The sequence below is a fragment of the Vipera ursinii genome (assembly GCF_947247035.1).
Source record: "Vipera ursinii genome assembly, chromosome: 12".
NCBI lineage: Eukaryota > Metazoa > Chordata > Lepidosauria > Squamata > Viperidae > Vipera > Vipera ursinii.
This window is the reverse complement of record NC_139525.1, coordinates 15,959,060-16,020,007: the sequence shown is the minus strand read 5'-3', so window position 1 is coordinate 16,020,007 and position 60,948 is coordinate 15,959,060. Positions and strand designations below refer to the sequence as shown.

At 43.3% G+C, this 60,948-nt stretch overlaps 1 protein-coding gene across 1 annotated transcript; it reads right to left on the bottom strand.

Moving 5' to 3' along the window:
• Nucleotides 1-13,458: 13,458 nt before the first annotated feature.
• Nucleotides 13,459-30,409, bottom strand: CDX4 (caudal type homeobox 4; the record flags this gene model as incomplete). Its single annotated transcript, XM_083371844.1, has 3 exons — nt 29,986-30,409; nt 16,194-16,339; nt 13,459-13,725 (listed from the first exon to the last, which is right to left on the bottom strand). The coding sequence occupies exons 1-3, from the start codon at nt 30,386-30,388 to the stop codon at nt 13,459-13,461; spliced, it is 816 nt and encodes a 271-aa protein (XP_083227970.1). The 5' UTR covers nt 30,389-30,409.
• Between the last annotated feature and the right edge of the window lie 30,539 nt (nt 30,410-60,948).

The following is a 60,948-nucleotide window of genomic DNA, read 5'->3' as shown; positions in this document are numbered from 1 at the left end:
TTGGAACTTGTCCTGTTTCCTGTTGTCTTCACAGTCAGCAGTGATAGCAAAGTCTCCTGACTGCTTTTGGAGGAATTTGACGGAGCTTCTAACGAAGGCCTTAGGCAATCCATAACACTAAATTGTAGTTTACCAATAACTGTAAGTTAGAAGGATCTCCCCCCCACCCACCCCATGGACACCCTTAGCTACAAGTCAAGCTTCACTGGGAGAAGACTTTGAAGTTTATATCATTTATTTATTAAATGTGCATGCTACCAGACATCTGGTCCAACCCCCTGCTTGCTTCCGGCAGCACATATTTCAGCATCTCTGCTAGATGGCCAAAGAGGAAGAAGAGGGGAGCTTTCTCCCTTCACCAAGAACCGGTTTGCACCCTAATTCCCGAAAGAATAAGCAGGTGGTTATAGCAAGGAGTGTATTTTCTGTGTTGGAATGTAGAGTTACAGGAATACAGAATAACAGAGTTGGAAGGGACCTTGGAGGTCTTCTAGTCCAGCCCCCTACTCAAGCAGGAGACCGTGGTTCATTTCAGACAAATGGCTGTCCAGTCTCTTCTTAAAAGCCTCCAGTTGTGAAGCACCCCAATTTCTGAAGGCAAGCTGCTCCACTGGTTAATTGTTCTCACTGTAAGGAAGTTTCTCCTTAGTTCTAGGTTGGTTCCCCTCTTTGATTAGTTTCCATCCACTGTTTCTTGGCCTGGCTTCAGGTGCTTTGGAAAATAGGCTGACCCTCCTCTTCTTTCTGGCAGCCCCCTCAAATATTGGAATGCTGCTATCATGTCACCCCTAGTCCTTTTCTCTAGACTGGCCATACTCAATTCCTGCAACCATTCTTTATATGTTTTAGTTTCCAGGTTCTTAATCACCTTTATTGCTCTTCTCTGTACTCTTTCCAAAGTCTCAACACCTTTTTTATAATGAGTTGGCCAAAACTGGATACAGTATTCCAGGTATGGTCTTACTAAGATTTTATAAAGTGGTACTAGTAATTCTTCATGTGATCTTGACTCTATCCCAGAAGCCAAAGAGTGTTTGGAACACCTGTTAGGCAGGAAGAGCAATTCAGAGATTGCAGATAATTGCAGATAATTGTTTTAGTTTGGCAAGATTCTGTTTACAGATGAGCAACAATAAAGTAACTTTTCAGAAATAACACCGTATTTCTTTCTTGGTTCATTGGGCCTGATACTAGCCCAACTATGGCCAATGTGCCAATCAAAACCTCTGGACTTAGTTCCAATTATCCAGATTTTGTTTGCAACCTGCTATTGTAATACACAATAAAGCTGAAGTCCACACAGCTTAAAGTTGCTGAAGTTGAGAATCACTGCTCTAGACAGGACATTGAAGGAGTATCTGAGTTAGATTACTGTGTTCCTCCAAAGCATGGGGACAATTTGATCTTGCAAATGGAATGCTATTATGATTCAAGGCCAGTCCTCTTTATTTTTCTTTTGGCTTATCATTTTAAGGGTGGTGCCAAGAATCAAAATCTGAAGCCTTTATTTATTTATGGGTAATATGAGAACTAGCTGCATTTTGTCTAAAACAACAACCAACAATGGCCATGTTAATTTAGCTTTGAAAGTAAAGCTGAATTTGGAAGCAGACTTCTTTTACAAATTAAATTGATGGGTTTAGCATCTTCTAATGCCAATGATTCTCATAGCTGTATGTCCTAAACTTCTAATGTTAACCGTAACTAAGCATATTAGAAGCTGAAGTAGTTGTAAAAGGACAGGAGACCTTTAAGCATTTGCCACTGAAATTGTTTGTTTATGTGTGACCTAATTTGCCACAGAAACTCAGAGCCATTTTTCAGACAGATTTTTTTTTCTTTTTCTTTTCTGAAACAGGTGAAAAAGATGTCCTGTAAAACATGAAAACATTCATTGTCCCACAGGAATCTTGGTTTGGGAAAATGTTACATAATAATGCAAATTATTTTTATAACACACACTGTCCAATGTGTGGATGTGTTATACATTCATTAAGAGGAGGCAAACGCTGATAATTAGAACATTAGGAAGCTATGCTAAATTACCTAAAATGACGGGAGAGCAAGATTTACCTTGTATATTAATATATAAATTTACTATGGAAACTTCCCCCACGAGTAATTCATAATTACAGAGATTTGTTGTTGTAATCTAACATTGGTTGGTATTGAATTTATTTGAATTTATTATTTATTAATGTAATTTAAATTGATTTAAGAATAAAAGCAAAGTGGTATTTCTTTGTAAGGCATTTCCCATCTAATGGGGAAATTCAGCAGGTTCAAACTGTCTGAGTGGAATCTGGACATAGATTCATTTTCAACTAGCAGTGCTGCAAGGTCAAGTCAACTCAAAAAGCTCAGATGTGTTAATTTAACCAACCTGATGATCATATGCCTGAACAGATAGGTAACAAAAGCCACCCAGTCAAGACAGTATACACTCTCTCTCTCTCTCTGTAGGTTTATATATGTATATGTATATTAGACAGTATGTGTATCTGTATGTATGTATGTGTGTGTATGTGTATATGTATATATAGACAGTATGTGTATCTGTGTATGTATATATGTATATATCTGTATATATGTACACACACATACAGTATATGTATATGTGTGTATATGATGTGTGTGTTTTTTGTTATATAAATGTGTCTATGTATGTGTATGTACCCATCTATCCATCTATCGTATCTATCCATCTATCTATCTATCTATCTCTATCTATCTATCTATCTATCTATCTATCTATCTATCTATCTATCTATCTATCTATCTATCTTGATAGATTCATGGTGTCTAGGGAAGGCAAAGCTACAGGACCAACAGCAGGAGTGAAAGCATTGTAACAGGAGAAGACCTATTGATCTGGGTGAGGGTCCCAGTGCTGGAGGATCCTGGGCCACTAACATGCCAATCTTGCCCATAATAACTTTTCCAGCCTCTGAAATGTTGGGAATGGTGATTCATGTAATCCAAATAAGGTGTTGAAGAGTCAAGGTTAGGAGCTGTTCTGAACAACGAAATAACAGAGTTGAAGGGACCATGGAGGTCTTCTAGTCCAACCCCCTGCTCAGGCAGGAAACCCTATAACATTTCGGACAAATGGTAGCCTAATCTCTTCTTTAAAAACTCCAGTGTTGGAGCACCCACAACCTCGGGAAGCAAGTTGTTCCTCTGATTAATTGTTCTAACTGTCAGGAAATTTTGCCTTAGTTCTAGGCTGCTTCTCTCCTTGATTAATCACCATTTATTGCTTCTTGTCCTGCCTTCAGGTGCTCTGGAGAAATAGCTTGACTCTTTTTTCTTTGTGGCAACCCCTGAGATATTGCAACCCCTAGTGCCTTTTTTCATTAAACTAGACATATCCAAATCCTGCAGCCGTTCTTCATATGTTTTAGCCTCCAGCCCCCTAATCATCTTTGTTGCTCTTCTCTGCACTCTTTCCAGAGTCTCAACATCTTTTTCATATCATGGCAACTAGAACTGGATGCAATATTCCAAGTGTGGTCTTACCAAGGAATTATAAAGCAGTACTAACACTTCACAAGATCTTGATTCTTTCCCTTTGTCGATGCAGCCTAGGACTGCATTGGCTTTTTTGGCAGCTGCAGCACACTGCTGGCTAGCTCTTTCTGGCTTCCTGTCCAACCTTTTCAATCCTGCATACATGCCAGCTTCTTTGTCCAAAGTTTGGCTCACATACATCTTCAACTGGACAGATAAGACCTCTTGGCCATCTTCATTTTGTTTCCCCCTCTGCTCTATTAAAGGGATTGGCCATTTAGGTCAAGTCTTACAGACTCTTCCCAGTCTCCCACCTTATCAGCTCCTGTGCTATCAAAACATCCTGGTTTTTCCCAAGCCAGGCCTGCCCTTTGCCTGCTTTTGAACTGAATTTGCATTCAGAGAAAGGGCTCCACTGATGAGGCTCTCTATCTGATCCTTTGCATTTTTTCAAGCCCCAGATGCAAGACAGCCGCCCTGAGCTGTTTTGTTAAAGAATGTACTTGCAAAAGAGGTGTGAAGTACCACAAGGGCCCTCCCTATTCAGGGACGGAGGATTGGGGCAGCCTTCCCGAGCTTTTTACATTGACACCATCCCAACTAACACATCCATACTAAATCCAGGAAAGGAAGAGACCAGGGATCAGAGGACAGTGGGTGGGTGGGAAAAAAGTTTCTTCAGGACAGCCTTTCCGTCTAGGGGCCCACAACGTCCATCATTCCCAGCTAACTAGTCCATCATTCTCAGCTAACCAGTCCATCATTCCCAGCTAACCAAGGCTCCCTCGACTGGGTGTGATAGAAATAGGAGCTTAACATGGATTATGAGGTGCATCTCAACATATCTCGAGGGCACCAAGCTGGAGAAGGTTGCCACCATGTGTGGAAAGCCTAATCTATTACTTGAAATATTTCTCAGCCACCCACTATTCTATGACTCTCAAGGAATTTACGATGCCTAAAATATATAACAGGAAACAATGCAAGAGGTACTTCCAAAGAAAATATACATTCAACCAGAGGTATTCAATCTTGGCAACCTTAATAGGTGTGGACTTCAACTCCCACAATTCCTCAGCATGCTGGCTGAGGTTGGACACCCCTGTTTTAAACATTGTAGGTATTCTCCTCAAGTTATGACAGCCTTATACAGAAGATTAATAAATTAATAAATAGCCATAAGACAGCCTGGTTGTGTTTACTGGATCCTGAACTTCAGTTCTCTCCTGGGCATGGAAAAACAGATCATTATTTTTATTTATCATTCAAAGGTCACCTTTGAAAACAGCATGACAACAGCTTGCATTTCCAGGCAAGGGTGCTCAAAAAACAGAGCATAGAATAATAGAGTTGGAAGGGGCCTTAGAGGTCTTCTCCTACTCCAACTCCCTACTCAAGCAGGAGACCCTGTACCATTTCAGACAAATGGCTGTCCAGACTCTTCTTAAAGGCCTCCAGCGATGGAGCCCCCATGATTTCTGAAGGCAAGCAATTCCCCGGTTTAACTGTTCTCACTGTCAGGACATTTCTTAGTTCCAGGCTGGATCTCTCCTTGATAATCTTTGATCTGCTACTGCTATGTCTTGTATTGCCCTCAGGTGCTTCCCCCTTCTTTTGTTTCTGGTCCATTATAGTCAGTGAGGAATCCTTGGTGTTCTCCGAGCTTGGTTGTTTTCTTGCAGACATTTCATTACCCAACTAGAATAAAATCAAGGTCACGTGAAGTATTAATACCACTTTACAAGGCCTTGGTAAGGCCACACTTGGAATACTGCATCCAGTTTTGGTCACCACAATGTAAAAAAGGTGTCGAGACTCTAGAAAGAGTGCAGAGTGCAGCAACAAAGAGTGCAGCAACAAAGATGATTAGGGGACTGGAGGCTAAAACATACAGGGAACGGTTGCTGGAATTGGGTATGTGTAGTTTAACGAAGAAAAGGATGAGGGGGGGACATGTAGCAGTGTTCCAATATTTGAGGGGCTGCCACAAAGAAGAGGGAGTCAAGCTATTCTCCAAAGCACCTGAAAGCAGGACAAGAAGCAACAGATGGAAACTAGTCAAGGAGAGAAGCAACCTAGAACTAAGGAGAAACTTCCTGACAGTTAGGACAATTAACCAGTGGAACAACCTTCCTCCAGAAGTGGTGAATGCTCCAAAACTGGAAGTTTTTAAGAAGAGACTGGACAGCCATTTGTCTGAAAAGGTATAGGGTTTCCTGCCTGAGAAGCGGGTTGGACTAGATGACCTCCAAGGTCCCTTCCAGCTTTATTATTGTTATTGTTATTGTTACTGTTACTGTTATTGTTGTTTTGTGTTGTTTTGTGTTGTTTTGTTTTGTTGTTTGTTGTTATTGTTATTATTGTTTGTTGTTGTTATTGTTATGATGATGATGATGATGATGATTTGGATAGCACCATCAACGCCAGAAGGGAGTGGGGGTTGTAGAGTGGAAGAGAGGGAGAGGTGGGGGGTGGGGTGGGGGCCGAAGAACTGTGGAGGCCTTGGAGCTCTCTGAGCTTGGTTGTTTTTGTGCAGATGTTTCATTACCCAAACTAGGATTTACTGGATGAGGATGAGGTACCTTAGAGCAGCGTTTCCCAACCTTAGGAACTTGAAGATGCGTGGACTTCAACTCCCAGAATTCCCCAGCCAGCATAGGTTGGGAAACGCTGCCTTAGAGGGAAGTTGCTGATGCCCATTTCTGCTAATTTTAATGGGAACGTTCCTCTTTTTTTCATTTTGTGGTGTTTTAGGCAGGTTTTCATGTCCTCAAGCTGCTGAATAGCTTATTTATTTACTAGATTTATATCCCAACTTTGTTTAGTGCCAGTCAAGGCAGCATTTTTCTACTTTTCTACGGCAAATTTGGGCTGTGAGACTGGCTCAAAGCTACCCAGCCAGCTTTCATGTCTAAGAGCAGACCAAAATTCATGATCCCCTAACGTCTGGTCTAGCGCCTTAATCGCTACCCCAAAATGGCTCTCAAATTCTTTGGAGAGTGAGGCAAAATGGGCAGATGCAGAGACCCAGAAAGAATGAAAGATTAGCAAATAATCCATTCAGAGAAAGAAAGAAATATGTGTTGCTCAAAGGCTGATCTAGAAATCTATATATACCTTGATTGGAAATCCCCTGGCAATCCCAGGCCTGTAGTCTGGGGGATCAAACAACAACAATATCAACAACCCATCCCAGAAGATGGAAATGCCAAACCATTTCAATATTATTCCCCAGAAAAGTACCTTGATGAACTTGTCTCAAGGTAAGGTGCCTGGAGATCAGCTTAGCCCAAAGGCCATTGTGTGTGTGTGTGTGTGTGTATGTGTGTATGTATGTATGTGTTTTACTGGACGGTCAATCTCCTGGTGGCCTGGACCACGTTAGCTAGTGCAGAAGTCTCCAAACTTGGCAACTTTAAGACTTGTAGACTTCAAAGCCCAGAATCCCCCAGCCAGCCACGTTGAAGTCCACAGGTCTTAAAGTTGGCAAGTTTGGAGACCCCCCCCAGCCAGTGGGAAGGATTGTTCCTTAATGCTAAGGAGGTGGACAGCTCTAAAAACCATGATCCCAAATTTGCTGAGGTGGCATCTTGCCTTAGGACTTAGGTCAAACCATGATGGAATAGAGAACATTGTCCCAGCATTTAAGGGCTAAGAGACTAGAAGAGAGGACAAAGGTTTTGGCCTTATTGTTTGTTTGAATACTGTTTATTCCTTGCTAGCAGAAGGAAGAAGCCCCATCCTCCCTCCATTGCATTGCTTGTGCCTGGGCCAAGGGTGTGATCCTCTTGCATTGCCCTCTGCCCCTTTCTGCAAAGTGTGGAAAGGAGAACAGCTGACTTGGTTTTCTCTTCACCCTTGGCCTTTCTGGGGGACCTCAAGAGAAAGTCAAGGATCAGCGAGGAGCGGAGACTGGGGATCCCTGCTGATGAAGCTTCTCTCAGCTCCCTGAGAAAACGCAGCTGCAAAATGCCCCAATTAAGGTCCATTTGCAGAAAGCCAACAGGTAGGCTGGCTTCTGCCCTTCCCCAAGAGGCAGGTGCCTATTCTGCTTCACTGAAAGACAACAGGTTCAACAGGACCCTGGATGCTGAGGGGAGGGAACTTCCCAAGAGTGGCCACTTAGGACTTGGGGTTTGGGGAAAGGAAGATGGCTCTGGACTCTCGCCTCCCCCTCCTTTTAAAATAGTTTCTCACAAAGGAAACGGTGCCGCTGCAGAGGAAAGTTTCAACGGAGAGCTTCCTCCGTGTCTATTCACTGCCTTCATTTGCTAAACTGTTGGAGCCCAGAGGAAGGGAGGGAGGGAGGGAGGAGAGAAAGAAAGAAAGAAAAGGATAAGGAAAGAGAAAGAGAAAACAAGGCATGAATAAATTAGAACCAAACAGAACAATTCAATTCAGAACAATGCTGAAGAAAGAAAGAAAGAAAGAAAGAAAGAAAGAAAGAAAGAAAGAAAGGAGGGAAGGAGGGAGGGAAGGAGGGAGGAGAGAAAGAAAGAAAGAAAAGGATAAGGAAAGAGAAAACAAGGCATGAATAAATTAGAACCAAACAGAACAATTCAATTCAGAACAATGCTGAAGAAAGAAAGAAAGAAAGAAAGAAAGAAAGAAAGAAAGAAAGAAAGAAAGAAAGAAAGAAAGAAAGGAGGGAGTGAAGAAAAGAAGGATGGGAGGGAAGAAGGGAGGGAGAAAGGAAGGAAGGAAAACAGAAAGGGAAAATAGAAAAGAAGGAAAGAGTAAGAAAGAGAGAGAAAAGAAAGAGAGAAATAAATGAAGAAGGGAGGGGGCAGGAGTGAGGGAAGAAAAGGATGGGAGGGAAGAAGAGAGGGAGGGAGTAAGGAAGGAAAACAAAGGGGAAAGAGGAAAGAAGGAAAGAGAAAAAGAAAGGAAGACCGAGAAAAAAAAGAAAGAAAGAAAGAAAGAAAAGAAAGAAAGAAAGAAAGAAAGAAAGAAAGAAAAGGAAGGGGAAAGAGAAAACAAGGCATGAATAAATTAGAACCAAACACAACCATTCACTTCCGTCAGATGCTGGAGTTGAACCCTCAAGTGTTGTGGTTAATTTGGATTCCTTTACTGAGCAGACTGACAGCCTTGAAGGATGTTTCTGAGTTTGTGATGCAAGGATTCTTCTGTTTATTAATTATGTAACATACAGAAATGGGGAGAAGAGTTTCCTTTTTATTGTCTTGATAGTAAGATAATAATTTAACTAACTCAGAGCAGAGGAGGTTCAAATGAGAACCTGTGCCTAGGAGGATTTCTTGTCCGCCAGAGGTTCCATTAGACCAGCCCCAAGCCAGCCTATCCGTGATTGGATTTCCATCCTGGTCTCTTGCTGGCTCTCTCCACAACCTCTGTTAGAACCCTCTTCAGATAGCATACCTCTATCTCTTCAGCTTTGTTGTTTTATCTGTGAAACAAGAGATAAAGCTCTCTGGCCCTTGATCTCCATTTTCTTCAGATCTATTTCAGCAGCCATCTCAGATTTGTGATTCATCTTGAAGAGATTGGCATCCTCTGGCCAGCAGCTGGAACGGCAGATTTGAGGAGGAGTCACAGAAAGAGCCTAGATAAGGCATTTTGTTTAAGGTAACGTATGCACTGCATAAGATTTCCAAGCTCACATTTGTAAGGTTGGGATAAGATGAAGATAATGGAAAATCAGAAGAGTCACATATCAGGCCTTGGCGTCTGTTTCTTCCTCAGGTTCTCTAAGTCAAGGGTCCTCAACCTGGGCAACTTTTAAGACTTGTGGACTTCAACACCCAGAATTCTTCAGCCAGCAAAGTGGGAAGAGACCTTGGAGGTCTTCTAGTCCAACCCTCTTCTCAAGCAGGAGACCCTAGACCAGGGGTAGGGAACCTTGGCTCTTTGATGACTTGTGGACTTCAACTCCCAGAATTCCTGAGCCAGCTATGCTGAGGGAAAAGGGAGAGGTTTCCAAGCTGAGCCATGCTGGCTGAGGAATTCTGGGAGTTGAAGTCCATGAGTCATGAAGGGGCCATAGTTCCCCCATGCTGACTCAGGAATTCTGGGAGTTGAAGTCCACGAGTTGTAAAAGAGCCAAGGTTGCCTATCCCTGCCCTAGACCAGCATCTGACGGAATTGAATGGTTCTGTTTTGTTCTAATTTATTCATGCCTTGTTTTCTCTTTCCCCTTCCTTATCTTTCTTTCTTTTCTTTCTTCCTCTTCCTCTTTCTTTTCTTTCTTTTTTTTCTCGGTCATCCTTTCTTTTTCTTTTTCCTTTTCTCTTTTCCCTTTGTTATCCTTCCTTTCTCTCTCCCTCTCTTCTTCCCTCCCATCCTTGTCTTCCCTCACTCCTGCCCCCTCCCTTCTTTATTTGTTTATTTCTCTCTCTCTGCAACTTCCAGGATAAAATGAAGCCGAAGAAATGAGCCTTTGAAATCATTGGCAGAGAGGCATGGAAAAAGAAATATTTGAAGAGCACAGATTCGCCAAATTTGGATGAGCCCTGGTTTCTGAGCATGGTAGAAGAATCTTTCTTCACAACAGCTTATGCAAGAATTAAGTCTTAAGAATTATGGAAAAGTACATGTTTTACATGTCTTCTCCACCAGTCTCTTAGAAAACCACCTAAAGATGTGGCCATCTCATCCCTAGAGCAACTCATTCCATAATGTACATTCTAGGTCTGGGGTTCCCATTGGGGGTGCAAGACGATATACCAGGGGGATGGAAAAACTTGACACTTCAAAATTATAGTGTATGTGCATAGTTCACTGCCGTTATTTTGAACTTTTGTAAGGGGTGCGAGAATATATCAGAAGCCTTCTAGGGGTGCGGGGTATAGAAAAGGTTAGGAGTTGCTGCTCTAGATCAAGGGTCCCCAACCCCTGGTTTGTGGACCAGTACTGGGCCACAGCATGCCAGCAACCGGTCCACACAAACAAGGAAAGACCCATCCGCGGGATGCAGGCAGCACACAAAACCACGCTGTATAGTTTTTCCACCTGTTGAATTGGAAAGAGAGAGATCAAGAAGTTTCACCCCTTTAGGAAGAACAGTTGCAGGAATTGGGTATGTCAAGTCTAAGGAAGAGAAAGACTCGGGGGGACATGATAGCAGTGTTCCAATATTTGAGGCGTTGCCACAAAGAAGAGGGGTGAACTTATTCTCCAAAGCACACAAAGGCAGGACAAGAAACAATGGATGGAAGATCATTAAAAAGAGATCACGCCTACAACTAATTTTTTGACAGTGAGGATAATTAACTAGTGGAGCGGCTTGCCTTCAGAAGTTGTGGGTGCTCCATCACTGGAGGTTTTTAAGAAGAGACTGATCAGATGACTCCACAAGAAGACTAGAACAGTACTAAGAGCTGCATCTCACTTTCTTCGGCCATGTCACGCAGGGGAATTCACTGGAGAAAGCAATTATGTTTGGAAGAGTTGGTGATAAGAGAAGTACGTCCAAAGAACATTAGCAACTTGGAATCACAAAATGGATATTTTCAAAGACCACTTAAGGTAAAGGTTCCCCCCGCACATGCGTGCTAGTCGTTTCCAACTCTAGGGGCTGGTGCTCATCTCCATTTCAAAGCTGAAGAGCCAGCGCTTGTCTGAGGAGTCTCCGTGGTCATGTGGCTGGCATGACTGGATGCGGTTATCTTCCCACCGTAGTGGTCCCTAGTTTTCTACTTGCATTTTTACGTGCTTTTGAACTGCTAGGTTGGCAGAAGCTGGCGCTCACTCTGTTACGCGGCACTCAGGATTCGACCCGCCCAACTGCTGATCTTCTGATCAACAAGCTTAGCGTCCTAACCCACTGAGCCATCGCGTCCCTAAAGACCACTTATACACTACTAAAAGTCTCATTGTGTTTATCTGTTTGTACCCTCGTTAGCCCAAATGATGCATTACAAAGCAACAGTTTTTGAATCAAGGTATGTAAAACCTGCTAACTTAAAGAATAATTTTAAAAAATCTGGCTTAACTACTCCTGGGGAATTAAAATTTTCAGTTTCATTTGCAAAGGTATAGCAAAGGTCATGTGCATGACTAGTAAGTTACTGGGGAAGCCAGTAGAAAATCAGAAGTCATTCCAGCTGCTACTGCTTTTTTGCCCAGCCATGTCTTTCTGTTCATCTGTTTAGGTAAGTAAATACTGATCTATTATTGACGTTCAGTACCACTACAATTATTTTTTTGCTTATGAGGTATGCTGTTCCTAGATAACCACAGGCCATTCAGCATTGGGGTAAAAGAATATGGCCAACCTAAAATTTAATTTTCATTCTGATCACATCAGACCTCATGGCCTTTCTCCCAAAGGATGACCCAATGGGTCACAGAATTCTCTAGCATTAGTACAAAATCCACACTCCTGAACTTCCAAATGCAATTTTGAACTAGATCTGAAGTCCAACTAGAAAAGTTGGAAGTCTTGTTTGTGTCCTACACAAACAAGGCACAATCTTTCATTGCATGGGCCAATAATTACTAATCAGGAAGCTGCTCCTGACTTCAAACAAAATAAGAATGGTAGTCCTGACATTTACCCAATTTTCCTGAAAGATACTTGGCATGAATTTGGGTGTCTTTGGAAAACTCGCAGGAAGAGTTGGGGTAATGGTGTCTCTTTTAAAATAAAAAGTTTGGGAGAGATTTCTCACATACTCTTAAACTCTCTACTTTCTGTGACAGTACTTTGTACTCCAGACATAGAGCAAAAATTGCTCACCAACCTGTCAAACATTTGTGGTCTTCTCCAGAAGATTTGTCTTAACACTTGGGATGGTCTTGAAACTCGCTGGCCCACTTGCTGTTAAAAATTGGGCAATGTTTGAAAAGTGTACTACTTTTATAGTTAGACAGGAATCCGTCTCTGAAGACCTCTGGGGGAAAGCATTCTGGGTTAGGAATTTCAATTTAACAATGTGATTTTCAATAAGCCATAAAATAATAACTCTGGTTGATCAGCAAACTTGTTTAATGGCATCAGATATCTGTGTATTTTTGTGCATTGAAATTCAGCATTCAGATGAGCCGGCCCCACACCAAAACAAATGGAATATTATGATTGATTAAAAAAAATAGTGCAAATTGGGCCCATTTGCGTCATGTACTTAACTTTTATAGTTTATATCACTGGTGGTGAAAGCAAGGACCTCTAAAGCAGGGGTCCTCAACCTTGGCAACTTTAAGACTTGTGGACTTCAACTCCCAGAATTCCTCAGCCAGCAAAGCTGACTAAGGAATTCTGAGAGTTGAAATCCACAAGTCTTAAAGTTGCCAAGGTTGAGGACCCCTGCTCTAAAGAATTCCAGAGCCTCACCTCCATCTTCTCAATCCCTAGATGATTTCCTTTTCAAACAGACGTCATTCCCTCCCAACATATTTCTTTGTGTTAAAGACTAGAAACTTAGGGTATATCTATTTTAAAGAATAAAATATATATTTTAAAGAATAGAAAAGCTATGATTCACAGCAGGTTGTGCTTTCTTCCACATCAGATTCCAGCACTCTCTCTCTTCTTCTGCAAAACAGGAGTTGTAGTAGGCCTAACCCTGACACTACGTTATGCTAGTGTGGTATTTCTTTTGACGTGGTGTGTTCACCCTGTGACCCAGGAAAAATACAAAAGGAGAGGATGAAGTGGCGGCATGTGAAATCTCCCAGTCTCCAGTCAAACAAAGTGCAGGACCACCAGTACAGAAGCAGGATAGGTGTTCTGCTCCAGCCATTCCCACTGCCTCCACCCAGAGCACAACTTTGCAACCCAGAGCTCGTGGTTTACCCTTCCCTCCCCGGATATCACAGGACCTCTTGTCCAAAATGGCTATGTGGTCACCAAGCTTTGGTGGAAAGTCCTGTCTTTGGCAAATGGCCGTGGGGAAGCCAGGTGTGGAAGTTGTAGTGCCAACAGCTCTGTTGGCTCCACTTGCAAAGGCCCTTGTGTTGTTGTGTTCTTGACTTGGCAGAAAGTCCTCACTGAGAGACCACAACTCGTGTAATTGTTCCGTTGTGCTGAAGGCCATTCATGGATAGAGGAAGAGGAGGAGGAGGAGGAGGGGCTGGCGGTGGAAACAAAGTGCCCGCCATTTCTGAGTGAGTCTGTGGGTCATGAACTGGAATAGGGCTCAAGGAACCAGAGTCACTCTGGATGGAGGCCAGGCTGCCCCCATCAAAACTGGCCATTTTTTTCTTCATTAGTTTCCTTTCTTTGGCTCTGCGATTTTGGAACCAGATTTTCACCTGCAAGAGCAAAACAGAGGAGGGAAAAAAAAAAGAGTTCCCGTTACTTTACATTGGGAGATGCGGAAAGTCTTAAGCAATCCTAGGCTGCATTAACACACACAGAGAGAATCAAGATCAATAAAGTGTTAGTACCGCTTTATAAAGCCTTGGTAAGGCCCCACTTGGAATACAGCATCCAGTTTTGGTCACCACAATATAAAAAAAAGATGCTGAGACTCTGGAAAGAGTGCAGAGAAGAGCAACAAAGATGATTAGGGGGCTGGAGGCTAAAACATATGAAGGACAGTTGCAGGAATTGGGTATGTCTAGTCCAGGGGTAGGCAACCTTGGCTCTTTTATGACTCGTGGACTTCAACTCCCAGAATTCCTGAGTCAGCATGGGGGAACTATGGCCCCCTCATGACTTGTGGACTTCACCTTCCAGAATTCCTGAGCCAGCATGGCTCAGCTTGGAAACCTCTCCCTTTCCCCTCAGCTGGCTCAGGAATTCTGGGAGTTGAAGTCCACGAGTCATAAACGAGCTGAGGTTGCCTACCCCGGTCTAGTCTAATGAAAAGAAGGACCAGGGCTGACATGATACATATTTCCCAAAGCACCAAAAGGGAAGGCATGGTACAATGGATGGAAAGTTATCAAGGAGAGAAGCAACTTAGAACTAAGGAGAAATTCTGGTGGAACATGCAGAAGATTTTTAAACAGAGGATAAAGTTTTGTCCGCAACTTTTTTTGTTGGGAATAATTACAGATGCTACAGTTGTGGACACTAAGTTGATGTTGAATTTAATTACGGCAGCAAGACTTTTGATAGGTCAGTACTGGAAAAAAGAGGAACTGCCGACCATAGAAGAGTGGACTTTAAAGGTTTCCGACCTGGCTGAGATGGCGAAGATTTCGGCCTATTTGAAAGATCACTCGCAAGAACGCTATATTATGGAATGGAGAAAATGGATTGAGTTTATCCAGAACAAGTATAGGGTTAAGAAGTTTTACGTAGCATTTGAATAAGTCTTCTTTCTTTTCTTTTTCTATTTTAGTTTTTCTATATATATTTAATATCACTAAGGTTTGTTTTATCCTATATAAGCTAGAGAGTGATGGATTTTAGAGTTTATGGTTGTTAGTATATGGTTGTTTGTGATTGGTTTTTTTAATATATACCTTGTATTTAGCTCTGGGAAGTCGGGGGGGGGAGGGGGGAGGGGGAGAGGTGGGGGGGAGGGAGAAGGGAGGGGGAGGGGGGATTTTTAAAGGAAAAATTTTATGTTAAAACTTTTCAATAAAAAAAAAGAACTAAGGAGAAATTTCCTGACAGTGAAAACAATCAACCAGTGGAGCACCTTGCCTTCAGAAGTTGTGGGTGCTCCATCACTGGAGGCTTTTAAGAAGAGACTGGACAGCCATTTGTCTGAAATAGTATAGGGTCTCCTGCTTGAGCAAGGGGCTGAATTAAAAGACCTCCCAGGTCCCTTCCAATTCTGTGATTTATTCTTGACCCAACACCCCTTAGTGAAACTAGCTCCTAGGAAGGAAGTCAAGACCAATACTGTGTCCCTGTAGAGAAATACAGGTAATCCTCAACTTAAGACCACACTCAAGCCCAACATTTCTGTCACTAAGTGAGACATTTGTCAAGTGAGTTTTGCCCCATTTTATGACCTTTCTTGCCACAGTTGTTAAGTGAATCATTGCAAGTATCACGTTAGTGGCATGGTTGTTAAATGAATCTGGCTGCCCCCTTGTTGGAAGGAGCTTTTCAAAATCTGAGCGACCAAAAATCTGACAAGCATGGGGGAAATATGCTGCTCGTAGCCATTCTAGGAAAAGCCCAGATTGCCTTGAATGTGCAATGGCCCTAATAAAGAGAATTTTTGTAAAAGGTAAAGGTTCCCCCGCACATGTGTGCTAGTCATTTCCGACTCTAGGGGCCGGTGCTCATCTCCGTTTCAAAGCCGAAGAGCCAGCGCTTGTCCGAGGACGTCTCCGTGGTCATGTGGCCAGCATGACTAGACGCCCAAGGTGCACGGAACGCTGTTACCTTCCCACCGGAGTGGTCCCTATTTTTGTACTTGCATTTTTTACGTGCTTTCGAACTGCTAGGTTGGCAGAAGCTGGGACGAGTAACAGGTGCTCACTCTGTTATGCGGTCCTCAGGATTCGACCTGCCAAACTGCCGACCTTCTGATCGACAAGCTCAGCGTCCTAACCCACTGAGCCACCGCGTCCCTTTTGTAGCTCAAGGCTAACCCTGGTGGTCTCTGAGCTTGTTGCTTTGTTGCTTTTCATGAGCCAGCTAGGTGACATCATTAGTGCTAGCAGACACATCTGCAAGAAAATTGCCAAGCTCAGAGAGAGCGCCAAGGACCTCAGGGGATGTTCGCTCCATGTTTTCCCCACCCACCCAAGTGGTCCTCTGCTCTGAATTGGACGGAAGCCCTGACACATACGCAGGTGGGCAGATGCTCTACCTGTCTCTCCGAAAGCCTCAGATTTGCAGCGAGTTCAGACTTCCTTCGGATGGTGATATATCTGTTGTAGTGAAACTCCTTCTCTAGTTCTAACCTCTGATGATCTGTGTACACCACCCGGTACTTCTCTCTTGTTCTTGTTTTACCTGTTGAAAACAGAAAGGAAGAAAAGTTTGCATTTGCTCCTGAAATCATGAACGTGTCTAATCCAGGCTTTGGCTAAACCAAATAACGAAGACACACGTATGCTGAAAAATACTAGCACGCCTACTTTTGCTAAGCCTGTTTTCCAAGCAGAATTATAAATAATACCATATATGAAAAATTACTATTCATTCTTTATATTACTATGAAGAATAAATGTACTGTATGTCAGTGTACTGTGTGTACAGTGAGGGTTTATGCACCGGAGACAATTTCCTTGTGTGTTCAATCACACTTGGCCAGTAAAGAATATTCCAATTCCAATATAAATAATACTATTTGCAAAGCACCTCTGGTCTAATTCTTATGCTTCAAAAATGATTTGGAAGCAGTCCTTTAGACTTCGTATGAACCCAGCATCTCACTGCTACTCATTAAAGCAGCTCCTTTGTTTTAGGGCTTCTATGCAAGCTTATAAAAACAAGCTGCGGCTTTAAAAGTGACATTCATGGAATGCATTGGTTTCTCAAAACAGAGGTTGCTGATCTCTCACCCCTGAAGGATTCCTGGCAAAAGTCAGGTTGCCATAAGAAATGGCAGAGAGAGAGGCCACAAGTGCATGAAAATCAGAGTTCTTTTCAATCATTTCCAAAGTGTGCATATAACCATACTGGCTGGGTCAGGGATAGGGAAGCATATTCAAGCATATTTTGGTTTTGCTCTGCAAGCACCCTTACCCATAACTTCCAAAACCGTTAAAAGCTTGCAAAAACATTTGCTAGTTCATCTGCCAATACTGATTGTGGTAGGTTTCTACAGACAGGCAAGAAAGAAGTAGATTGTGGCCAACAGTAACCATTACAAGGCCATCGGAATTTAGATGGGCAGACATTTTGTGCTGGAAATATTAGCCATGCATGAATTTGTTCCTGGCCTGTAAACATGTCATTTTTCACTAAACCTGAAGGGCAATGGAAGTCTTTCTCAGGCTGATCATCTTCAGAGGTATTAGGTCACGTCTCCAAGCCTTTTGGTTTACGAGAATGATGGAGACAGTCCAGAATACTGAAAGGTCCACCCCAAAACAAGGCAAAAAACCCCACAAAAGCTTAACTGGCCAGAACCTGTTGGGCACTCCCTGAATTTACCAGCACACTGAATTTTTGTAGGACTGATGCTTATGTCCCCCGATTTCCCTTAGTTTGCTTAGAGAGGATTTCCTCTTCTTTTTTTTTTAATAGAAGGCCAAGTTGCTATCACGTTGAACTTGTTTCTGATGACTTGATGGAAATAGAAATACAACGTATTTTTCTTGACAATAAGAGGGTACAATAGGCAGCTGTACATTAGGAGAGTGATCTAGGCAACCAGAAACCCAAAGATAAATATAAGTAGAGGGAAGATAAGTCATGAGTTGGGATCTTTTGCTTAAACGTCCTACCTTTTGAAAGTAACAATAGATGCGAGCCTTACTATGAACGATTGTATTTATAGGAATTCCATTTTGTTCATACGTCAGAATTACAGATATCTTTTAGAAAGAGAAAATAGGCTTTGACTGTTTACCTTTGGGGAAAATGACCAAACCGATAACATCTTGAGAACGTAATTTTGGTTTCAGTAATTTTCACAAAGCAGCACAAATGATCTGCCGCTGAAATAGCCTTCTTCTGCTTGGTACTCTACAGACATAGGCATCTGGTTGATACCATGTATATCACAACAACATTACACAAATAACATGCACAAAGCACCAGAAAGGGAAACAACAACAACAACCACAAAACCTCTTAAAAGTTCTTCGTTTTAAAAACAGAAGAATGAAAAACAGGCATTGGAACAGAGGCTGGGAAGTAGAATATGAGAATATATGAAGGCTAAAAAGAATATTTTTTTTAGTGAGTTGTGAGAAGTAAGTAGGGAAGGGGAGGGGGTGTGTGTGCCCTGGACTGGAATGTGTAATGGGAATTTGTTAAAGGAATGGTTGGAAGACCCATTTAAAGGGGTCTTTTGTAATCAGTGAGAATCAGGTTGTTGACTCTCGAACAAAACAACTTGCCAGGTGTTTTAAAACCGAGACCTGCTTTAAGGATGCTCCAGTTATTCTGGCGGTCTGAGGCTCCGCCTTGCTCTTCAGAGTGGGAGGTTGGTGGAGCAGATTTCCCCTTGGCCATAAAATTCAGAGCATTTTTTCTGAACACAATAAAAGGGCCTCTTTATTTGCTGTGAAAACCACCAGTCTTTCCGGCAATATAACTGCTACAGAAAAGGAGCAGAAACCAGGATGCATATCAAAGCCCCCCATTCCCTCCCCCCCCAAAGAAAAAGTGTCAAAAGAAGGTTTGTTGCTTGATATGGCAAATCAGCCCCTGGTCTGAAGACAATGGAATCAAGGGACAAGGCAGAGCAGGATGAGAGGTTCCTGAACCTCACACAACTAGTTTATAAAGAAAATACATTAACATTCAGATTGCCCCTGGTTTTCCCTGTCTTCTCTGCTTGAGCCTAGCTCCTGTTTTATTTACACCAGGACCGGCATCTTCCTGGTCACAGGACTTTGTGAATTTGTCCACGTCTGTGAATTCAGTGGGACCCCAAAGTCAGCTGAGCTCTGCCTCCCCGTTTGGAAATTCCATCCCTTTCCAGTTCCATCCAGGCGAGAAGGAGCTTCAAAGGGTTGAGGAGAGCCTTCACCAGCCTGGCGTCTTCTAGGTGGGCTCCACTAAGATGAGGGAGAAGCTTCTCTGGAGAAGAACCCCAAGTGGAAAGAGGAAGCCAAATGGGACAAGGTCTTGAAGGCAACCGAGGATGAGGGGTATTGTGGCTCTGACATCTGCTAGGCTGGGGAAGGCTAAGCTGCCCCAGACAAGATTTTGAAAAGAGCTGAGCATACTTTTTCTGAAGGGTCCATGATGCTGTCTTAGCTTGGTTGTTTTCTTGCAGGCATTTCATTACCCAAACTAGGGAACATCACCTATGCATGGATGATATTAGCTAGGTTGGGCAATGAAACATCTGCAAAAAAAAAAAAAAACAACAACAAACCCAACCAAACTCGGAGAGCACCAAGGATTCCTCATTTCAGCCCTGAGCTACAAATATTCTCCTTTATCAATTCCCACAGAAGGTACAAGCTTTAAGAGGGCTGTTTGGGCATCTTCCATCCATCTCATAGTCAATGTTGATAAAATGATTCCGACAGCAATATTGGAAATTTAGCCAAGCTTTCTTTTAACCTGCGACTCCAAATGTGGTTTAGGCTTTGCATCGTTAATGTTTATTTTCCCCGAAAGACAGCTTACGTATATGGGATTCAACGTTTTGTTTCATGGCTAGACCTTCATAATCCTTCTCTCAGTTCACATTTCTCAACACTTTTGATGAGTCTCTACCCTGATAGGGCAACATTATTTTATTTCTGCCACTTCTTTCCACATTGTATGCATTTGTAATGTTAAATTAAATAATAAAATGGTTGCTTTATCTCTTATTCCTGAGTTGTAGCACACACAAGGGGCACCAACTCCATTCCAATCCATAGAAGCAGTACAGAATGAATTCCCTGTTTGATGTCTTTGTGTTAAAAGAGTTAAAACTCCATGGAAGTTACTATTGTCTCATCTAACAGCTGCCAAGTGAAAACATCTTGACTGTTGAACTGGTTGTCTATCTGCTGCTAAGAGCAACTGGAAAGAGAATTTGGTGCAGTGGTGGGATTCAAATATGTGAACAACCGCTTGCTTCTCTGTGTGGATGCTGATTCCAGTAGTCCTGGGCAACAAAAAAATAGCAACCAGTTCTGCAAACTGGCTGGATCGCACCACTGGTTTGATGTAGTACTGAAGACACTGGGCCAGATCTAGGTGGAGATCTCCACCCTCATCCGTGAAAACATATTTGGTAACTTTTAAGCACGTCAACCCAAAACATCTCTCTGAACTGTTGCTGTCAGGAAAGAAATAATAATAAGCCAAATCAAAATTAAATTAGTTGGGTATTTCCCCCCCATTCTAATTTTCACTTAAATGCTTGGTAAGATATTCATAGAATCTTAGTATTCTGTAAAATTTCATTCATGATTTTTTTTAAACTGGGTGTTGGCCAGGACTGCCTGGCAATCAAAAAGTGTCTGGTGTTTTGGTGTGTTCATGTTGTTTTAGAAAATTATCTCAAGCTCTGACAATAATCCTATCAGGTAGGACACTACTGTGACAAGCAACAGGGAGAAAGCAGAACTATTTAACTCGTTTTTTGCATCTGTCTTTACACAAAGGGAAAAAACAGTCCAACCTACCAAAACCAGTGCCATAAAAAACAGAACAGAAAAGCAAGTTAAGATAGGTAAGAAAATGGTAAGTGAGCACCTGTCCAGCCTAGACGCGTTCAAATCACCAGGACCAGATGGATTACACCCCAAAGTTCTCAAGGAACTGGCAGACGTGATCTCAGAACCACTGAACTATATTTTTCAAAGATCCTGGAGCACTGGGGAACTACCAGAGGACTGGAAGAGAGCTGATGTAGTTCCCATCTTCAAAAAAGGGAAAAAAATAGATCCAGGAAACTACAGACCTATCAGCCTGACCTCAATACCTGGGAAGATTCTGGAAAAGATAATCAAACAACGAATCAGTGAACATTTAGAGGCAAACAAAATCATTACTAAAAGCCAACATGGGTTTGTCAAAAACAGATCATGCCAGACAAATCTTATTGCATTCTTTGACCAAGTGACAAAACTAGTGGACCAGAGGAATGCTGTAGATATAATTTACTTGGACTTCAGTAAGGCATTTGATAAAGTAGATCACAACCTACTACTTGATAAGATAGAAAAATGTGGGTTAGATAGCATCACCACCAGATGGATTCGTAGCTGGCTGACCAGCTGCATTCAGTGTGTGGTCCTCAATGGAACTGCATCTACATGGAAGGAAGTGTGTAGTGGGGTGCCCCAGGGCTCTGTTCTGGGCCCAGTGCTCTTCAACATCTTCATCAACGATTTGGATGAGGGGATAGATAGGGAACTCATCAAATTTGCAGACGACACCAAGCTGGCAGGAATAGCCAATACTCCAGAAGATAGGCTTAAGATACAGGGGGATCTGGACAGACTCGAACACTGGGCACTATCTAACAAAATGAAATTCAATTGTAAAAAAAGTAAGGTTCTACATTTAGGCAGGAAAAATCAAACGCACAGGTATAGTATATGCGGTACCTTGCTCAATAGTAGTAACTGTGAGAGAGATCTCGGAGTCCTAGTGGACAATCACTTACATATGAGCCAGCCGTGTGCTGCAGCTGCCAAAAAAGCCAACACAGTGCTAGGCTGCATTAACAGAGGGATAGAATCAAGATCACGTGACGTACTAATACCACTTTACAATGCCTTGGTAAGGCCACACCTGGAATACTGCATCCAGTTTTGGTCACCACAATGTAAAAAAGATGTTGAAACTCTAGAAAGAGTACAGAGAAGAGCTACAAAGATGATTGGGGAACTGGAGGCTAAAACATACAGGGAACGGTTGCTGGAATTGGGTATGTGTAGTTTAATGAAGAGAAGGGTGAGGGATGACATGATAGCAGTGTTCCAATATCTCAGGGGCTGCCCCAAAGAAGAGGGAGTCAAGCTATTCTCCAAAGCACCTGAAGGCAGGACAAGAAGCAATGGATGGAAACTAGTCAAGGAGAGAAGCAATCTAGAACTAAGGAGAAACTTCCTGACAGTTAGAACAACTAACCAGTGGAACAACCTGCCTCCAGAAGTGGTGAATGCTCCAACACTGGAAGTTTCTAAGAAGAGACTGGATAGCCATTTGTCTGAAATGGTATAGGGTTTCCTGCCTGAGCAGGGGGTTGGACTAGATGACCTCCAAGGTCCCTTCCAACTTATTATTATTATTTATTACTGAATTTTGCATGGAATTTATCCTTCTGGAGAGAATTCTAAAATCATTAGAATAAGATCTGAATGTGGATTTTCTTACAATGTATACGTACTGTTCATTTCTCATTTGTTATTCCACTTTTTACCTACTAGATGTATAAGATGATTAATGCAAAAATTTAAAAAAAAATCACAAATGTTCAGATATAGAAGAACTGTAGAATAATGTAGTGCAAAATATCCCAGGGTTATGTCTGATAAAATACATTATTGGCTAAGATTATGAGCTCCAAGGTACAAATAGCCAATTTCGAATTTAGATTGATCATGGATTGCAATAAAGTTCTCTTCTCTTCTCTTCTCTTCTCTTCTCTTCTCTTCTCTTCTCTTCTCTTCTCTTCTCTTCTCTTCTCTTCTCTTCTCTTCTCTTCTCTTCTCCTCTCCTCTCCTCTCCTCTCCTCTCCTCTCCTCTCCTCTCCTCTCCTCTCCTCTCCTCTCTTCTCTTCTCTTCTCTTCTCTCTCCTACTCTACTCTACTCTCTCCTACTCTGCTTTTTCCTACTCTACTCTATTCTACTCTACTCTACCTTCTCATTTTAAATGACTGGGATTACACACCATGAGTTTTGTTTGGGTTTGGCTTAGTGTGTTGTATGAATCTAGATTTGGTGGCTTGAAGGCTTGTAGACCAACAGCTAAGTCAATGAAGAGACAAATCATGTCTGTCTAATCATGTCTATTCTATGAAACATTCTAAATCTAGAAGCTCTTTTTAAAGGCTATGACTTAATCCTTGGGCAGGAAAAGGTTCCTGCTGAAGTAAAATCAGGCAGGTATCTGGCTTGTTCTTTTCTCTCACCCATGAGAAAAGGTTCCTACTCAAAGGAATTACTGCTTGGTATTGTTCCCCTGGCCAGTTTCAGAGAGTTTGAGTGAATTATGATGAACTTCAGAAATCAAATCACCATCTGTGCTGGAGGACTGAAGTGAGGATACCAGGCCAGAGAACATGGTTTTAAGTTGTGAAGTTGTGCTGTTGCTAAAAACTGGGTACCCACCTTCCTCTCCTAAGGCCTTCAAAGGTTCTTCATGCGCTGGAGCCTGTTTTGTGAAGAGTTAATCTGCACTGGGAGAAACTTCTGAAAACCGTGAATGCACAACTTTGCATATAGTGACAGTGTAATCAAGATTTCAGAGGACTCGCCTAGGCTTCCCCAGCTAACAGTTAGACTACAATGCTCAGAATTCACAGGCCTGCAGCGCTGACCAAGGTTTCCGGGAGTTGTAGTTCAACACCTCTGGAAGACACTGGTTCAGAGAAATCTAGTTTAATACTCCAATGTGGCATAATGGTTCAGGTGATGGACCAGGGTTCAGATCTACCTTCAGGGGTGGGTTCTCAGTGGCTGATGTAGAGGCAGTCCCTCTCAGCTGAGCCCCTCTCACAGGCTTATTTTATGGAGATAGAATGGAATTTCCCACTGAAATGAAAATATACAAATGGATCATAGAATCATATCTGAGCTGTAGCCAGCTGGTCACTTGCAAATGTATAAATCCTTCCGTTCCCCACCATCCAGTCAGAGCCGAAGAAGCTTCTTGAAGGAGAGGCAAAACGTCTTCAAAGAAAAACAAGAAAGTCCAGTTGCCTCCTGAAAAAGCACCTTTGGGATAACTATGACCTGAATGACTTTGAGAATCTCATCTCCATAGACGTTACACCACAGCAAAGTTTTAACCACCTTTCTACAGCTTTGGATGCACCTGGATCTATTGAGGAAAAAAACAACAACCAAGGGAAAAACAGGTGTCACTGGGAACAATCCAAAGGCAAGTCAGAACAAGATGGGGTGGCATCATGACCTTGTGGTTGTTTTGGTTTAAATCACTCCCCCAATGAATTTGAGGGTGGGGGAGAGCAAAGAAAGGGTTTGGAGAAAAGCTTGACTTCATTGCTGAAGTCCTTTGCTTACCTACATGCAATCTAACTCTAACCTTATGCTTACGTCAGGTTAAGAATGAGCAACGGTTTCATCTTATCTCAGTGCCTGTCCTCCTTGAGAATAACAGAGTTGGAAGGGACTTTGGAGGTCCTCTAGTCCAACCCCTGCCCAAGCAGGAAACCCTAGCCTAGGCCATTCCAGGCAAATAGCTGTCCAATCTCTTCTTAAAAAACTTCCAGTGATGGAACACCCAGATCTTCTGGAGGAAAGCCATTCCACTGATTGTTCTCACTCTTAGGAAATTTCTCCTTAGTTCTAGGTTGGATCCATTACTTCTTTTCCTGCCCTCAGCTGCTTCCTCCCCTCCTCCTTTGTTTCTGGTCCATTATAGTCAGCAGCCTAGAAAAACTCACGAACTCATGTGTAACTGATTTATTTGGCTACCTTGCATGACAAGCATTGTCCATCTAATCGTTTCAAATTGGGAGTTGCCACAAAGAAAAGGGGGGTGTCAAGCTATTCTCCAAAGCGCCTGAAGGCAGGACAAGAAGCAACGGATGGAAACTGACCAAGGAGAGAAGCAACCTGGAACTAAGGGGAAGTTTCCTGACAGTGAGAACAATTAATCAGTGGAACAACCTGCCTCCAAAAGTTGTGAATGCTCTAACACTGGAAGTTTTAAAGAAGAGATTGGACAACCATTTGTCTGAAATGGCATGGGGTTTCCTGGCCGAGTAGGGGGTTGGACTAGAAGACCTCCAAGGTCCCTTCCAACTCTATTCTATTCTATTCTATTCTATTCTATTCTATTCTATTCTATTCTATTCTATTCTATTCTATTCTATTCTATTCTATTCTATTCTATTCTATTCTACTCTACTCTACTCTATTCTTATTATTCTGTTCTATTCTAATTCTAATTCTAATTCTAATTCTAATTCTAATTCTAATCCTTATTCTAATCCTTATTCTATTCTATTCTATTCTATTCTATTCTATTCTATTCTATTCTATTCTATTCTATTCTATTCTATTCTATTCTATTCTATTCTATTCTATTCTATTCTATTCTATTCTAGTCTAGTCTAGTCTAGTCTAGTCTATTCTAGTCTATTCCATTCTAGTCTATTCCATTCTAGTCTAGTCTACTCTGTTCTGTTCTAAATATGGAAGTGTATCTTAGATGGGACTTCCCTTTTTGGTGGGGGGTGGTTTGGAACAATTGGTTCTCACTGTTCCCACCCAAATGGCCCTGAGAGCACCAATAACAAAATACAATGATAAAGGGAAGAAGAGGGAAAAAAACACTACTAAGCTAATATTTGCAATGGCATTTCAGTCTGTTTCCTAACTGTTTCTCTTGTCAAAATATTTTTTGCTCCAAGAAAAATCTGTCTGTGGGCAGGTCAAGAGTGTTTGGTAATCGGTAGCCTACCTCCGTGGAAGTCAGCCTGCAACTTTTGAATCTAACATCTGTCCTCGCAGTGGAGCAGCTGGCATGGTGGGTGCTAAATAAGCCTTCAGAAGCAACTGAATGTCTCAGCAAAGCTTGGCCATCTGCCATGTATGCAACAGCAACTATAGAAGGAACTTTATGGTCCATCTCCAAACAACAGTATTTCCAAGGTGTTTTACCATCCTTGAAAAGTCTACATTATCATCAAAACAATACCTTACGAATGTCCTCCTTGTAGGTCACCGTGAGACTTGTCATAAACAATTTTGTATTTTTATCACGGTTTGTTGAACAGACCACAACTTTTTAGCAACACAAACAGCCCAATCCAAGCAAACCACATTCCTGCTTAATGGAAGGCATGTATCCAGTCAAAGTTAGGCCAAAATGTGCATTCTTCCTCTCTTCAAAAAGATGTGAGCTGCTTAGAGAAGAGCAGTGGAAGGATTCCAGATATGGAATCAGCCCTTCTTCTCTGTAAAGCACTTTTTTTTTCAGTTTAGAAAAACAAACCCAGTCTAGCCTAGGACAGAGGTTCATAAAATGGTGTTAAGATGTTTGTCTTGCTCTCCTGCATATTAAGACTGGGACGAATTGTCAGAGCAATTTATTGGCAGCTGGGTTGAGGACCTTCAGTATGTAAGACAGCCCAGGTCCCTAGGCCAGGGGTAGGCAACCTTGGCTCTTTTATGACTCGTGGACTTCAACTCCCAGAATTCCTGAGCTAGCCATGGCTCAGCTTGGAAACCTCTCCCTTTCCCCTCAGCATGGTTGGCTCAGGAATTCTGGGAGTTGAAGTCCACGAGTCATAAAGCGGCCTAGGCCAGGGGTAGGCAACCTTGGCTCTTTTATGACTTGTGGACTTCAACTCCCAGAATTCCTGAGCCATCCCAAGGTTGCCTACCCCTGGCCTAAGCTTTGGATCTCATTCCCTCAATAGGTCATCAACCAGGAAGTCTTTGGAAAGCACATTCTACCTATTCATGAAGGGAGACAGGTAAATGGGCTTGAACAATGGTTAACAAGCATAACATCCACAGCTGAAGATGGCAGAGCTCGGCTTGGTAAGAGAAAGGAGTAAGACATATTCTAGTCATGAACCCACTTGCTCTGGTTGAAGGCAGGGCTTGAAGGGAAGGCTTCTGGTCCAGGTAGGTTAGATGCTAAGAGCTTCACCAGAATTAGCTGTGAGGCTAAAAGCATGACTACTAACCCCTTGGATTTCATATGATGAAACCGGACCACAATGTGTATTTATTTGGATCAGTATTGAGGACATTTTCCAGTATTCCAGAGATGACTAGGAGGAACAACTGTCTCTCTGGGCTTGTTAACATTCTTATTCAAAGCTCTTCTCTGTCTGCTGCAACACAAAAGTTGGGCCTCCAGATGCACAAGGAAATAAATTCTTATTTGGTTAGACCAGGGGTAGGCAACCTCGGCTCTTTTATGACTCATGGACTTCAACTCCCAGAATTCCTGAGCCAGCCAAGCTGGCTCAGGAATTCTGGGAGTTGAAGTCCATGAGTCATAAAAGAGCCGAGGTTGCCTACCCCTGGGTTAGACCTTCTCCCATCTAAAGCCTTTCAAAGATGTGGCCCATCAGCTTCACCACCCACCCACAGGAGTCATAGCCTTACATTTTCTAGAAATATAACAATGGTACATTCTGTTTGTCAAAAACCCTCCTTTTGATGCATTCACATCATGCTAAACACAAGTGCCCTCACTCTTCACCAAACAAACCATCTTTACCTTCAAGGAAATGATTCAAACAAGATGCTAACAGAAAGGTTGAGTTCCCCCAATATAGTGAAACACAAGCTATGTAGCCCTGTTTTAGAGCATTGTGTGAATCCAGAGGTTCTGCAGTAGCCTCCTCTGGATGCAATTCTCAGAACCATAAAACCCATACTAGCTGGGAATTCTGGGATTGCAGTCTGAAAGGGCCAGAGAAGGCCAGGTCAAGAAAGGGAATTCAATTATACAGGCAAGTTGTGAACTAGATGCTGCTCTGACTGTCTGTCTGTCTGTCCATTCATCCATTCACACATGTATCTAGGATACTGTCAATTGGCTAAATGTATTAGGGATTTCTATAGGCCATCTTTGGGTAACTTAATTCAAACCAGGGTTTTACTTCTTGTTATCTGCAGACCCCACCATCTTACCCTATTTGATTTATATGAGAAATTGGAGAGCCACTGTTAAAAACAGAGAGTTCTCTAAGTCTTTTTTTATTCAGCTCTCAAGAAAAATGTTTAAATATTTATTTATAAGGGTTCGTTAGAAACTAATTTGCCTTGAAAATTGCCAGTTTTTGTTCATAATCCCGACATAGTTTATTGCTTTACAACAGTGTTTTTCAAACTGGGCAACGTTACGATGTGTGGAGCCGAAGTTCCAGAACTGTCCAGCCCCACAACTCCACACATCTTAAAGTTGCCAAACCTTTCATCTACCTCAAGGTGACTACATTGGAAGTTCTGCAAATCCTTTTTTTAACACAAATCAAAAACTAGAGATGAGAGACAAGACCAAGTAAGGCACAGGTAACACAACAGTCTTTGCTAACCCTTTCCCCCCCCACACACTCGAATTCCTTCAAATGTCTCTAGAATACTATAATCAAAGTTTCCAAATGGGAGGGAGGATATGAATTCTGGATATAGTAGCTCAAGGCATCTTAAGAAGTGTCACATTTAGCGTATTTGATCAAAATCTGTGAATTTATAAAACTCACATTGTGCTGAATCTTATTTAACAACCACAAGAGTGTTGTGGTTCTCGTCCTACTTTGAACCATGAACTCACCAAACAGCCTGGGGCCACACAACAAATTCAACTGGATATATACATTTTTTACTACCATGACTAAATCTTATCTAGCATATTACATGATATGAAGACAGGTATAGCCTTATGGAGACCTATTGTTAACTTATTAAAATATACTAACATATTAATATGGCATTATTTGCATCTGACTAGTTGGTTGGTGAAATATTTGCAAGCAAATCACAAACCTCAGCCCCAAGGACTCCACAGCTCAGCCCCGAGCTACATCTATTCTATATGTTAACATTAGCATTCGTGCAGCTCTAACTAATTGTCTTATACCTGCTCTAGTTTTAGCATCAAGGGAGACAATTTTCCAGAATCTCGGAGGTGCATTTTATAAAATCATATGCAATTTCTTTCTCCTGCCCTCTTGGTTAAATCCATTGTGATTAGCATACTGGAGATCAAAGGTGTTTTTCTCCTTAAGATTCCTGCATTCTGAGGGGCATCTTTAGCCTGCTATGCAAGTGATCCTTTTATCCGGAGCATCCATTTGAAATGTTAATGGCGGTTAGCCTGAAAACGAACCCAGGTGAGTAGGATCCTTGCTGCAGAAGTCCCTCTGGAGACGAGGAAATCTTTCGATGCGTGCAAGCCTTGCTCCTTAAAATGCCAGCTTGGTTCTGCTGTCATGCAAATAAATTTTAAGAGATGTAAAGTTCACCATTCTGGGTTGATTTCAAGGGCAGGGGGCTGAGGCAGACTCACAGGTATTGTATTTAGAGGAAGAAGCTTGGAAATAAAGGAGAGGATTCGTAGGGGTCCTCTACGCTCCGTGGGCTTGCTTGTTTTCTGGCAGACCTTTCGTTATCCAAACCAGGTAACATCATCCCTGCTAATAAGGCTACCTAGTTTGGGTAATGAAACATCTGCAAGGAAACAACCAAGCTCAGAGAGCACCGCCGAGGACCCCCCCCCAGCTTTGAAATCAAGAGGATTTCCCTGAAGATTGCAATGTGCATTGCGTATGGCAGGAAAACAGTGTTGGTCTGCAGGAGTGCCACAATAGGTTTGCTAGCACTTTTTCCCTGACTTATTTGTGAGCTGCAACTCACTTTATTTATCCGGTGCTGCCGGAAAAGGATTGTTTAGCCTCAAGCCAACCCAACCTTAATCATCAAGACATCCAAATCCTGACTTTTTCAGGAGCCAAAGATCCCACTCGGTGCCACAGCAATTCTATCCCTTATCTTGTATCAGGAGCTGAAGGTGTGTTCCCCCCCCCCAAAAAAAATCAATTTCTTCCTCTTCCAACCCGTTTCTCCTTAATCACCCTTCCCCTTAAAAAAGCCCTTTTTTAAATAAATACATCATGTGCTCATCTGCCGGGAGAACCAGATTATTGGGACAATAAATCACAGTTGAGGTTTCCAAAGCCCGATCAGAAGATGAGGAAACGGCATTCCGGTTTGGTTTGGGATAATCTGTCCCTTTGGTTTCAGAAAGTGGCCAGCATGAGGAAAGACTCTTGGGGGTGGGTGGGTGGGTGAGGGGAGGATTTAGGCTGCCAACATACCTGTTGAAGTGGATTGGGCTGTTTTTCTCATCCATTCGTAGGAGCTGTGCCGCTGGTTGAGGGGAGGTGAATTTGCCTGGGAATTCATGGGGTCCAGAGAAGGTAAAGTCAGAGAACCAGCAGGATTCAGGGAACTGTAATCAGCAGAAGAGAAGGAGACTTGTCCAGGAGAAGACCTGTTGATCTGGGTGGAGGTCATGGTGCTGGAGGTTCCTGGGCCATAAGCACCCCAATCCTCCCTGGGCAGCCCGTAAGGTGTCCCCCAGGTCCCTGAAGCTTGTCCACGATTCTCCATACTTTGGGGATGATGGTATCCTATGTAATCTACATAAGGTGTGGAAGAAGGAAAGTTTTGTGCTGGTAGGTGGCTGCTGCCGTTGCATCGCACAGAACCCGGATACATCCTGGCTTCTTTTTCCAAACTATAACTGAGATAGATGAAGTTCATCCCCTGGCTTCTTCTTCTTGGCCAGGCATCCTGCTCCTTGGGGAGGGGGGAGGGGGAGGCTGGTTTCACACACGTCCCTCTCTCTCTTTTTCAAGCCTAAACCTAGACTGCTTTTGCCAAGGATTCAGGAGGTGTCTTTACTACCCATCCTTGACAATAGGGTCCCTGGTGCTGGGCTAGCCGTGGATTGAGGTTCTGCCTAATTTCAAAGATAACTGGCTACTCCCAAACATTTGCATTCAAATGAAGGGTTGGTCCTCTTGCAACCCCACCTTACAGTTGGCTTGCTGATTTCTCATGGAGTCTTCCGGCCCTGGGCCAGGCGTGGAGGGATTCAGTGTGTTTGTTCTGGGAATCATGGAAACAACAAAGCACAACTAACTACAGGCTAAGTCATAGTGTGATTTCTTTGATTTGGGATTATTTATTAGGTTTGTGTGCCATCCATCTCATCTAGAGGCAATTCTGGGTGGCTTGCGAACATTCAAACCAGTATCCGTTAAAGGGATAAACCAATGAATCACAATAATAATGATAGTTTATCGGTAAACGATGGGAGGAAAAGGGAGCACAAAGATTAGCATTGTATGTAGGAATCCAGCCAATGTGGTTTGTAACTCATTGGTCATCATTGTAGGTGAGCTTTTAAACTTATTCAATATTCATCTGGTGAGTGGAGCCAGCCGTTCCTTCCAGATGTGATAGATCTTTATATCACAAACAGCAAAAGCCTTTCATTCTAGATAGATGAGCCTACGTTCAATTGCAATTAATGGAACAGCTCAACAGTTGAATGAACATGTGCATGGAAGGCATTTATCTGCAATTTCTTGAAAAGATGTCATAAAATTATTTTTAATGAAAGAAATAAGGAAGAATTTAAGGTACATGTGGCAGACAAAGCATGTGATTAAAAAAAAAACAAAACAAAGTTATAACACAAACCATTTCATCCCCTTCGTACTTCAGGGTTATAGCCGCTGATTTGTATTCTCCGAGGAGCTGGAGAAAAATATTGGGGTGTAAACTGTTTTGACACCCTTTCTTGATGAGCAACCAAAACATCATAAGAAGGGATGGGAAATAAATAAATAAATAAAAAATTCCCTTCAGGATGTGCTACTTAGTTGACTTTTGTGAATGACCTGTCACTTTTGAGGCAACTCTGTCTTAAAGAGGTGCAAAGTGTTTGAAGATTGCTTTTCTTTAAGCAGCAAGTCAAAAGAGTTTGAGATGTTTGTCTTCTGAATTTAGAGGCAACTTTTTAACTGTGTGGAGTGAATAGATTAGTTGTTTTCTGCTTTTTTATTTTTATTTTTTTAAAAAAAATAAAGATTCCAACATCAGCTGGGAAAAGCTTTGGAATGGTTTTGATGATGTAGTTTCTGGAATAGCCTCACGTGCAGAATTAATTTATAGGTGGTACAGGCAGGTCCACGCTGAGAGACCAGAAATATAATATTTACTTGTGTGTTTTTCTGCCTGTGTTGTTTTTAGTCCATTGAAGTCAGTGGTCCACTAATTGTGAAATCTAAACTATGTTTTTTTCTTTGTTGACTGCAAGACATTGATGGATCCGATCACTTCAAATATTAAATTATACTTTTGGCATTTGTGGCATTTGGTACAGTCCCCCTCCAACTCCCTAAAATTTATTCTTTATATACAGAATAAATGAATATGTTTCTGGTTGGAATTTCCTATTTTACCTTATAATCTGCGCTCTTTTATATAATATCCTGATCGTTTAGATCAGGGGTGGCAACTTTAAGACCTGTGGACTTCAAATGGCTGGGGAATTCTGCCAGTTGAAGTCCGTAGTTCCTAAAGTTGCCAAGGTTGGACACCCCTGATTTAGACAGAGCATTTCCCTGTTTTTAGCAGAAACTGCCGTCGGTGTTGATGAAGGATAGGACAAATACTGGATTCACACATTCACACACAGTTATGGTTTGGGTGTCCTTGGTCTGTCTGAGCTGGCTTGTTTTATTTTCCAGATGTTTCATGACCCAAACTAGGTAACTTCATCAGTGCTAACATTGCTAGTTTGGTCATGAAATGTCTGCAAGAAAACAAGCCAGCTCAGAGAGCACCAAAGACCCCTCATGTCAACCCTGAGCTACAAATACTCTCCTTGATTAGTTATGGTTTGTGTAACAAGCTTCAAATGGGTTAGGTTCATAATGGTGAGCCCTAGAGTCTGGTATAGCAGTCACAAGGGGTTTGCACAATAACTCTAAGTTAAAACTAAAGAAACCCCATTTACCTCACCACAAAGAAGTTGTGGGAATATACCCACGTCAAGATACAAATTACTACACAGCGGAATTACCAACTCGGGAATGGAAGTAGAAATTGACTGGGATCCTGATCTGCTTCATTTAATGTGCTTCTCCATCTCTAAACCTTCATTTAGGACAAAGTGGATAACCATTGTCTTACTGACTTACACAACTAGATGAATCTCCTAACTGTTTGTGCCTCCATACGTTGTGGGAACCCTGCCATAGTCTAGTATGTTGTGGGAACCGTTTAACAGCAGATTGTCATACTTAGACGAGCAGAGCCATGTCAGTGAGCTGGAGAGACATATTGAAATTCGGCTATTAGGAAACCAAGTTTAGATGGACGAGAACCAAACAGGATTGATTTGGTTATGGTACTTTTGAAAAAGAGGTTAGAAATGTAGAAGGTTGCAAACTGTGTATCAGCAGTGATGATGAGGCTGCAGAAAGGAGCTAAATGTAGTTTCAGGCCACCCCAATAGAAGTGTAATTTCCAAACGACAGGCAATTCTTATTTCATGTTACTGACAGCATCTTGACTATGCTGTCCAGCTAAGAAGGATTCAGAGAAATTAAGTCCTATGAAGTGAGATGGGAAGTTCAGGGCCTGTTTAACCCTGAGAATAATAGAATAACAGAGCTGAAAGAGATCCTGGAGGTCTTCTAGTTCAACCCCCTTCTCAAGCTGGAGAAAAGACGGCTGGGTGGGGATGTGTGTACTGGCCACGGTGTAACTGTAACCCTCCTAAATTCTTGTTAATGTCGGAGGATTTCAGGCAGGCAGGGGAGGAGAAAAGGTGTCCCCAAAATTGGAAGGGTCTGGTGGGCATTCTTGCTTAGTATATGGGGAACCCCTTATGACAAAACCAGAGCAAGACTTGCTTTGTAGAAACTCTACAAACACATCACTTTAGTGAATAGCCCGGCACTTCCTTGTTTGCTGTCATAAATCCACCTGGTTTTCTTTTATTTCACTGCTTCTTTGGTAACTAATTTGCTTGGGGAAAAAAACTAGAGAACATCACAATGACCTCTGTCCCTTCCCCCAGGCAGATGTGCCCATAAATCAGCAAAGAAAGAAAATGGATCCCCCCACTCCCTTTTACTATGGCATCAGATCTAGCCTTCCAGCAACTGCTCGTTTCTAAGATAATTGTTCAACCTGGGATTCTTTCTTGAACCTTCTCCTATCTCCTCATTTTTGAGGCTAAAGTTCTCTAGCATTATGGCTTGCTCATTCCTCTTTTTGGGGTGGGGAGATGAGAAAGTGGCTTGATTTCAAATGAATGTCAGCAGCATTTTGTTTCATCCATGGGCCAGTCTGTGACTCCTAGGGCTCGAGTGAGGAGAGATTCAAGAAAGCCGCTCTGTGTGGTCATTTAATTGTGCAAATGTCATACACAACTTGAGTAGAACAGCTTTGGGTTTAAATTACTGACAACTTAAACACCTACATGAGACAGTAAGTCCATCCATTAGCTTACTCCTGGTTGCCCAATGTGGCACCTGGGAGTGAGAAGTCCAACAAGATTGGTTGATCACCAAGCAGGTCCATGTCCACCTATTTTTATTTACTTAGATTCTTCTAATGAAACATGGATGGGAAAATAGCAGGCTAGCAAACAAAGCATTAGCTTTAACCTAATCTGGAATTCCAAGCATAATTTTGAACCCCATGTAGAGCCCAGAATATAAGGGGCTGAAGGAAAATGCTTTGGTTGGAAAGATGCTGACCGCCCGGAAAGAAATCAGGGATAAACCGAGATGATAGAAACCACTCTAAAGGGAGAAGGTAGAGAGCAATTAACCAGGTTCCCTTTTGATAAAGAAATATTTTGCAATGGGGCATATTCAATATAGCAGCCATTTTGTGAGACTGCCCAGAATACATTTCCTATATTTCTAATGGATCAAAGTGTTTGGGGAAGCCTAGATTAAACCATGTTTGAATTAAACCAGTTTTTGTTTCTATGATGATATTTATAGCTAAGCCATACTTCTTAAAATCCATGATTTCTGGGGGAAAATCACAATTGGGTTTGTGGAGAGTTTTATTTGTTTGTGCATTCAAGCTAAGGTTGATTCCTGGTGATTACCTGGATAAATCCCTTGGTTTCAGAAGTAGTTTGCCATTGCCTCATTCCTAGGGCTGAGAGAGAATGTCTGGCCTAGAGTCACCCCAATGGATTTGTGCCTATGGCAGGACTAGAACTCAGAGTCTCTTGGTGCCTTGTGCTCTAACTACTAGACCAGGAGTGTCAAACTGCTGGCCCTCAGGCCGGATGCGTCATGGCGAAATTGTGACCACGCCATTGCCGGCAATGGCAAAAAAAGTCACGATACGTCACGACACATCATGTGACGTTGCCAGTTTGACACCCCTGTGCTAGACCAAGGGTGTCCAACCCTTGCAACTTTAAGAATTGTGGACCTCAACTCCCAGAATTCCCCAGCCAGCATTGCTAAGATAAAAAGAAGACACCATCTTACTGCTTCATGAAATATATGAATTCAGCCAAAATAGCCCACAGAAGAACGAGATACGCACATTTGACAAAGAGACACGTCATGGCTTACAAGCCATACATCCCTTTTCTCAGATTGCATAAAACTCATTCCTAATCAGTAACCTAATGGCTCAGACAAAGGTGTGATTCCAGCCACTGAAATCAAACTGTATTCAAAAGAAACCTTCCTTTTGGGGGTTAGATGTTTAAGTGATTTGCAGGAATTCGATTGCCACTTATGGAACAAAAGCATTCGGTTAGAAGCTTCACCCCTAATTTCCTCTGCACAAAGACAAGAGGAAAAGAGAGGTGAGTAACAGGAAAGAGAGGTTCACAGTTGGGGCTAAATCAGCAAAACCAGCAGTCTATCCACAGCTGCTCTAACCTCTGCAGTTGTTTGATCTGATAAATATTATGCAAGGGGAACAATAAGGTTATCCTGAGCTTAGGATGCAGAAAAGTTTCTTCTGTTTGGAAATTCCAAAGGTGCTTTTCCAAAAGGCACGTGGATTTTCTTTCTTTCTTCCCCTAGAAAATGTTTTGCTTCTCATCCAAGACACTTCTTCAGTTCAGAATATTTTCAAAGGAAAACAACAACAACAACAACAACCAAGAAAGTCCAATTGCCTTTTGGAAAAGTACCTTTGGGACAACCATGACCCGGATGATGGAGAATCTCCATTGATATTCCATTGAACAGTATTTCCTGTTGTGTTTTTGAGAGACATGGTTAGGTCTTGGAAATTGTGGACAGAGAAGACTCACCAAAGGAGAACCATCCCCACATTGCTGTGCATTGACTTCCTTGAAGATGAAGGCAGCGATGTTGCATCTACAGACTCCCCAAATTAAATAATTGGAGGAAGGGAGGGAAGGATAAGAGCTTAAGAAGATCTTAGTCTGGTAGGGAATAGAGTAGAGTAGAGTAGAGTAGAGTAGAGTAGAGTAGAGTTGGAAGGGATCTTGGAGGTCTTCTAGTCCAACCCTCTTCTCAAGCAGGAGACCCGAGACCAGGGGTAGGGAACCTTGGCTCTTTTATGACTCATGGACTTCAACACCCAGAATTCCTGAGCCAGCATGGGGGAACTATGGCCCCCTCATGACTCATGGACTTCAACTCCCAGAATTCCTTAGCCAGCTGGTCTGTGAGCCAGCTGGTGTGTGATGAGTAAACTTTCTTTCTTTCTTTCTTTCTTTCTTTCTTTCTTTCTTTCTTTCTTTCTTTCTTTCTTTCTTTCTTTCTTTCTTTCTTCCTTCCTTCCTTCCTTCCTTCCTTCCTTCCTTCCTTTCTTTCTTTCTTTCTTTCTTTCTTTCTTTCTTTCTTTCTTTTTCTTTTCCTTCCTTCCTTCCTTCCTTCCTTCCTTCCTTCCTTCCTTCCTTCCTTCCTTCCTTCCTTCTTTTCTCCTCCTCCTCTTCCACCTCCTCCTCCCTCCCTCCCTCCTAATACATTTGCCCACTGAGTGGCCTTAAAAACAGCTTTAATGGCCGGAGGAGGAAGAGAATAAATTAAATCCCTGCGGAAGAAGCTTCTTGAGCTTTAGGGGTTATCCATTTCCTCTGCAGCATCTGGCAGCAATTGTTGATGGAGGCAGGAATGCAACGGGCGAGACCATAGTATTATCCCAAGGACAGGTTCATGTTACTAAGGCCTCTTATTTTCAACCTGCTGTTCTGCAGATGGCTGGACAATCCCCCCCCAACGCCACAGGCCGTCAAATTCATTTGGAGAGGGCCAAGTCGGAGAAGACTGAATTAAGGTGTGACCCTGTCCCCTTGTCCTGGCTCCACCCTTGAGTTTCCCATGAACGAAGGCGAATGTCCATGTCTCAGGATAATGTGGCGAGATCCAATGTGGCTGGGTCCCCGTGGACCAGAGTTTTTCGTCTTCTGAGCTTTCAGACTCCTACTGGAGCCCATCCTCAAGGAACGTCTCTGTGTCTCTTCCCCAGGGATTTAATGTCTTCCCTTCTTCTGGTCATTAACTTCTTCACAGAGAAGGGCCATCACAATTGCGGAGTGAAATCACTGCAGTTGTTTAGTTGGCAGCACGTTTGTTAGTTAAGTGGATCGGGCTCCCCCCTTGACTTTGCTTGTCAGAAGGCCTCAAAAGGGGATCACGTGACACGCCCCTCCCGGACGCTGCGACCATTGTAAATACGAGACGGTGGACAAGCACCTGAGTTTTGATCATGTGACCCTGGGGATGTTGCAACAGTCAAAGCGTGAAAAATGGTGATAAGTCACTTTTCCCAGTGCCGTTGTAAGTTTGAATGGTCGCTAAATGATCCGTTGTAAATCGAGGACTACCTGTAAATTGGCTAGTCGGGTAAGGAAACCTCTGCAAGCAAACAATCAAGGTCAGAGAATACCAAGATCAACCATGAGCTACAAATATTCTCCTCTATTTATAGGAGTATTGGTCACTGTCAGTACAGATTAGGCGAGACCTGGCTCAAAAACAGTAACTGCGAGAGGGACCTCGGAGTCCTAGTGGACGATCACTTGACTCTGAGCCAGCCGTGTGCAGCAGCAACCAAAAAAGCTAATACAATCTTGGGTTACATAAACAGAAGGATAGAATCAAAATCACGTGAAGTATTAGTACCGCTTCATAAAACTCTAGTAAGACCACACCTAGACTACTGCAGCCAATTCTGGTCACCATATCACAAAAAAGATGTTGAGAGTTTGGAAAAAATTCAGAGAAGAGCAACTAAGATGATCAAAAGCCTGGAGACTAAAACATACTAAGAATGACTGCAGGACTTGGGTTTGGCTAGTCTAAAGAAAAGAAGAAATAGGGGAGACACAATAGCAGTGTTCCAGTATTTGAGAGGCAGCCACAAAGAAGAGGGGGTCACGTTATTCTCCAAAGCACCAGAGGGAAGGACGAGAAACAATGGTTGGAAACTGATCAAAGAGAGAAGCAACCTGGAATTAAGGAGAAACTTCTCAACAGGGAGGACAATCAACCAGTGGAACAGCTTTGCCTTCAGAAATCATGGGTGCTCCATCGCTGGAGATTTTTAAGAAGAGGCTGGACAGTCACTTGTCTGAGATGGTACAGGTTCTCCTGCTTGAGCAGGGGGCTGGACTAGAAGACCTCCAAGGTCCCTTCCAGCTCTATTCTATTCTATTCTATTCTATTCTATTCTATTCTATTCTATTCTATTCTATTCTATTCTATTCTATTCTATTCTATTCTATTCTATTCTATTCTATTCTATTCTATTCTATTCTATTCTATTCTATTCTATTCTATTCTATTCTATTCTATTCTAAAACAAGCATCCCCGGCGATCCCTGCTTTATTCCTGTAAAACTTTGCTTGGGTTCATTTTTCACTTTGGTGGAGCAATGGCGCCTCCTGGCGGCTCACCCTAAGCACTGCGGACGCCTTGTTCCAATCCTGCTTCGTTTTGAGATCTGAACTTGGCATTTCTTTTGCCGTTTGGATCCGAGTTCCTGAGATTTCCCGCCAGTTGTGTGATGCACCTGGAAGGTGCCATATTGACTTCTTCGGGAATTTTGTTTGATTTCACTTATGACATTTTATTTCTGTGCAAATGTTCAGAACAACCTGACTGCATCTTCTGCCTGCATCTACCAAGTGGTTAGGTGGAAATTATGTGATCAGATTTCCGATTTTTTTCCTAGCTGCCCTCCTAGAGTGAATGTACCAGCAAAGCCATTGAATAAAACTATCAAAGTGTATGTGTGTGCATGTGTGCATGAAAACACACAAATGATAGAAAGGAACCTTGGAGGTCTTCTAGTCGACCCCCTGTCCAACGCAAGAGACATTATACCCTCCTCCTCCTCCTCCTCCTCCTCCTCCTCCTCCTCCTCCTCCTCCTCCTCCTCCTCCTCCTCCTCCTCCTCCACCACCACCACCACCACCACCACCTCCTCGCAATAAATACAGGACGTTCGAGTAGCTTGGAATAAAAAATGAAACCAAAATTCTGCATTTGAAAACTTGCATTCTTTAATGACCATTAATGGCATCCATGACTCATCCAGGAAGTGCTGGGGTGTCAGAAATATCAGGATGGCCGCCGCGTAATCAGGTTTGACTACATACCCAGGAGAGGATGGGGGACTGGGGCAGAGAGGGAGGCAGTGGGGTGGGGGGGGACTTGCTACCTACTGTGCCAGGTGAGTCTGGCCAGAGCCGGACCTGGGAACCAGAACCAAGCAGCCGAATGGGCCGAGCAGTCGGGAGCTGAGCAGCCCGCAGGGGAAGAGGAGAGGAGAGGAGGGGAGGGGAGAGGAGAGAAGAGAAGAGAAGGAAAGAGAAGAGAAGAGAAGAGAAGAGAAGAGAAGAGAAGAGAAGAGAAAGAGAAGAGAAGAGAGAGAAGAGAAGAGAGTAGCCAGGAGCTCCCCCAGGAGCTCAGGGGTCCCCAGGAGAGGCCTTGGGGGGAGCAGAGAGCCCCGAGGCAGCAAGGTGAGGGAGCGGGTGTGCGGAACTGGGGGACGGGGCTGGGTGATGGTCTTGGGGGCAGGCAGAAGCTCCTGTTGCTCCAGAGCCTCTGGGGGGGGGAGCAAGAGAAGGACGAGGCCTAACATCTACCTGTAAGTACTCTATTGCTCTCCTGCATTATATATGCTGACTTTAAAAAAGCATTATGTTACAACACACACCCCCCAGTAACTAAAAAAGCCCTAATACCCCACTTTTGTCCTGCACCCTATATGTTGACTGTTTTAGAAAGACATTTATTTAGAACAAACCTCGAGTTACTAAAAATGCCCTAATATATTCCTACACTCTGTTTACAATGCATATGTCCACTTTTTTTTAAAAAAAGACTAAAACCAAACCTTGAATAACCATACTATTTTTGAAATGCATTGTACATTGTCAACGCTGTGGACTTTCCTTTAACCTGGCTGAGGAATTCTGGGAGTTGAAGTCCACAAGTCATAAAAGGGCCAAGTTTGAAGACCCCTGCGATAAACAATTGAGGCAACTAGGTATGCTTAGTCTAATGGAGAGAAGGATTGGGGTGGCATGGTAGCTGTTTTCCGGTCCTTGAAGGGCTTTCACAGAGAAGAGTGGATCGGCCTATTCTCCAAAGCACCTGAGGGCAGGACGAGAAGTAGTGGATGGAAGTTTGTTAAAGAAAGAGGTCCAGCCTAGAACTAAGGAGACATTTTCCTGTCAGAGAGAAGATTTAATCAGTGGAAAGGCTTGCCCTCGGGAAGCTGTGGGTGCTCCGACACAACATTTGTCTGGAAAGTTATATGGCCTCCTTCTTGAGTAAGTAAGGGGTTGGATTAGAAATCCCCCCAAATCCCTTCCACCTTTGTTATTCTTGTGAGATGGCCTCACGAGACCGATGATTCGTTAAGGTGCTTCCAAGTAAAAGGCATCACGCAGGGATGCAATCATTCAAAGCTTTATTTAACGATAAAGTAAATAGAAAGAGTTCCCTGGCATGGAGGCATCCATGCCTGGATTGAGCTCATGGATCAGCAAACAAGCAAGCAGAAGAGAGAACAAAGAGAGCAGAGAGAGAGCAGCCCCTGAGCAGAGGTTTTTTATGGGGGTCCTCAGTCCCTCCCTTACCAATTAACTCTCACCAATGGGGCTGCAGGGGCCGGGGACCCTGACCCCCCACCAGTTGGAGCAAAGAAGCCTCTTTGCTCCCATCTGATGACCTTTTTGGGGAACTGCCATGGCTGGCACTAAAACATCTAACAATTCTGTATTCTGAATAATGGATCTCGAACAATGTCTTCTTGTGTGCGAAAAGTGGCAGGGATAGTTCAGGATAGCAAGGGATCCTGAAGCCCTGGACATGAACTCAGGAACCTCCAGCCCAAATGGAATTTTCCAGGCTAAACTGCAAAGTTGCTCTGCTAAGAGTGCGAAACTGCAAATAGGCGTATGTTGATTTCTTTCTTGGTTTTGTTTGCTGGCTGGTTCTAAATACAAATCTGACTTGTTTTCTCCTCTGCATTCCTCCTCTTCTGAAACAGGTGATGGATCGATCATACGAGGTGGTTCATTGGTGTATTCACACAAGAGTGAGTTGCACACGGCGGTGGTAAGCAAGAAGATTCCATGTTTCGGAAGTATTTGGAAAAACAGGGCCTGGTCGTAGATCTGCTTTCCCACTAGATGGCGCTTTGGGCACATGAGAGAAATCTAATTTTTCTCCTTATAACATCAGCAAATGATTAGATTTGCCCATAAACAATAAATAAATAGGCCTCAGTTTACTGGTGTCCAGCAGCTACATCTTTTGTAAACTTAAGCATGGCCTACCTTATTAACCACCATTCATTAGCCCACAGAAACGAAAGTAGACAAGGAATCTATTGAATCTATTTAAACAAAAAGTAATTTCTTCGTGACTTTTCCAGTACATCCATCAGTAGACTGTTGTTGCAGACCGTTGAATTTCCTGCTGTTATCAACACAACCAGCTGTTATGAAACTGGTAGAGCAAACGGCAATGTGCCTAAAAGTTTATATGCAAATTAACTCAAAGAATATTATTTCTTAAATTGTCGTACTTCTGGATTCCAGCTCTGATCTTTTGTGGCTTCTCTTTTATGGAAAAAAGTCCTCTCCCTTCCCTTCCCTTCCCTTCCCTTCCCTTCCCATTCCCTCTCCTCTCCTTCTCTTCTCTTCTCTTCTCTTCTCTTCTCTTCTCTTCTCTTCTCTTCTCTTCTCTTCTCTCCTCTCCTCTCCTCTCCTCCCCTCCCCTCCCCTCCCCTCCCCTCCCCTCCCCTCCCCTCCTCTCCTCTCCTCTCCTCTCCTCTCCTCTCCTCTCCTCTCCTCTCCTCTCCTCTCCTCTCCTCTCCTCTCCTCTCCTCTCCTCTCCTCTCCTTTCTCCTCTCCTCACATATGTCTTTGTCTTAAAGAAGATGGAAGTTCAACTTTTCAGAGGAGAAAAATGATTATAACTATGTTGTCTTCCTTCACCTTCAGTTTTAAAGGTTTTTCCATTCTAATGTTGGTGCCAAGAAAATGTCATTCCAAACCGTTTACCCCTTGAATGGAAATTGCTATCACTGTTAACTTCATGGCATGATTTGAAAAAAAAAACGTCTCCTAACATAAAACACACTGCAGGCTAGCGGATCTCTATCTGTGGTGGAATGTAGTCTGGAGTCCCGGGGGGGGGGGCTGCCCCCCCAGAGGGCAAAGGGGCAGCAGAGCTTGGAATGTCTGGTAGGCAGGAAGAGGGCTGAGACAGCCCTTCCCCAGCAGCTCACAGAATATATCTATAGTTATGCAGGTAGCTGCTTTAGTCCGGCAAGATTCTGTCTGTAGGCAGACGACTGTAAAGAAACTACTCAGAAATAATTGCGGGTGTCATCCTTGGTTCTTGGGGGCCTGATGCTACCTCATAAAACCCTGTTTTAATATCCATCATCATATTTTCTATTCTTTCCCTTTCCCTATTTCTTTGTAGGTTCCATTTTTCACAGTAAACTTAACAAAGCAAACAGACAAACTAAAACGCTGGACCACCGAAAGAACGACTGGCTGGCCAATTACAGAAAAGCAGACAAGGTGAGACTAAGAATGATGCTGTCATTTTCCAACTCCCGTCTGTCTGTTGGTGATACTGGCTCACAAGCTCCAAATACTGTCCGCAAAAATCTCTGACGGAGTCTCACCAGTCTGGCAAAAGGAGGGAGGGAGAGATGGAGATAGAGGATCTGGATGACACCCAAGGAACTGATGGGTAATCAGAATCAATCAATCAATGTACACGATTTATAGATCCAGTCCTCTCAAGTGAGTCTGTACATCTTACAAGATTAAAGCAAAGGAACCCACCAGCATTTAAGGATAAACCGTTGACCAGTCTCACCATCCTAGAATGGTAGGGTGGAAGGGACCTGGGAGGTTTAGAAAAGAATACAATAACAAAACTTAAGAGAAAATTTTTATAAAATGTTTTATAGATGGCATCTGGATCCCAAGAAGTTGTCTAACATGTATCCTAATTTGCAGTCTAAATGTTGGAGATGTGGTAGTTTAGAAGCTACCTATTTTCACATGTGGTGGACTTGTAGAAATATAAAAGCTTTTTGGATCAAAATTTGGTGGAACATTCAAAGGATATTTAAGAGGAAGATAAAGTTTTCTCCGCATTTTTTTTTATTGGGTATTGTTGTAGATTGTGATGTTAAAGAAACTAACTTGATGTTGAACATGATAACAGCAGCACGGTTACTAGTGGGACAATATTGGAAGAAGGATAGTTTGCCCACTGTAGAAGAATGGGTGTTTAAAGTTTCGAATCTTGCAGAAATGTCTAAGATTTCTGCTTACTTGAAAGATCATTCACAGGAAAGATATATTTCAGTTTGGAGGAGATGGATAGATTATATTCAGAATAAATATGGGACTAAAAAGTTCCATTTAGCGTATGAGTAGATTTTAGTGGGATATTGTTATTGGTACTTTGTTTGTAGTTATGTTAAAGGGGAGTTAAAGCACATTATGAATTTGGTTAATTGTATATTATGCATAATTTTTATTTAGAATATGATTATTGTAACTATAATCCTGTATTTAGCTCTGGGAAGTGGGGGGGAAGTGGGCGGGTTTGGGGTGGGAGGGATTTGGGGATATATTGTAAAATTTTGTTTTTTTAAAACTCTTTAATAATAATAATAATAATAAAAGAATACAATAACAGACTTGGAAGGGACCTTGGAGGTCATCTAGTCCAATCCCCTGCTCAAGACCATTCTCAACTCTGGAGGCAAGTTGTTCTATTGGTTAATTCTCACCCTGTCAGGAAATTCTTCTTTAGTTCCAGGTTGGATGTCTCTGAAGAAGAAGATAACCTTTATTGTCTTTTTTTTACTGTGGGCATACTGGCACACATAAAAAATGAAATTCTGTGGCCTGCTGTCAAAAGTGTACCCATACATAACACACATATAGACATGCTATATCCATACACACATGACTGCTGTGTTCGCTTAATGACAGCTGTGTTCTCTTTATGACCGCCACAAAAAAATGTCATAAAATCAGGTCGGTCACGTTGGGTGTCTTGACTTACGGCCATCATGACATAGGATAGAAATTGTCAGGCTCCGTTACAGTCCTAATTTGAGGAGCACCTGTACATCTTTTGCTGTCACCCAGTGGTCACTGAGATGCTAACAATTTGTTGCAGCTGTTAATAATATGTGGGATCATTGCACGTGGTATTTTAGCAAGAACACAAGACCAGGTTTTACTTCAAGCATCTTACGGTCTTCAGATTTGACACAGGCTAAACAATAGCCAGTAGCAATTGAGGAAACATTATATAATTTCCACTTCTCCCGGTCCAAAAAGATAAAACTTTCCTTAAATAGAGCTCAACTTCTAATGGACCCACAGACACATCCACAGAAGGCTTTTTTTTTGGACAAATATGGAAGTTATTTGTTACTGTCTTCTTCTGGGTTGTTTTTCAGTTTTGTACATCCATGGGATTTTCTGATAGCTGTTCGTCTCGGATCTCACCAAATCCTATTTAACTAGAGAAAAGAAGGACTGGGGGTGACATGATAGCAGTATTCTAGTATTTGAGGGGCTGCCACAAAGAAGAGGGGGGTCAAACTTCCTGACAGTGAGGACGATCAACCAGTGAAACAGCTTACCCCCAGAAATCGTTGGTGCCCCATTACTGGAGATTTTCAAGAGGAGACTGGACAATCACCTGTCTGAGACCATATAGGTCAGAGGTGGCGAACCTATGGCACGGGTGCCAGAGGCGGCACTCAGAGCCCTCCCTGTGGGCACCCGCACCATGCCTCAGAGGTGGCAACTGCCCCTCTTCAACCAGCTGTCCCCCACAGGTGTCCCTCCCCATGAGGGACATTGAGGTGACCACACCCACTTGGCCACACCCATCCAATCTTCCATGACCACCACAGCCACACCCACCCAGTAGGCCACGCCCACCTGACACCCAGCGATAAATAAGTGGGTTTTGGGTTGCAGTTTGGGCACTCGGTCTCTCAAAGGTTCGCCATCACTGATATAGGTTCTCCTGCTTAAGCAGGGGGCTGGACTAGAAGACCTCCAAAGTCCCTTCCAGCTCTATTCTATTCTAAACTATTCTCCAAAGCACCAGAGGGAAGAAACAATGGATGGAAACCAATCAACGAGAGAAGCAACCTGGCATTAAGGAGAAACTTCCTAACAGTGAGGACAATCAACCAGTGCAGGGGTAGGCAACCTCGGCTCTTTTATGACTCATGGACTTCAACTCCCAGAATTCCTGAGCCAGCATAGCTGGCTCAGGAATTCTGGGAGTTGAAGTCCATGAGTCATAAAAGAGCCGAGGTTGCCTACCCCTGAACCAGTGGAACGACTTGACTTCAGAGGCTGTGGGTGCTCCATCACTGGAAGCTTTTAAGAAGAGACTGGACAGCCAGTCTGGAATGGTATGAAGTCTCCTGCCGTGGCCAGGGACTTAGACCCATCTGAAATGGCATAGGGTCTCCTGCTTGAGCAGGTGGTTGGACTAGAAGGCCCCCAATCTTCTTCCCAGCGCTTCTCTGATAATTAACTCAGCTTTTCCAAGATTAACCAAAGTCCGCCAACTCAGCAAGAGAGCTGGAAGATGGGCGGCTGATCCAAACATTTGGCACTAAGACAGGTTAAAGGAAATCTCACTTTGGCTTTGCTCCTTGCAAGGCCCGTCTCTTTGTGTGCATCTAAAATTAACAGACCGGAAGGCAAAAAAGAGGTGGGAAACTCATGCATTATTTAAAGATTTTTGTTCTTCTCTTGGCCTGCAGCACGAGCTGACCCTGGCACGTCTCATAGGGGAAATCAGGCCCCAGATCCTGCCCCGTCCCTTTCTAGTAAGTCTTGGAATAAACAGAAGAACTAAAAAAAGTCTGGGCACCTTCTAGGCCTGGACTGGGGATCATCCGGACGCTGTATGTCAAATATGCACAGCTGTCCTTCCAGTCGCATGGTTTCTGCAGGGGCAGCCAGAAGTTTTTAAAAATAGAACTCTGCGGGTAGGCAGGAAAAATAATGAACAAGAAGAAGAAAAACAACCACTGCCTAAAACGTAAACCTTTCTTAAACCATAAACAGTTTTTTTTTATTCTCTTGGAGGCTGCTGTCAGCCTGAAATTTTTTTGCACCCCTGGTAGTCGGATTTTAGCAGAGCGAGATTTGCAAGATGGTCAGCCTTAAATTAATGTCCACGTGACAAGGCTGGTACCTTCCGTCAAATGTCCTCCAGAGGGAAAATAAGCACTTAGTCCTTCTATTATTTTAATGATTTCTCTTCTCTCTCTCCTTTCAGGATGGGAAGTGTTCCAAGGTGGCTTAAGTACACAGAAGTAAAACCACAAAGAAGTGATCCTCTTTCAAAATACAGGCAGTCCTCAACTTACAACCACCTGCCTCCAGAAGCAGTGAATGCCCCAACACTGGAAGGTTTTAAGAAGAGACTGGACAGCCATTTGTCTGAAATGGTATAGGGTTTCCTGCCTGAGCAGGGGGTTGGACTAGATGACCTCCAAGGTCCCTTCCAACATTATTATTATTACTATTACTATTATTATTATTATTGATCATCGCACAGTCAGCCAGATGTTCAGACTGGATTTGGCATTTTTGTCTACCTGTCGAGTCCTTACCAAGGACCTGGGATAGGCAGATGTGGATGTTTGATGGTATTACAGATATCGTCGGAGGATAGTAAGGCCGCCTTTTGCAATTGACTTTTGCATTGAATTTGTCAATGCCGATGATGGTGTTCAAGTGGTGCTCCAGTTGTTTTGGGATTGCACCCAAGGCGCCTATGACTATTGGTACTACCCTTGCTTGCCTTTGCCACCGTCTTTCTATTTCTATTTGTAGGTCTTTGTATTTTGTATTACTTTCTATTTGTAGTAATACATTACTACTACTACTACTACTACTACAATTTGTTTAGTAACTTTTCAAAGTTACAATGGCACTGAAAAAAGTGACTTAGGGCCCTTTTTTTACACTAATGGCTGTTGCAGCACCCCCACAGTCACGTGATCAAAATTTGGGCACTTGGCAACTGACTTGTACTTATGATGGTTGCAGCCTCCCAGAGTCACGTGATCCCCTTTTGTGACTGTCTGACAAGCAAAGTCCATGGGGAAACCAAATTCACTTAACAACCGTGTTACTAATTTAACAACCGCAGTGATTCACCTCACAATAACAATAATGGGAATAAAGGTTGTAAAATGGGGCAAAACTCACTTTACCAATGTCTCGCTTAGCGACAGAAATTTGGGGCTCCATTGTTATCATAAGTCGAGGACTTCATGTAGACCTGCAAGTATGAATCCACCCCACAGAGCCGTTTGGGGCAGGAAGTAGCACCTAAGGTATGCCTCCTCCAGGGCAGGCACAAATCAGCGTGTTCTTTTTTTCCCCTTATAGGTATGTGTGCTCTTGTGTATGTATGTGCACATTTATTTATTTATTTTTTATTTTAATTCCATTTATATCCCGCCCTTCTCCGAAGACTCAGGGCGGCTTACAAGCTTAGCAGTAGCCTTCATTCTATGTATATGCCTGCTTATTAGGGCTTTCACACACACCCCCAAGCGGCATTATTACAAAGTCAGCTTAATTGCCCCCAACAATCTGGGTCATCATGTGCAAAAAGATCAAGATAGTGTCCGCAGTTCTTCACTCAAACGTCCACCCCTTTTGTAAGTCTATTGTGACTGCATTGCGCACGAAAACAGGGACACGGGTTTGATCGTGGCTACCCTCCTGATTTCTTTAGGGAAAAAAATCCTGGTTCTCCACCATCCCAACTGCAATAGACAGAAGGGATAACCCTGGACAAGGGACGGAAAAGCAGCAGCCAAGACAAGGGTCAGATAAAACAAGACTGAATCTGGAGCAGACGTTGCGTGTCTCAGACGAGACCTCCCTCATTCTCACAAAAAATAAGGGCGGGGGGTGGGGTGGGAGGGCATTCAGACCTGCAAGATTCTGTTAAGGTAACCTTACAATGAGAGTTAATTTGGTGCTGTGGTTAAGGCCTCAGGCTAGCAACTGGAAGCCACACGTTCTACTCAGGCACAAAGTCAGCTGAAGGAGCTCGGGCCGGTCCCTTTCTCTCAGCCCTAGAAATCGGGTAATGGCAAACCACTTCAGAAGTCTAGCCAAGGAAATTGCAGGGACTTGTCCAGGTGGTCACCAGGAGTCAACGCTGAATCGAAGGCACACCCACACACCCGCGTGCAGAAAAAACAAATAAACAGAGAACATCCCCCTTATGATAAAAGTTGTATTAACAGCCATCACTTTGGTTTTCTAGTCTGTATTTGTATTTGACTGAAGTCAGTTCTTTATTGCAGACACCTACATCTGGAGTCTGGCAGGACGTGAAGAGGACCAACCTATTGCTGAGAGCTTTGATGATTTAAAAGTAGCTTCTAAACTTTGCCAAGGGGTTTCAGAAGATCCAGGCTTCTGGATTGGGCATACTAGGCATAACATGCCTACTACTACCACCTCATTAGAGCAGGGGTCTTCAAACTTGGCAACTTTAAGACCTGTGGATTTCAACTCCCAGAATTCTGAGAGTTGAAGTCGACAAGTCTTAAAATTGCTAAGTTTGAAGACCCCTGCATTAGAGAATCAGGATCTCTTGCTACTTAGGCTGTATTGAAACTGACTGAAGGGGGTATGCACACAGACGTCCAAACACCCACATTGCACATCTGGTTCCATACACTGTCCCTATTCAGTTCCAACAACATTGCTGGATTGTGAAGTCATTTTTCTGCTGCCTCATCTTCACGGCGTACAGTGCAGTAGGTCAATGATGTTGGCAGAAGAACTCGTACACTTTACTCATTTGATCTTCCTCAGAACAATAACTTATGGGCAGACACACACACACATACAGAGAGAGAGAGAGAGAGAGAGAGAGAGAGGGAAGGAGAGGGAGGGAGGGAGAGAAAAGAGAGAGAGAGGGGGAAAGAGAGAAAGGTGTGTGTGAGAGAGGTGGATTCCTTCAATTGCTGGTATGGATTTATTGTTTTTTATTCATCTAAAAATAAATAACCATGCATGTGTGGGAAAATGGGAGAAGTCCCTGTGGGACCAGATTTAACTCATGACTTGAATGCTTACAGTAGTTGGTGTGTGTGTGTGTGTGTGTGTGTGTGTGTGTGTGTGTGTATCGGTTTTCTTCTTTTAAAACAAAGAGGGAAGAAAAGAAGGGAGTGAGCTGATGAAGGAGGAAACGCTCAAATCTTGGAGCACGATCAAAACATATCTGCACCCGTTTTAACAGCCCTTCACTTTGTCGGATTGTGCCCTTGCCTTACGGGAATTGCACACGCTGCAATCAGCAGGCAAGCGGAACACACAAATATTTCTGAAGGACGACGTGCTGCATGGTGTAGATATTCCTGCGGTGTGTGTACTTGCTCCTTTCATCTCACGGCCATGGAAGAGGTGGGGTGGGGGCAGGCAGGAAAGAGAATGAAAGGATGTTGACATCCGGTCTTCTTTCTGAACTTCAGAAGGCTGTCTTCTGTGGGAGACCACCACCTTCGGTCTAATCTGGCAAGGTTCTCCCTCTGTTCTGTGGGCTGTTTACCAATTGAGCTGAGCTTTGTGGGTCCTCCCTGTTCACACAGCTGCCTGCCGCTGGTTTTAAAGCAGCCTTCCATATGTGCTGGACTGTTGTTCCCAGAATTTCCATCCCATACATCTTGGAAAAGAGTTGTAAAGCTCATTGAGCCCACACTGGCAGTGGACAATAAACAGCCCTATTTGTATTAAGTAAATTGAATTGTCACCTGGGCATGGCAGGTTGAATCTGGACCATAAAAGAACCGTATATTTAGTTATTGCAACCCTCTCCAAAGTGGGGCAGACATTCTCAGATGTAGGGCTGCAAATCTTCATTAATATCAGGCATGAAGAATCGGGAACATATGTTTAAGTTGCAGTTTAGATTTATTGCTCAACCTATACACAGAAACTAGCCAGTTAGCACTCAGCACTAAATTGGTGCATTTGCAGGGGAAGGGAAAGAGTCAAAAGCATCAAGATGGCATCTGCAACCAAATGATGGAAGCCCTCAATCTTCCATTGCATTGTTGTGGTCACCATCTTAATCCTTTTTGACTCTTTTTGACCCAGATATGTACACCAGTGTTTCTTAACCTTGGCAACTTTAAGAGGGGTGGACTTCAATTCCCAGAATTCCCCAGCCAGCCTTCTTTTTACTTGACATCTGATTTCCACAAGGAGACTTTGATGCATCCATCTGGAACATTTTCTCTTCCAAGGTGAGATGATTATTGTTAAATGAATCGATTGCCTCTTGGGGAAATTCAGGTAAAAAAGAACTGTGGACTTGGGTCCGTCTAATTAATCAGCTTGGCCAAGAACATTCCTGATGGGGCAACCCCCAGGATAAGGTCAAAGAATTCAAGACGGTGGCCATGATTGAAACTCTGCCTATTACTAAGCATGCCGCATATGTGATACATATGCGGCATGCTTAGTATGCTTACACCCTCCTCAGCGTGCCTCCGGTCAGAGAATGCCGGCTGGTGGCCCCCAGGGGGAGGGCCTTCTCTGTGGGCGCCCCGGCTTTGTGGAATCAACTGCCGGTTGAGCTCCGGATGGCACCGGATCTCCGCTCCTTCCGGCGCGGGTTAAAGACCCACCTATTTGAACAAGCTGGCCTGGCCTGATGGGGAGTTAATTTGGGTTTTAAATATTTGTATATTTTATTGTTTTATTTTGGGCATTAATTTAATTCTATTTTAACTTTTGTATTTTTGTATTTTTATTATATGCCCTGTTCACCGCCCTGAGTCCTTCGGGAGAAGGGCGGTATAAAAATTTAATAAACTAAATAATAATAATAAACTAAATATGAAAAATGGGCAGAGCATTAATTCCACCATCAAGGTTGCTATCTTCCTGGGTTTTTTTTAACCATACCCCAAGGACACTGTATTTTCTAATATCTGGTTGTTTTCAGGTTTTTTAAAAGCTTCCATGATACCATGGATAGCAGTGGTGGGATTCAAATATGTGAACCACTGGTTCTCTGTGTGGATGCCGCTTCCAGAAGTCCATTATGGGCAACAGAAAATTAGCTGCCAGTTCTGCCGAAGTGGTGCAAACCGGCTGAATCCCACCACAGATGGATCGGCTATAATATGTGGAAGAACATATAATAATAATAATAATAATAATAATAATAATAATAATAATAATAATAATAATAATAATAATAATAATAATAATAATGTTGGAAGGGACCTTGGAGGTCATCTAGTCCAACCCCCTGCTCAGGCAGGAAACCCTATACCATTTCAGACAAGTGGCTGGCCAGTCTCTTCTTAAAAACTTCCAGTGTTGGAGCATTCACCACCTCTGGAGGCAGGTTGTTCCACTGATTAATTGTTCTAACTGTCAGGACGTTTCTCCTTAGTTCTAGGTTGCTTCTCTCCTTGACTAGTTTCCATCCATTGCTTCTTGTCCTGCTTTCAGGTGCTTTGGAGAATAGCTTGGCTCCCTCTTCTTTGTGGCAGCCCCTGAGATATTGGAAGACTGCTATCATGTCACTCCTCACCCTTCTCTTCATTAAACTACACATACTCAATTCCAATACCGGATTATGCCTTCTACTCATTAATTTTTGTCCTGCCCTCAGGTACTTTGGCAAATAAGTCAATCCCCTTTTCTCTGTGGCAGCCCCTCAAGTACAAGAACACAGTTGTCCTTCTAACCCTACTCCTTCTCTTTGATAAACTAGACATGCCTTGTTCCCTCAGCTGTTTCTCATTCAATTTAGCCTCCAGACTTCTTATCACAATTCTTGTTCTTCTCTACATACTTCCTAGAGCAGGGGTGTCAAACTGCCAGCCCACAGGCCTGGTGCGTCATGGCAAAACCGCACCCATCCCTTGCTGGCAATGGAAAAAAAGTCGTGATCCATCGCAACACATCACGTGACGTTGTGAGTTTGACCCCCCCGTTGTAGAGTCTCAGCACCTTCTTAAAGCTACCAAGGTTGAGTAACACTGGCCTAGATGAGAAGACTCTCATCTTAACATTGCCAAGGTTGCAAAACACGGGTCTAAACCAGCGGTCACACCTGCTTGAGATGGCTGGGAGTTGTACTGCAACTTCTGGAAACCAGTCATGTTGGATTAGGCTGGGTTAGGCATTTAAGCTGAAAATGAGGCAAAAATGTGGAAGTACATCACACCAACCTGACCAGAAATAACATTTTCAACACACCTCTGGGCTGTTGATGTTTGTTATTTTTTTCCGTCATTCACAGTCATGAGAGAAATGTTCTTTAGACAACGAGATGTAATTGGTTTTGATACTTGGGCAGGTAACAAGGTTGCGTAGTGCCTAGAGGAGCAGCGTGACAAGAAAATGGAAAGATTTCAGCCCTTCAGTAGATTTAGGTCTGTGCTTTGCTTCTAGCAGGAATTGGCAAGACTGCAGATCCACGTGAAGGGAGGTTGTGAGGGAACAGAGCATGTGTTAGGAAATGCCAGGGTTACTCTGTATAATTCTTTCCCCTGAGAACTTTGTGATGACAATTTTTTTGTTAGCCAGTTTTCTGCATGGAAAAAACAAGGGCAACCAGCCTGCCTTCCATTGAGGACCTGTCTACTGCACGGGTCAGAAAGAGGGCTGAGAAAATATCTACAGACCCCTCGCATCCTGGACATAAACTGTTTTAATTCTTCCTTCCGCATGTCGCTATAGGGCAGGGGTCCTCAACCTTGGCAACTTTAAGACTTGTGGACTTTAACTCCCATAATTCCTCAGCCAGCCAGCTTTGCTGGCGAGGAATTCTGGGAGTTGAAGTCCACAAGTCTTAAAGTTGGCAAGATTGAGGACCCCTGCTATAGGGCATTGCATGACAAAACAACCAGACACAGAGACAGTTTTTTCCTCCGTGCCATCACTCTGCTAAACCCTTAACTCCCACAGCACGGTCTTAGGCCGAAAGATATTTACCCATGTAGTAGGGCTGTATTGCTATTATCCTTCTCATCTTCTCATCTTTCTGGTCTTTCTTACCTCTCATCTTTCCTACTACCTTCTTCTATTGGTATCTTGTTGTTTGTTGTTTTTATCTTATGATGTATGATCCATGACTTATCATTTTGTTGTTGTTGTGATTCAGCGTCAGCCTGTGATACCGGCAGCTGAGTCTGATGATTCTGAAGAGGAGGAGGAGGAGGGGTTTGGAGAGCCTTTGGTGTCAGAGGGAGGTTCTGATGCACTGCAGGACTCTCAGCCTGGCCCCTCCCGTCATGTTCCTCATCAGACTCAGCTGTGTGAGCACAAGGTATTGGAGGAAGATGATTCACAGCTGGATCTATTCAGGGACGCGAGGAGCAGGAGGCAATCTAGCAGAGCAGAACAGAGAAAGGCAATGAGGCAACTCTGTGAGAGGAGGAGAAGGCAATGAGAAGCCATGCCTTGGGACTGCTGATCAAAGGGGAAGGTGTGGGAGGTGCTGGTTGCTGAAGGCAACCGTTTGAAGATCTTCTGCTAGAGTCCTGGTCTGTTATTCCTGTTTAACTCTTGTTTGAATTTTTGGTTTAACTCTTGTTTGAACTTTTGATTTATTTGTAAATAAATTTGGTTGGGTTTTTCCAGCCTGTTGACTATAAAAAGGGGTTGTCCCTGACATTCAAACAGGGCCAGTCATAGGCTGGAACAGAAAAGTTGTTTGCATGTACACTGAGAGCTTGTGCACCAGAGACAAATTCCTTCTGTGTGTGTCCAATCACACTTGGCCAATAAAGAATTATATATCCTATCTATCTATCTATCTATCTATCTATCTATCTATCTATCTATCTATCTATCTATCTATCTATCTATCTATCATCTCTCTCTCTCTCTCTCTCTCTCTCTCTCTCTCTCTCTCTCTCTCTCTCTCTCTCTATCTATCTATCTATCTCTCTACAGTATATCTTCAAGATGGTGGGCAGAGCATTGTAACGGAAATCTCACTCCTTCTATCTCTCTCTGTGCCCTGCACACGTACACAAAAGAGATTGCGACATTGGGTTTGCCATTTTACAGATTTTAAACCCTGTCTGCATGGTCCCTGCATCACACACATGTGAAGAAGCATGACTCTCTTTTCAATCATCCAGTTGTGGCCTCCATTTTGCTTCCACTGGTCCTCTTAAAGACACACCTGAGCACTACCTGCTCTGCCAAGGGAGATCCTGCTCTACTACCCCTAGTAAAAGCTTCACTCATTCCCTCAAATGCCTCTATTTATAACTTTGCCGGAATGGTTTGATAAGCTGTCTGTACTGCGGTGTTTATTCATTTATTAGATTTTTATCCCATCTTTATTATTTTTTATAAGTAATTCAAGATGGCGAAGATACCTGATACTCTTTCCTTCTCTTATTTTCCCCCTGTGACGACAACAACAACCATGTGAGGTAGATTGGGTTGAGAGTGACTAGGTCTCAGAGGACTTTCATGCCTAAGGCAGAACTAGAACTCAACATCTCCCAGTGATTGCCCCAAAGTCACCCAGTGAGCTTTCATGCCTAAGGCAGGTCTGGAACTCACAGTCTCCTGGTGATTGGTGCAAAGTTACCCAGCTGGCTTTCATGCCTAAGATGGAACTAGAACTCACTGTCTCTGGTGATTGGCCCAAAGTCAGCCAGTCAGCCTTCATGCCTAATGTGAGACTAGAACTGGTTCACTTGGTCTTCACCGCTGCACCAAACTGGGTCTCCAGAGATACAGAGACTACTTTGCTCTTAAGCTCTTTGGGAATCTGATATAGCCTGATGCTTTTCTGTGATCCTTAAGATGATGGCATCTGGAAAACAAACTTGGAATTTAATAGAGCATTAATGTTCCTTGCTGTTTATTAGCCCATGATTGCTAATTTTGTAGATTCCATTTACTGTGACTGAGAGATAACATTACATTTTACCGACTCCTTTCTCCAATTTTGTTTTGCTCTGCTGCTGGTGAACTAAATATGAGCTTTCCCCCCCTACTACTCCCCTCCAACTCTTTCATGAATAAAACTTCATCCAAAATTATTCCTGTAAAAAGTGGTGATTGGTATGTTTTTAATCCTTTTTTTGGGAGCAACCTGAGATTTTGGTTCAAAATATGGCTGGCTCCTTATTTATTTAATTTATACTCCATACTTTTCACGGTTTGAGGTGATTGCAGGTGGCTGTGTAAGTCCATTTAATATAACTAAACAAAATTCCAATTCCATCTTTTCAAAGTGAAAATATGTCTTCTTCAGCTGCTGCTTAACCGCCGTCAGCCACAGCTGCATGTTGAGATGTTTGTGGTGGGATAAATGTGGTGGCCCCTTTGAAAGGACCCCTTGCAAAGACTTAATTCTAAGGGCAAACAAAGAGTGTCTGTTGCCCACTCCATGGCTTCTGATTGCCTTCATACTAATTCAAGAAATGGGGTAATGGAGAGAATTTGGAAGCTCTAGCCAAGTCATCTTCATCTTTTAGACAGGTGAGATCAGTTGGAGTTCACCACTTCCTCATCTCCACCAGTTGATGTCCCCTGATCTGACCCTTTTCAGTTCAAGCCTGAGACTTAATGTCTTTATCCTGGGACATCTTCAGGGGGTATCAAAAAGTCAAGGTAGTGGGATCCTTGGTGGTCTCTGAGCTTGGTTGTTTTCTTGCAGACATTTCATTACCCAACTGGGTAACATTATCAGTGCTAGAAGGGAGTGGGGTGTGTGGAGAGGAGGAGGAGGAGGAAGAGGAGGAGGAGAGCAGCTATGGGGTTCTTCTGAGCTTGGTTGTTTTCTTGCAGACATTTCATTACCCAACTGGGTAATATCAGTGCTAGAAGTGAGTGGGGTGTGTGGAGAGGAGAGGATAAAGATGAAGAAGAGGAGGAGGAGGAGAAGGAGGAGGAGGAGGAAGAGGAAGAGGAGGAGGAGAAGGAGAGCAGCTGTGGGGTTCTTCTGAGCTTGGTTGTTTTCTTGCAGACATTTCATTACCCAACTGGGTAACACTAGCAGTGCTAGAAGGGAGTGGGGTGTGTGGAGAGGAGGAGGAGGAGGAGGAAGAGGAAGAGGAAGAGGAGGAGGAGGAGGAGGAAGAGGAGGAGGAGGAGGAGAAGGAGAGCAGCTGTGGGGTCCTTGGTGCTCTCTGAGCTTGGTTGTTTTCTTGCAGACATTTCATTACCTACCTAGGCCACTCTCTCTATGTACTAATGGCTTGTCCTATGAGTGTTGGTGGGGATATTTTTGGTGATCTGACGATGTTACCTTGTTGGGCAATGAAACGTCTGCAAGAAAACAACTAAGTTCGCAGAGTACCAAGTTCAACCCCGAGCTACCAGTATTTTCTTCTATTGTCAAAGTCTCTGTGATTAAACTCCTGGTTCTTTTTATGGGCACTTGAATCACCCAGTTGCTTCACCATGTTGAGTTTTGATTCCTCTCTGCAGACGCCCCTCTATCTAAGCGCGGAATGAAATGAATAATGCTGGACGTGGAGCCACGCAATCAGCAGGAGTTGACTTGAGGCCATGTTTGCTAATCAAAATCAGCAGGCATCAAAGACACCGTGATTTAATTTGGACATGTTTTAAAAACCCAACCCCTTGAATTCAATATATGGCAAAAACAAGAAACTCTGCACAGAGGGGCCATCTAGCGTGCTAGATTCTGCTAGATTCCTGATTGATTCTAGATGCCTGAGTTCTCCCATAGCATTTTCCTGAATGTTCCTCTTTCATATGATGTGGGCATCTTCTGATCCAGAGGTCTCCAACCTTCTGGGCACCGGGAGAGAGGTTTTTCTGTGGACAGAGGGTACGTAGTTTTGTGTGCTGTCCACAGCTCATGGATGGGGCTTTGCTTGTTTGTGTGGACCCGTTACTGGCATGCCACGGCCCGGTACTGGTCCACAGACCAGGGGTTGAGGACCCGTGTTCTAATCTTCTCCAGCCTTTGAGAGAAGCCTGAAGGGGAAGCCAAACAGAGGCCTGCAAGTGAATACCACTAGGGCATGAGACCTTAACCAGAGCACAGCTCCTTGTTTTCTCCTCCTCTCCCATTTACTCTCCTTGCCTCACACCATGCTTTATTGCTGGTTGCGCTATTGCAAAGATAATTTGTGGCACCCTTGCTCGGGGCACCAACAAGCACAGAACAAAGTTGGCGAGTGGAACAGAGGAAAAGGTCAAACTTCTTTTCAGGGAGGTGGGGCGGAAAGCAGGGGACAATTTAGAAGTGTGTGTTTTATGAAGAGGCAAATTAACCTTTGGGGACTCCTGAGATTTATTTCGACAAAAGTTTTGCTTCGGAGGAGGCCGGAGCCTAGAAAGTAGAATGGGAGAAGACAGTTTTTCTGTCTCTGATGGTGCCGAAGATAAGGGACAGCTATTTCGTTTTGCAGAAGAGAGGCTGCCCCAGTTGAATTTGTAGGTCTTGGAGAAAAAGCCAGTTGGCTGCAGAAGAAGACTTTTGAGTTCCAGTGTCCAAGGCAAGTGCAAGAAGGATCAGGGGTCCTCAACCTTGGCAACTTTAAGACTTGTGGACTTCAACTCCCAGAATTTCCTGGGAGCTTTGCTGGCTGAGGAATTCTGGGATTTGAAGTCCACAAGTCTTAAAGTTGCCAAGACTTGGAGAAAAAGCCAGTTGGCTGCAGGAGAGGACTTTTGAGTCCTGAAGTAGATAATAGAGTTTCATATTTATATGGCCTCCGTGAAACTCACTCACAGTGACTCGAGTCAGCTTATAGACGTCAGGCTATAAATTAAAGCCACATTGGGACTTAAAGCCCATGAAAGCTCAAGACTCTGCAGAGCTCTATGACTGCCTATGACTGTACTGGATTGGTCCCTCCAGAAAGATGTAGTAGAAAAGCCTTGGAGAAGATCCCTTCACCAACAAATAAATGGCATCTTAAGGAACAGGAGGCTCAGTCCTTCTTTGTGATAAAGGTAAAGGTAAAGGTAAAGGTTCCCCCTGCACATGCGTGCTAGTCGTTTCCGACTCTAGGGGCCGGTGCTCATCTCCGTTTCAAAGCCGAAGAGCCAGCGCTTGTCCGAGGACGTCTCCGTGGTCACGTGGCCGGCATGACTAGACGCCAAAGATGCACAGAACGCTGTTACCTTCCCACCGTAGTGGTCCCTATTTTTCTACTTGCATTTTTACGTGCTTTCGAACTGCTAGGTTGGCAGAAGCTGGGACGAGTAACAGGCGCTCACTCTGTTACACGGCACTCGGGATTCGATCCACCAAACTGCCGACCTTCCGATCGACAAGTTCAGCGTCCTAACCCACTGAGCCACCGCGTCCCTTCTTCTTGGTGATAAAATAACAGATTAAGAGAGTTGGAAGAGACTTTGATAGTCTTCTAGTCCAACCCCCTGCTCAAGCAGGAGACCCTGTGCCATTCTGGGTAAACGGCTGCCCAGTCTCTTCTTAAAAACCTCCAACTTCTGGAGGCAAGCCATTCCCCTGGTTAATTGTTCAGTCAGGAAATCTGTACTTACCTCTGGATTGGATCTCTACTTGATTAGTTTCCATCCATTGCTTCTTGTCTTGACTCCAGATGCTTTAGAGCAGGGGTCCCCAACCTCCAGTCTGTGGACCGGGACCGGGCCGTGGCATGCCAGCAACCAGTCTGCACAAACAAGCAAAGCCCCATCCTTGGAATGCAGGCTGCACACAAAACCACGTCCTCTCCGGTCTGCAGAAAAACTTCTCTCCACGGAACCGGTTCCTGGTGCCTGAAAGTTTGGAGACCTCTGCTTTAGAGAACAGGTCCATCTTCTCTTCTTTGTGGCAGCTCCTCAAATATTGGAACATGATATTGTTCCAATGTTGGACAGATCCCATTTGGAGCAGCTTAGTCCCAGATACCCACACCACCCTCTTCTTACGACATGTTTAGATGGTTGTGAAATATTTCTCTTCAGAAAGGCAACTGGGGATGAGTCAGAATCGACTGAGAGCCAGTTCGATATAGACAGCAAGGTAGGAAATGGCATTATGAGTTGTTGTCCTGGATGATTTGGGGCCTGTCACTCTCTCTCAACAAAAGGAAGGGGAGCAAGGGCAAACCACTTCCAAAGAAATGTTCCCAAGGAAACTGCAGCCAGTTGCCAGAAGTCAAATCAAGTCCGACTTAACATCAATAAATAAATAATCCAAAGGTTTTCCCTGAATGGTGGCCCATCAGATTGCTTCATTATTAATTATCAATCAATGTTTACTTTTCATTGTCTTATATTAATACTGAGAGCCAATCAGAGTCTTCAGAAATGGAGGACCATAGAAATAGCAGCGATAAACAAGGAATTGGAGAAAGCAGCGCTTGCATTTTATTATAGGTGGGTTATTATAGGTCCCGGCCTTAACGGGATTTATTGAGCACCCCATGGGTCTCTTAACTGAAAAATGCTTTGAATGGCCCAGAAAAGTGAGTTCCAAGTCCAAATTGCAGAAATTCACCCAGGACATCCCTGGGTGAACATTTGAATAAAGGTAAAGGTAAAGGTTCCCCCGCACATGCGTGCTAGTCGTTTCCAACTCTAGGGGCCGGTGCTCATCTCCGTTTCAAAGCCAAAGAGCCAGCGCTTGTCCGAGGACGGCTCTGTGGTCATGTGGCCGGCATGACTAGACGCCAAAGGCACACGGAACGCTGTTACCTTCCCACCGTAGTGGTCCCTATTTTTCTACTTGCATTTTTATGTGCTTTTGAACTGCTAGGTTGGCAGAAGCTGGGACGAGTAACAGGCGGTCACTCTGTTACGTGGCACTCGGGATTCGACCTGCCAAACTGCCGACCTTCTGATCGACAAGCTCAGCATCCTAACCCACTGAGCCACCGCGTCCATTTGAATAGCAGGCCAGAAAAGAACAAAGGACACAACGCAGGCATAGGCTATATAAATATAGAGTCCTTTTAATTTATATTTGGTTAATAATTACAATACATTTTTCACTACAGGAACAGAGCAGGTTCTTTTCAGTGCATACATTCTTCAGAAAGACAGGGACTGGTTTTGGCAGAACTTCTATAGAATTTGGAGAACAGGATTTTTGCCTAATTCATTCCCCCCCCCATTCAAAAGTCTTGAATTTTCAGGCTTCAGTTAGTGATTCTGATTTTGGCAGTTCCCCAAATGCCCAACTGACTTTCAAGGCATCTGGGGTGGGGAGGCCCCAAAGATGAATAGAATGGCTATGACCATGAAGTCAGTGTCCCACATTTAACAATTGTAAGAGCCGATTATTAAAATTTTCTGGAATTTTGCAAGCCAGTTGGGAGCACAGCTGAGCCACGGTGCCTAGTCTGCCAATTAGCTCTTCAGCAGTTACTGGCAGTCCTCAACTTACAACTATCCATTTAGCGACCATTTGAAATTACAGCGGCACTGCAAAACGTGTCTTATGATTGGTCCTTGCACTTACAACCGTCACAGCATCCTCACAGTGATGTGATCAGAATGTGGCAGCTGTATTCATGATGGTTACCACATCTGATCACCATTTGGAGCTTTCTTAGCTGGCCAGCAAAGTCAGTGGGGGAAGCTGGATTTGCTTAATGATCGATTCACTTAGCAACCATAGCAAAAAAAAGTTGGTAAGATTGGGTATGATCCACTTAACATAGCAATGAAAATTCTGGTTGCAATTGTGTTCGTAACTTGGGGATTACCTATCCCAAAGGTGCTTTTTCA